This window comes from Sciurus vulgaris, assembly GCF_902686455.1.
Source record: "Sciurus vulgaris genome assembly, chromosome: 15".
NCBI lineage: Eukaryota > Metazoa > Chordata > Mammalia > Rodentia > Sciuridae > Sciurus > Sciurus vulgaris.
The window spans coordinates 8,135,370-8,207,458 of record NC_136476.1 but is presented as its reverse complement, the minus strand read 5'-3'; positions in this window follow the sequence as shown (position 1 = coordinate 8,207,458).

Sequence of the window (72,089 nt, the reverse complement as noted above, 5' to 3'; positions counted from 1 at the left end):
CCATTGTAAACTGCCATCTAGTATTGCTCAGTTATAGTAAGAGAGAAATCACTTCTTAGAATTACAGAACAGGTGTTCTAAGAAGTGCTTAATCTAGTTACCCATCTGATGCTTCAATGTCACCAGCCCCAAGACTGTTCTGAATTTACTGTGTCCACAACAGAACACTGTCCGTAGCCTGAAACACTCCATTTAAAGAGCATTCTCTTCATACTAGAGTTCCAATATTGAATTCAAAAACTTCTAAGAGGATATTAAAACAATCTCATGTTTCTTCCACAAAAAGATCTTTCAGAAACCCTCAGTACCCTTTTATAACAAAAATAACCACGTATAAGGCTTTTTCATCTTTAATTTTATGAAAGACTTTATAAACTTATTTGAAATACCCTGTGAGGTAAGGTAAGGAGAGCTCAGTTTTTACAGGAAAATGAGATTGAGCAAAGACAAATGAATAAAAACAAGGATTCTTCTGACCCCTTTATTAGAACTCTCTCTTCCAAGCCTCCTTTCATTTTCAAGTGAATGGTTCTCATTTGTTTGTCAACTATTCATTACATAAGCCAGTGACAAAGTCCACTCAGCATCTCAGGCACTGTCCCATTTTATGATGATGTCCATGGCACTCAGGACTAAAACAAGGGATCACAACTATTTCTGATTAGTATAGATAAATTACACTCTCCTAGGAAGACAAAGCTCATAACCTGGTGATTGCCCAAATTTGCAATCATTGATTGCAGAAACAACATGAGATGAAAAAAAAAAAAAAGAATAATCAGAACAACCTAGGGGGTTAAGTGAGATGACGATCAAAATTGTTACATATTAAAAAATATGTTATTTCAAACTTTTCCTCTTGAGCATTTTACTTTCCATCTTACCTGGAGTTCATGCCTGTATTTCCATTTCTCAACATTTCAAAACCTTTCAGAAGTTAGAATGGTGGGAGACTATGTACATCCCATCTCTATTGCCATTGCCCTGGTTGAGTCCTGCTGCTTTTTGAATGTGGTTTGAGTGTGTTCCCCAAGGATTTGTGTGTTGGGAGCTTCATCTTCTGTGTGGTAAAATTAGGAAGTGGTGGAACCTTTAAGAGGTGGAGCTTAGAGGGGATCCAAGATGGCGGACTAGAGGGTGACTGCATCTCCCGTCACTCCAGAACTCAGGATTCAAGAAGGGAGGTATTGAGAAACTCGGACCAACATAGAGCCGTGGGGTGAGTCTTTCCCACCGGGTGAACCTCGGGGCGGATGGCAGGCCCGGACAGTGGGCAGCTTCTCGGAGCAGGGCAGGGTAGCAAGAGTCTTCCCCAAGTAGCCCTGCTCCCTCCGACGGCAGGCACGATCCACAGCCAGCTTCTCTGGGCAGGCCTGCCCAGTGAGAGCTTTTCCACACAGAGCCAACCCCAGGCCCCAGACCCAGCAGTGGGCCCAGGCCCACAGGCGGCTTCTGGGACCAGGGCTGGACAGCAAGAGGCTTTACTGGCAGCCCTACTCCCTTCGATGGCAGGCGGGGTCTACAGCCAGGTTCTCAGAGCAGGCCCACCCAGTGAGAGCTTTTCCACACAGAGCCAACCTCAAGACCCAGACCCAGAGGCGGGCCCGGCCCACAAGAACCTTCTGGGACCAGGGCAGGGCAGCGAGAGGCTTTCCCCAGCAGCCCCACTCCCTCCGAAGGGGGCAGGCCCTGTCTACAGCCAGCTTCTAGGAGCAGGCCCACCCAGTGAGAGGATTTCCATGTAGAACCAACCCCCAGCCCTAGACACAGTAGTGGGCTAGGGGCAGCTTTCTTCGGAAGCACTGCATTATCAAGTTTCTCCAAGACTTCAGGCTACTGAAGGCTGGGAGGTGCTATTCTGGAAATCTACAGGGACACTATAAGCCAATAGAGGAAATCTGCAATATCTCAGAGTCCCATTGATATCTGACCAATACGAGAAAATAAGGGAAGAAAATGTCCCAAACAAACCTAGATACTATATCAATAAAACCCAATGACAGCACAGCAGAAGAAATGTCAGAAAGGGAGTTCAGAATGTACATAATTAAAACAATCAGGGAAGCAAGTGAGGAGATGAAAGAGCAAATGCAGGCATTGAAGGAAGAGATAAAAGAGCAAATGCAGGCATTAAATGATCGCACCAATCAACAGTTAAAAGAGCAAATAGGGAAGCAAAACATCATTCCAATAAAGAGTTAGAGATACTGAAAAAAAAACAAACAGAAATCCTTGACATGAAGGAAACAATAAACCAAGTTAAAAACTCCATAGAAAGCATAACCAATAGGATAGAACACCTGGAAAACAGAACCTCAGACATTGAAGACAAAATATTTAATCTTCAAAACAAAGTTGACCAAACAGAAAAGATGGTAAGAAATCATGAACAGAATCTACATGAATTATGGGATATCATGAGAAGGCCAAATTTAAGAATTATAGGGATTGAGGAAGGCTTAGAGAAACAAACCAAAGGAATGAACAATCTATTCAATGAAATAATATCAGAAAATTTCCCAAATCTGAAGAATGAAATGGAAAACCAGGTATAAGAGGCTTATAGGACTCCAAATATACAAAATTACAAGAGACCCACACCAAGGCACATTATTATGAAAATACCTAACATACAAAATAAAGACAGAATTTTAAAGGCTGTGAGAGAAAAGAATCAAATTACATTCAGGGGAAACCAATAAGAATATCAGCAGATTTTTCAATCCAGACCCTAAAAGCTAGAAGGGCCTGGAACAACATTTACCAAGCCCTGAAAGAAAACGATGCCAACCAAGAATCTTATACCCAGCAAAACTTACTTTCAGTTTTGATGAAGAAATAAAATACTTCCATGATAAGCAAAAGCTAAAAGAATTTACAAAAAGAAAGCCAGCATTACAGAACATTCTCAGCAAAATATTTCATGAGGAAGAGATGAAAAACAATGATGCAAATCAGCAAGGGGAAGAACTAGCCTGAAGGAATAGCCAAATAAAGGAGAAACAAAATCATATCAAAAAACAAAAATGAGTCAGATGACTGGGAATTCAAATCATATCACAAAAATAACCCTGACTGTTAATGGCCTGAACTCATCAATCAAAAGACATAGACTGGCAGATTGGATTAAAAAGAAAGATCCAACAATATGCTGCCTGCAAGAGACTCATCTTATAGAAAGAGATACCCATAGACTAAAGGTGAAAGGATGGGAAAAAACATACCATGCACACAGACACCCCAAAAAAGCTGGAGTATCCATCCTCATTTCAGATAATGTGGACTTCAAGCCAAAACCAGTCAAAAGGGACAAAGAAGGATGTTACATACTGCTTAAGGGAAGCATAAATCAGCACGACATAACAATCATAAATATCTATGCCCCAAACATTGGCTCATCCATGTACATCAAACAAATCCTTCTCGATTCCAGAAATCAAATAGACCACAACACAATAATACTAGGCGATTTTAACACACCTCTCTCACCACTGGATAGATCTTCCAAACAAAAATTGAATAAAGAAACCCATAGATCTCAATAACACAATCAACAATTTAGAATTAACCGACATATATAGAATATACCATCCAACAAAGAACGAATACTCTTTCTTCTCAGCAGCACGTGGATCCTTCTCTAAAACAGACCATATTTTATGCCACAAAGCTACTGTTAGCAAATACAAGAAGATAGAGATACTACCTTGTACTCTATCAGGTCATAATGGATTGAAATTAGAAATCAATGACAATAAAAAACAGAAACTTCTCCAATACCTGGAGATTAAATAATACACTATTATATGATGAATGGATAACAGAAGACATCAGGAAGGAAATTAAAAAATTCTTAGAAGTAAACGAAAACAAAGACACATCATATCAAAATCTCTGGGACACTATGAAAGTAGTACGTAGAGGAAGATTTATTTCATGAAGCGCATTCAACAATAGAAGTAGAAATCAAATCAACAAATAAACGACTTAACACTACAGCTCAAAGCCCTAGAGAAAGAAGAGAAGACCAACACCAAAAGTAGTAGAAGACAGGAAGTAGTTAAAAATCAGAGCTGAAATCAACAAAATTGAAAGAAACAATACAAAAAATTGACAAAATAGTTGGTTCTTTGAAAAAATAAACAAAATTGATAAACCTTTAGCCACACTAACAAAGAGAAAGAGGGAGAAAACTCAAATTACTAAAATTCGGAATGAACAAGGAAATATCACAACAGACACGAGTGAAATACAAAACATAATTAGAAGCTATTTTGAAAATCTATTACTCCAACAAAACAAAAAACCTCGAAGACATCAACAAGTTTCTAGAGACATATGAATTACCTAAACTGAACGAGGAGGACATACACAACTTAATTCAATTTTAAGCAATGAAACAGAAGAGGTCATCAAAAGCCTACCAACAAAGAAAAGTCCGGGACCAGATGGGTTCTCAGCCGAGTTCTACAAAACCTTTAAAGAAGAACTCATTCCAATACTTCTCAAAGTATTCCATAAAATAGAAGAGGAGGGAACCCTCCCAAACTCATTCTATGAAGCCAATATCACCCTGATACCTAAACGACACAGAGACACATCGAGGAAAGAAAATTTCAGACCACTATCCTTAATGAACATCGACACAAAAATTCTCAACAAAATTTTAGCAAATCGCATACAAAAACATATTAAAAAGATAGTGCACCACGATCAAGTGAGTTTTATCCCAGGGATTCAAGGTTGGTTCAACATCCAGAAATCAATAAATGTCATTCACCATATCAACAGACTTAAAATTAAGAATCACATGATTTTTTCAATAGATGCAGAAAAATTATTTGATAAAATACAACATACCTTCATGCCCAAAACACTAGAAAAGATAGGGATAGTGGGAACATTCCTTAACATTGTAGAGGCCATTTATGCTAAGCCCATGGCTAATATCATTCTAAATACTGAAAAACTGAAAGCATTCCCCCTAAAAACTGGAACAAGGGCAGGGATGCCCTCTTTCACCACTTCTATCAACATTGTCCTTGAAACTCTAGAGCAATTAGACAAACCAAAGAAATTAAAGGGATACGAATTGGAAAAGAAGAACTCAAACTATCCCTGTTCGCTGATGACATGATTATATATTTAGAGGAACCTGGAAATTCCACCAGAAAACTTTTAGAACTCATAAGTGAATTCAGTAAAGTAGCAGGTTACAAGATCAATGCTCATAAATCCAAGGCATTTTTATACATAAGTGATAAATCTTCAGAAAGAGAAGTTAAGAAAACTACCCCATTCACAATAGCCTCGAAAAAAATAAAATACTTGGGAATTAATCTCACAAAAGAGGTGAAAGACCTCTACAATGAGAACTACACAACACTAAAGAAAGAAATTAAAGAAAATCTTAGAAGATGGAAAGATCTCCCACGTTCTTGGATAGAGAGAATTAATATTGTCAAAATGACCATACTACCAAAAGTGCTATACAGATTCAATGCAATTCCAAATAAAATCCCAATGATGTACCTTACAGAAATAGAGTAAGCAATTATGAAATTCATCTGGAAGAATAAGAAACCCAGAATAGCTAAAGCAATCCTTAGCAGGAAGAGCGAAGTAGGGGGTATTGCAATACCAGATCTTCAACTCTACTACAAAGCAATAGTAACAAAAACGGCATGGTATTGGTACCAAAATAGACAGGTAGATCAATGGTACAGAATAGAGGACATGGACACAAACCCAAATAAATACAATTTTCTCATCCTGGCCAAAAATATGCAATGGAGAAAAGATAGCCTTTTCAATAAATGGTGCTGGTAAAACTGGAAAACCATATGCAACAGAATGAAATTAAACCCCTATCTCTCACCCTGCACAAAACTCAACTCAAAATGGATGAAGGACCTCTGAATCAGACCAGAGAACCTTATAGAAGAAAAAGAAGGTCCAAATCTTCAACATGTCGGCTTAGGATCAGACTTCCTTAACATGAGTCCCATAGCACAAGAAATAAAAGCAAGAATCAACAACTGGGATAGATTCAAACTAAAAAGCTTTCTCTCAGCAAAGGAAAGTATCAGTAATGTGAAGAGAGAGCCTACAGAGTGGGAGAATATCTTTGCCACTCATACTTCAGATAGAGCAGTAATTTACAGAATATATAAAGAACTCAAAAAACTCTACACCAAGAATACGAATAATCCAATCAACAATGGGCTAAGGAAATGAACAGACACTTCACAGAAGATGTACAAGCAATCAACAGATATATGAAAAAATGTTCAACATCTCTAGTAATAAGAGAAATGCAAATCAAAACTACACTAAGATTCCATCTCACCCCAATTAGAATGGCGATTATCAAGAACGCAAGCAACAATAGGTGTTGGCGAGGATGTGGGGAAAAGGGTACACTCATACATTGCTGGTGGGGTTGCAAATTAGTTCAGGCATTCTGGAAAGCAGTGTGGAGAGTCCTCAGAAATCTTGGAATGGAACCACCATTTGACCCAGCTATCCCACTCCTTGGCCTATACCCAAAGGACTTAAAATCAGCATACTACAGAGATACAGCCACATCAATGTTCATAGCTGATCAATTCACAATAGCCAGATTGTGGAACCAACCTAGATGCCCTTCAATTTTTGAATGGATAAAGAAAGTGTGATATACATATATACACACACAAAAAAATGGAATATTACTCAGCCATAAAGAAGAATAAAATTATGGCATTTGCAGGCAAATGGATGAAATTGGAGAATATCATGCTAAGTGAGATAAGCCAATCTCAAAAACCACAGGACGAATGATCTCACTGATAGGCGGATGATGACACATAATGGGGGGTGGAAGGGGTTAGTGTTAGTGTTAGGGTTAGAGTTAGGTAGGGGGGCAAGAATGGAGGAAGGAAGGACTGTATAGAGGGAAAAGAGGGGTGGGAGGGGTTGGGGGGAAGGGAAAAATGACAGAATGAATCAAACAACATTACCCTATGTAAATTCATGATTACACAAATGGTATGCCTTTACTCCATGTACAAACAGAGAAACAACATGTATCCCATTTGTTTACAATAAAAAAAATACAAAAAAAAAAAGAATTGTTACTGCATTTAAGGGTAGATTTTTTTCTTGTACTTCTGTCAGTAATTCTTTAATTTTCCTTGTTAATCAAATGTAACAAATGTGTTATTTTGACTATTGAACAAAAGAACACAAAAGTCTACACATTTTTAACCTTTCAATTCTGAAAATTTTGTACTAGAAATAAAATATCTGCTTTAATTAAAAAAAAAAAAAAGAGAGGTGGAGCTTAGTACAAGGTAAGTCAGTCATTGGAGATGCTGCCCTCAGAAGAGATTCCTACCAGTTCTCTGGATTAAATGAGTTGTTCTCCCCATAACAAGTTGTTTATGAAAGAGCAAATCTGACCCCTGAATCACTCTCTGGCTTCCTATCTCACTACATGATCTCTCTTGTACATTTTCCCACCATGATGCCACCTTCCTTGAGGCCCTCAGCAAAGCCACACAAACCTGATTTTGCATCTTGAGCTTCCAAGACTATGAGCTAAATTAGGCTCCTTTTTAAATATATTACCTTGCAGACATATTGCTATAACAGCAGAAAATTGACAAAGTCCTTCATGTTTTTCCTGGATGTTTGATAACTTCCTTGTTGTTCCCTATCATTTCAGTCACCCGCCTCCTGCAAATACACAATCCACATTGTTTCCAGTGGTATCCTCCTTAAGTTAAAAACTGATCAAGTCTATTTTCTGTTTTTTAATAGTTCCCCATTATGTAGAATATCATATGCAGCTCTTCAGGTTTGTAATTTGTACAATTTTCCCTAAAAGACTTTTACTAATGTAGTCTCAATTCTACAAGACTAGGAACTGTATTTGCTATTCTCTAACTACAGCTTATATTTTCCCTGCTCCTGTGTGCTTTAGAACACTGGTTTCCTTCTCTTTCTGGAATTTTAATTTCATTTTAGCTCCCTACTCAAAACTTCCCCTTTTTCAAAGACTCATTAAAATCTAAGCTCTAAAAATCCTTCTGTGTCCCCTAATTTTTTTTTTTTTTTTTTTTTTTTTTTTGCCTATTTTCCACTTTACGATGTATTTATCAGAGTCAGTGACAAGTATTTATGTACTTGACTTTCCTGATACACTATAATTCCTTAAGAGGGCATTTAAGAGATTTTTATGGATTTAATTGAGTTCCAACAGATGTTAGCATATTTATGTCTTTGATTCATAGTGTATTGCTTCAGCATGTTTATTGAATGACTACTATAAACCAATTGTGATTTGGATATAAGGTGTCCACTGAAAGCTCAGGTGTTAATATAGGAGGTGAAATGATTAACTTATGAGAGCTGTAACCTCATCAGTGGATTAATCCAATTGATGGATTAATAATTTGGAAGGACTTCAATACTGGGGAGTAAGTAGGATGTCACTGGGGTCTAATCTTTGAGGTTTACATTTTGTCCCTGTGCTTCACTTGCTCTGTTTCCCAGTTGCCATGAGCTGAGCAGCTTTCCTCTTCTGTGCTCTTTTGCCATGATGTTCTGCCTCACCTCAGACCCAGAGCAATGAAGCCAGGTGACCATGGACTGAACCTCTAACACCATGAGCCAAATTAAACTCTTCCTCCTCTAAATTGTTCTTGTCAGGTAGATTTGTTTTTTTCAGTTAGTTTGAAAAGCCCAATAGTGCACCAACTAAGAGAATTCCAAGCCTAGTATGGGGGATCGGCACATACACATCTAAATAGATTTCAGAAGAAGAGAATGCCATAAACAAGATAAGGCAAAGAGCTGGTGTATCTGCAATAGCTTAGTTTTATATTGTATTTCTTCAATGTCCCTTTCATTTCTTCCCCTTCAATTCTTCTTGATCATTTAAGCTTTGGTCTCTTGCAGACTCTACCTAGATTGTCATATAGTACTCTGGTCTTAGTTTTCATTTCCTTTTTGGCCATAATAACAACTATTGATTCCTTCAGGTTGTTTTTTGTTTTTTTTTTTTTAACTTCTTTTTTTTGCCTGCTCCAGAGTTGAAGACAGTCTACTAGTTTCTTCCCTCTTAAAGATCAGCACGAAGGCATTAAAATTTTAAAGTTTTTCTGTTAATAAGTCAGGTCAGAGAGAAAAAGTTTTCTTCTTAACACAAGAAGAAAACTCAGAAATATTCAAGTGGGGCAGACTCTTATAAAGATCATAAAATCCTAGTCTTTACCCATAGTTTCTGGATTTGGGGGGAGAAAAATTGGTTGCACTATTTTAATTCTATTGTCATGAATATTTCATTATTTTTGTGGATATAATAATTTATATGTAAGTCATATATACGTGTGTATATATATATTTGAATTTATTTGAGGAGATATTTGGTGCAAAATTTCAAGCATCCATGATACATTTTATTACTTATATATGTATAAGTGTGTATGTATAATAAAATATATCATTGAGTCATTTTTAAGTGTACATTTCTGTGGCTTTAAGTACCTTCACTTTGTGGTATAGCTGTCACTACCATCCATTTGCAGAACTTTTAAATTTTCCCCAAGTAAATATTTTCACCCATTAGACACTAACACCACATTTTTCCCTCCCTATGCCCCACTCTGCAGGCCCCTGAAGATCGCCATTCTACTTTCTGTTTCTATGAACTTGACTAATTTGAATACTCGGGGTATCTTATCTCAGTGGAATTACACATGGTTTCTGTGACTGGCTTATTTCATTAGTGCAGTGTCCTCAGGGATCACTCAGGTTGCAGCTTGTGTAAAATTTTTCTTCATGCCATGTTTTATTTATTAATTTATCTATTGATGAACACTTCAGTTGCTTCCATCTCTTGGCTATTGTGGATAATGCTGCTACGAACATGAATATACAAATATCAGTTGGAGTCCTTGCTTTCAATTCCTTTTGAGTATATACCTAAAAGTGAGATTCTTGGATTATGTAGTAATTGCATTTTTTTTGAGGATTCATTATGTCTTTTTCCACAGTGGCTGCATCATTGTATATTCCCAATATTCCCATCAACAATGTACAAGGGTTCCAATTTCTCCACATTTTCACCAATATTTGTTATTTTCTGTTTGTTTTTAAATAGGCATCCTATATGGGTGTGGAATGGTGTCCTAGTGTGATCTCATGGGTGTTTCCAATGGTGACACTCGCCAAATCTCACTTCTTTAGATGTCTACTTCTTCATGGACAAGCATGTCAACACTTGTCTTTACAAAGATTTCTTTTTCCCTGTTGCCATTCTAAAGAGAAACAAAGGGCAGAATAATAGATATATTCGTGGAAAGAAATCTATTTAGATTTGTGAGAGTCTGTATTGATGATTCCTATCATGGTGGGTTCCTTCACTCTCAGCAGAGTCCTCACAGGAAATTTTCTCACATCTATTTCCATCTATCACATTTTCATTAGCTCAGTCCCACCTAAGCAGCAGTAAGAATCCATATCTTTTCATTCGCTAATTAAATCCTCTATGTATTAGTTATTGCATGCCGATACTCTATTTAAAGCTTCCAGCAATTCTAATTAGTCTCTGTGCTATTTATGGTAATTAAATATATTAATAAAATATTTATACAAAGTCCTACTGATTAAGTGTCCAGGCTAGTTCTCTGAATATCTCTTCCAGGAGGGGCATATTTGGTAGAGTACAAAGCAGCATCAGTCTTCAAAATGAACTGTTCACCTCATACATGATTCAAGTCAAAATTTCAAAGTGGAACCCAATACTTTCAGAAAATCTATTTACATAGTATAAAATAGGTACTTTCATTCTGCTTGGAAGTGGAAACTTTCCATGTCTTTCTTATATTGTAAATAGCATATCATAAAGCTAAAGACGCTTAATAAATGCTTTATAATATAACATATGAGAAAAGAAACTGTGATTGACAAACCCAATTCCCTGGATCTTACAAAACTATTTATTTGACCTTTACATCATTATAGTAATAATTTTTGTTTATTTATTTCCTTTCCTTCTTCCTTCTTGAACAAGAGAAAACAAGATTGACAGTGAGAATTACCACATACAACCTTTTGTTGTTAGATTTCAGAGTTATAACTAAATAAAAGGTGGAATAATTTCACATTAAATGTCTCCCCAACTAAATCCAGGGATTTCCACTGAGCTTCTTTCTCAGAAAGTCATCACCATATCTCATTGTAGAAGTATTCCATATGTAATTAATTTAAATATAACATAAAAGAGACTCAAGATGAAAAAGACAATAATCTTCCACTCAAACATGTTCAACCACAAACCAAAGGCATATTTTGGATTTTGTTCTCAGTTTGATGATCACAGGATTTATCTTATTTGTGGGTTTTTTTGGGCTATTTTCAATGCCTGGGGAGACATGATGTATACTATAGAATAATGCAATAAAATAATTGAACATATTTTCCTTGTCTCTGGGAATATTTAATCTGGTACACATAGTCACATTAAAAGAGCTGGGAATGCAGTAACCCCAGCTGTAAATTATTATGGTGACAGTGCTGGCGTGCCCCGGCTGCTCTCACACTGAGAAGCAGGCTGGGTGTTCCGACAGGATGGATTGCCCCAACATCAGCTGAGAAGTCTGTGCAACTCACGTAGAGAAAGTCTGTTGGATTTAAAAGAATGCTTGTGGAACAAAACAAATGAACATCTAATCCTTTGCCAGCAGAAGTTTTTAAGGAAAGTGCCAACTTAGTGACAGACTGAGATTTGCTATTTTGAGTCTAGAATTAGGAAACATATCCAGCTGTGGTCATTCTACTGGATCTTGGCAGAAAGAATTTGGTTGCTTACATTTTTTTCTGACCTCAGACATGAGAAAAGTGGTTCAAAAATTTGTCATTTTAACTCAGAAAACTCAGTTAAGTGAAATGAAATAGCTTTAGAATCAGGATGAGGCAAATGAAATATGATTTGAGAGTCGGAGTTCGGAATTAGCAGTCTCAAATGAAATGATTTTTAAGACAGTGTTGGAAACTTGAAAATTTAAGTAGGAATCAGAAATATGGCCTCTTCCACTTAAGAGTAAGGCAGAAAATTCCCAATCTACTGCATTTTCTATTCAAGTTAAAAATAGATTCTCAAACTAAATAGAGGTAGTCTCTACTATATTTGCCTATGGCAAACAAGTTGGTTTGATTTTGTTCTCCATGAAAATGGCTATAAAAGTTTTTGTCAAGAGTGCAAAGGGCTTATAGGAATGTGATTGACTCATGAGTATTGATCTTGAATCCTGCCACTTTGCTGAATTCATTGATCAAGTCTAGAAGTCTTCTGGTCGAGTTTTGGGGTCTTCTAAATATGGGATCATATTGTTAGTAAACAGATAATTTGAGGTCTTCTTTTCCTATTTGTATCCCTTTAGTTTCCTTTGCTTGCCTGATTACTCTGGCTACAGTTTCGAAGACTACATTGAATAAGAATGGTGAAAAGGAGCATCTTTGTCTTCTTCCTGTTTTGGGGGGAAATACTTTCAGTTTTTCTCCATTTAGAATGCTGTTGGTCTCAGGTTTGTCATATATAATCTTTACAATGTCCAGGTAGGTTCCTTCTATTTCATGTTTTTATGATTATGTCAAAATGTATCATAATGTTATATATAGCTAAAAAGAATCAGTAAAAATAAAATAAAATATGTTTTGAATAAATAATAATAAAAAAAGAATGCAAAGGGCAATGTTAATTTGAGAGAAAAAGAAATACCAAAGTCTGAATTCTGCATTCATTTGACATAGAGTCAAAAGACCTGAATCCTAATTCTTTCACTCCCCAAGGACCTGTTGGAATATCACCTCACTATCACCTTTGTTTTCCTCATCAGATATAAATAATTAAATTATCGTTATCACAGAATGTTATCTATCATGCTTATCTAAAGACAATGGAAAAAGTTTTGAAAATTCTTTTCAAGAATCATCAAAATTTTAAAGCTGAAGTCCTTTCTCAGTGATAATTAGATAAACTATAAGAAAAATAAACCCTGATATGCAAACTATGTAAAACCTCTTTTCTGCAGTTGAGTTGAAAGTGTGTTGTGGAGGGCTCAGTGTCTGGTGAATGTAGCTGGTTTTCTTCCCACCTGTAATATATTCCTATGGTTGGTTTACATGTAAAGGTAGTGCTAGCCACTATACCAAATAAAAAGTGAAGTCCTTTAACACAACAGATATTTATCTCTTGCACATGTAGAACAGGTATCCCTGACTGGTGGACTGTTCTCCTCCAACTGCTTAATTCAAGGACTTGATATTTTTCTGTATTTTTGTTTCATCATCTTCAACATATGGCTTTCAATATTTTTATGTATGAAGCCATTGGAAAGGAAAATAATATAGAGGATATGACACGGGAGGGTTTTAAGAATCAATCTTGGAAGAGATATATATACCCTATGCTCAGTTACATTTACTGAACACAGGCTCACAACCACACCTCTTTGCAAGCAAGACAGGGGTAAACAATTGCTTTTTTGTCCCTGAGGAGTAGATGAAGTGGTACTGTTGAACAGCTAGCCAGTATTTGCTAAAATGTAAGATTATAACAACTCACAAGTATCTGGACTGCAATATTAGTAAGTTGATTATTTTGATTAAAGTATTATTTAATGAGACTAGAAAGACAGGCTTTTCACAAGTCCCTAGAGGACATTCAGAAATGTGTTCAGCAGTAGTGGATGTGGATGTGCTTGTGAGGGGTATGGGCAGCAGGAAGTCCCAATTTATACATGACATTTTTCCCTTTGATCTTCTCATAGTGGCTCACTGAGCTGTCTTGGCTCTTGTATGGGTGAGAGAACATCTCCAATGATCTCCTAATCTTGTTTTGGCCTTGGACAAACTGGAAAATTGCTGTTCCAGGAAAAGAAAAGCCTAGCTGCTGCTGATCACCCCATCTTGGTGAACTTTCCTAGATCCAGGGTGGGAAATGTGACCCATAGAGTCATTTATATGTGAACAGCTATATCCAGGTCTAACTTTTAGGCAAGAGAGATTTCATAGTCAAAGGCTCTAGAAAATCAACCTTGTTGATGAATAAATTGATGAATAATAGTTTATGTGGTTCCTGAGGTATGTGGATCTAGGGATTCATGACATGAAAGGATCATGATTGAGGGAAATTGATCCACTGGGTTGGTGGTAGGCATAAGAATGAAAGGCATTCAATCATTGAATTATAAGCACCTCCAAGTACCCAAGTACCACATCATTGCATTTCACAAAGATTTTTTTTTATAAATAAATATTACAATGTCAGCTATGGATTTGTTAGTCACAGACTCCCACACAATTTAATTCCTTATAACTTTTACATTTTGTTTACTTAGCAAACAAACACTTCCATAGTCATGGTCAGAGAATAATTCTGTGCACTGGGAACCTTTCAAATTAAATTCATTTCTCACTTTCATGTGAATGACCTTCACTTGGCAGCAGTTCTCAAACTTTAGTGAAAATTAAAGTCAAAGAGAAGTATGTTAAAATTTCAGATTTCTGGTTCCCTAGCCCCCAAAACAAATTCTGAATCACTAAGTATGGAATGAGACCTGGGAATCTGAATTTTAAAACTAAGCTCATACCCCACAATTCTGACAGTCCTTAATCTGTGGGAAATATTGGCTTAGTGATTTAATATAACTTGCTCACGTTTATACAAAAGTATGTACTTGATAAGCAATTGCATTATTATCATGAGCATGTGAATAATTTTTCCTTTTATTAATTTCATTACATTAGCAATGAAGTTATACAATGTATAAGTTTGTAGTTATGTATAAGTTAGTAGTTATACAATGAATTTGAATCAAATGGATAAAATAACTTGTGGGCTTTGTAAAAGATGACAACCTCAACTATTTGACACCTACTGTGTCTGGGTTTGGCACCAGGCACTTTATATTTATTATGTCTAAATCATACAACAACCCTGAGAAGTTGGCATCGTTGACTCAGTTTTATAGTTGAGGAAACTATAACAAAAAGAGGAGAAGTAGCTTGCTAAGTTTAGCTAGATAGTAAGTGATAGAGTCCAAATCTGGAACCTCCTATGTTTGACTCCAATACCCTTCCCTTTCATCTACTATAGACCAAAACAGAGCTTCTGGCTGGGAGTATAGTAGCTTGTAAGGAAGGGAAGTTAGAAGATGTATAAGGGAGCTGAGCATATGTCAAAGATAGTGGAGAATTTGGGAATGACTGAGTGGAAGAGAGCAACTGTGAATGGTTGGATATGAGGTATCTCCAAAAAAATTCATGAGTAAGGCAATTCAGAAATGTTCAGAGGCAAAATGGTTAGATTACCAGAGCTGTAACCTCATCAGTGGATTAATCCATTTGATAGATTAATAATTTGAAAGGACTATTGGGTGGTAACAGTAGGCAGGCTGGATGAAGTAGAGCGTGGGGGTGGAGTGTCATATCTTTGGGAATTATATTTATCCTTCTCTCTCTATGTGTGTCTCTTTCTCCTTCCTGGAATGACCCACGCAGCTTTCTTCTTGTATGTCCTTCTGCCCCCTTCTGCTTCAACTCAGGCCCAAAGCAATGGAGTTGGCCGACCACGAACCCAGTTTCCAAAACCATAAACCAGAATAAACTTTTCCTCCTTTAAGTGGTTCTTGTCAGGTATTTTGGTTACAGTGACAAAAAGCTGACTAACACAGCAACTGACAGATGAAAAGGCAAGTAATCTATCCGGAAGTTCTGTGGGGTGACCACTGTTGGTCAAAGGGAGGAACTTTCTGAAATAACTCTCAGGTTTGGATTTTACTTTAGGTTATGATGAAAGGTAGAAAGAACAAGAAACTTATAAGGATCATACTCCTGTATCCATTTTATAGATGAGGAATCTAAGGACAGTGCATTTAAGATATTAACTGAGTCACATAACTAGTTAATGAGAATTATTTACTAACAGCACCATTCTTATTCCTTAGAGGTTTATAAAACATTTTGACAGTAAATTTTGAAGGGATAGTGATAGAATCTGTAATATATATATATGTGTGTATATATATATGTATACATATAAGGTACTTATGCATTAATATTTATAGTAAACATACAACCAAGTTAGTGATCTTTCCTTTTTATAATCTTATAAAGCAGTATGATGTTAACAAACTAGACCGCAGGCATCCTGTTTGTGCATGTCTCTAAGTGGGGCAGTCCTTTAGGGGTTGTAACTACCACACAGTGTGGATGTAGAAAGAAAACTCTGAATGAGAAAATCATCTTATTGAAATTTTGTCTTATTTATGTAAATTTATAATAAGGGCACAAAACTCGTGCTTATTCTAGTGCATGAGGGGCTAGAAAAGAAGTTTTTGTTATCATGAAATAATTACTTTTTTAAGGCAGGAAGATAACAGTAATTTGATGTGTGAATGATTACCCTATATTCAAAACTTGAATATAAGGGAATTTCCAAAATCAAATATAGAATATTTATGACTCTCATGCTATTTTGATTTGTTAGTATTCATATTATCCAATTAAAATTAAAATCAAAGTTGATTGTAAGAGGATCTCTGTAGGCAGTATTAAATGTGATTCTTTCCTGCCTATTCCTGTTTTCTGATTGTTCCTACAATGAACATAGATTAGTAAACAAATTAAAGAAGATAATTATTGATAAACAGGTACAGTCAATTTTCAAATTCTGAATATGACTGATTCATTTCCAAATATGTCAATGGTAGATTAGACCAAGTTTTAAGATAAAGATGACAATTTAAATTTATTTTGATGTGAGGTCAGCTCACAAAGACCTCTATAACTTTCATTTAGTTGAGCTTCAGCACTGATAAGAGAAACTGAAATTTGCTATCTTCTTTTCTCCTTTTATATGATGTCTGAGACAGGAGAAGGAAGGATTTCCTTATGTCTTCTCAAAGTTTTGCAAAAAATAGCTTTATTGAATTTTAATTAACATATAATGAGTTGCACAAGTTTAATATGCACAATTTAACAAATTTTGATCTATCTTATGAGGTTCTAATCAAAAAATTGAATTAAACCAAAGTTCCTATACTGTTCCCTATAATAAGAGCATTGTAAAACATGCGAGAGTGCATGTAAAATAGATATGTGGAGGCTAGTCTCAAAAAGTTCCATTATTGGTGATCTTGTTTCCTAGGAAAAAATATTCTAAGTTCTGAATCATCAACTTATAGAACTACTTTTAACACATCTTATTTGTGAGACGGAGACTAAATATCTACCATTTACCTATGTGGACCATAATCCATATATCCTTTGTCTTCCCATTTATCCTGAATATTGTTTATATTCTCTTATATCTTCCTACATCAAACTCCCAATAAAACCAAGTTACCGAATGTCATATGAAAGCCACTTGTTACAAGTGTGACTGTTGGAGATGATGTGACTTGCTAGGCAGGGTCGAAGTGCCTCATTTCACATCCAACGAGTTCCGATAGGAGCTAATGTCTGAGAGGCAGATAAAAACTTAAAGATGAGCTTTCTCATCTCTGCTCAATTCTTTGTTCCTTTGAGTTTTGCTGCCTTTCTACTTTACCTCCCTGCTGCTAACTTCTGCCTGGAGGCCTTCTCTACTTTTCTAACCCCAAATATAAAACTGCACCTTTTAGTGAATTTTTCTAGGTAGAGCTACAGTAGGGCTTTCCTCTCTGATGTCCACTCTGCATTTTCTCTATTGGGAGGAGGAAATACCAAGTTTCAACTAAGAGATACAAGGGAGCAGACAATTACCAGATCATGGTACATATGTATGTCCATCTATGAGCCCATTTTTGTTTTTATAGAGAAAAATTTTCAACCACTTTCTTTTATATTAAGCTTTAAAGATTTTAAAACTTTTTGTCTTTTCTAAGACATGATGTTTCTTAAAATAGAAATACGTGTCTGAAAATTGATTCTATGGATAATTTTTAAACAAGAGAATTTACAACTCAGGTTAGTACTGGTTCTTGAAATATGATGACTCCCCTTTCCATAAAAGATAAACTTCATGTGTGTGCAACACAAACTTATCATTTTATATTGATTGCTAAAATTCCTGTCATTTCAATCCCAGGTTATATTATATTACATAATATGAGCGACTACGGTCATTACTATGTTGATGGACTTCACTTTATTCTGAATCAATACTAAAGGCAATTGTAAGATTAGAATTGATGAATTTGGTAGTTTGGACACTTTATTGTGGATTTATATGTCCTTTTCATTTCTGTAAGATTTTGGTGAAAGCAGATGAAGCTTGAAATTGCCAAACCACATATTACATGTGATCTTTGTAGCAACCTTATGAACTATGCAATCATTCTTCTATATTTACAGATTAGAAAATGAATGCTCAGGGATTTAGATAATTTGCTTAAGAGCTCACAGTGAGATTCTGAGCTTTTCTTACACCTAGATCTGCTTGGCACCCTTATTTCACGGAGTTCTTTCTTAGTGCAAAGGGCCCCAATTTGGCCATGCAAGGACCTAGACTCCATTTTTAGGTACATCATAGCATTATTATCTAGCTAAGCCTCCTTGCTCTTCATTTACATTTTCTCTGTAAATGGAGTTAAACTTCACTGAGAGAACCCCTTAGAATTAAAATTGGTCTCCTCTCATTCATAAAGCATAATGCTTGAGTTTTAAGTTAATATTTCTTTCCCAATTCATGGTCCCTGATATCTTTTTGCTCTTCCCTTCTCAGTTTTACTTGTAGGACTGAAGCATTTGGTAACTTTCACTGTTTTCCTGTTCAACAGGGAATGTTGAGAAATCTGTGTTGTTCATTTAGCTTCGAACTCATTTGCTAGTACATATCAACAAAGTAGAAATGAATGAAAGAATGTCATGGGGAAAGGACTAAAATTAGAGTCAAAGATCTGGTACAGTAGACAGGCATGAGATGCCCATTTAATTTATTTGACTTCAATCATATACATCAGCAAAGGGAAAAAATGAGAAAAAGAGAATATAATAATTTAAATGACAGTGGAGGGGGACAGTATTCCCCAGAGGGAAAATGAATCTCCTCCTCCTTCTGCTGGTCACATTTCCTGTTACCTTTAATGGTGTGAGCACCTCAGCATCGAGAGGGTGATCTGGGATTTTCAAATACAACATGGTGTCTAACTGCCAACCAAATACACCACCTGGTTCTCTGCCAAGAAAGCAGTGGTTGATTGAGTCCTGGGAGAGGTGACTAAACAGCAGCAGCAACATCTAAGACGACACCAGCAACCAAGTGTGTTGAACTTACTGGAATGTGGATTATGTTTTCTATAATAGATGATATAAAAGAGATTTGCAATGGTAATTTTAATTATTTATGATTTTTTTCCATTTGTGCTTACTTAACAACCTAAAATTTTCTAAATTGAAATGTAGTTTCATTTTTCCAATTTTTAGAGGACTTTGGACCAATCACTTCAAATCTCTGAGTTACATTTTTTTAATCTTAAATTGTCACAGCAGCAATGTTACTTTTCTATGTCTCTTGGGGTCATTTGAACATCTAATATGATAAATATATGTATATGTAAGCAGTTTTTAAGGACTTAAATATGTTTACATAAAATAATTTCCAAAATAAGGTAACACAAGGATATTCTTTGAAATTACCTAATCCCATGATGAGTTAAAAATTTATCTTGAATGAATTTTTAGAAACACTTTTAGTCCTTGTTTATAAGTTTAGTCACATGCATGTATATGTATATATGCATATGTGTAATACATGTGTATATATATGCATGGGTATTTGAAGAAAAAAATACATATGAATTTAGAGACAGACTGATTAAAGTTTGAGTTAATTTGATTTTGCCTGATTAAATTGACTTCATCTCCCTTACAAGTTAGCATCAGAATTCTCATTAGGCAGCTGTAGTCCACACTCTTTGCTCCTCTGTGTGTGAGTGCACAGTTAGTCAAGACTGCAAGTTTGCTCTGAGTACATAGTCCTGAAATCTTAGTATGCTACCTTTTTTTTTTTTCCTTCATAAACAATACAAAGAAGTTGACAGGTCTGAAAGGGGCTTATGTGAAAAGATAATTAAGAGCTTTAGAGAGTGTCAAGAGTCAATAGCTCAGCACTGTCAGCACTCCAGAGTGTTACAGGCTATAATTAGATGGCATGGAGGTGTAAGGCATGCTTGGCAGTTGATTCCTGCATGATCTCCAAGGGAAAAACAAAGAGCAGCCTCCATGAGATATCAGGCAAAGTGGAGAACAGATGTGCTGGAGTCAATCCTCAAGGGTTTGCTTTATTTTTCCAGGTTCCATCATTTGGCGAAGAGCTCCTTTGTCTTTTTATTGACATCCACATGGGCCATTTGGTTTGTGCTCATCATTCCCGCAATCTCCTGGGTTTGGGGAGTACACCTCTCTTCAACTCTTCAAGCAGGAGGGCATTTCTTCACTGTCTGTGGGTGCATTTGCCAGTGTTTCTATATTGACTATGGACTCTGGAAAATTCAAAACTGATATAAAGCAGAGCTAGCTGAAAAGAGAATGTTTTAGTAAAGATCTGTGGATCGTGCAAAAGACCCTCTTTCTAAGTGGAGGTGAAAAAACAAAAGGCAAGTACAGGACTGGAGTTATAATACCATAAACATTGAAAAGATTGTGGGAACAACCAACCGTGCTTAATAATAAAATACCTATAAGGAAGTCCAACAGTGTTCTGATTATATATATAATGCATTATTATTATGTTATTATTATTATAAATATATGCATTATTGGAGAAACACACATATAATATGTGTGTGTGTCTGTGTATAATAGGCATATAGATTTTTAAAAGATGTTCACGTTTTGGTGCTTTTCTTTGGTTGATGCTTTTAGCATATTCAGTCTGCTTATTTACTGACCCAGCTTTGGTGTGTTTTTCAGTTCAGCAAAAATTATACCTTGATTTTATTGGCAAAACTCCACTTCCATAGATTAAAAAGGATTGCACATGTTTTTGAACCAAATCACAAATTTTTAGACAAAACTTTTGGTCAAAAAAATAACCTTAAAAGTTTTCTATTATACAGAACCTTTAATTGAAAAACAAAATTTAATTTAAAAAGTTACAATTTAATCGATAATAAAATATGTGAATAAATGACATAAATTGAGTAAATGCAAAGTTAGAGAACTTGTGAGATAAAGTTGGCTTGAAATAAACCTGTATACCCTTAAAACATAACTATTTTTAAAATGATTGAAAATTTATTTCTTACCTCCAAGAAAAATGACTGTGATCAAAGAATAATCCCACACAGACCTGCTAATTTTTAACATTTCCTTCACATCTTTTTAGAATAAGAAGTTATAAAATATTACAGATGAAGCTGAAGTCCTCATCAGTCTCGTTCCCTTCTCATTCCAAAGGCAATTACTTTCATAAATTTTAAATAATTTACATACATTAACCCAGAATGTGATCTGGCTCAGCAAGATGAATTACTTTAGGCCAAGATCTTCTAACCCCCTCTGGAGAAAGACCCTAGAAGCCATCTCTTTCTCCATTACCCTGGACAGCAAGCTAGCTCAGGCCCTCATTATGTCTTAAAAGGCTGTTATATTACACTCTGAATTGTATTCTTAACCTATAGGCCCACAAAGCTTTCCCTCCCCAATCTACTTTCCATGTTGTCCCCACACTCATTCCTCTTTTTCTCAGACCTTATCGTGCCATTACAAATGTTCTGTAATGCTTCACTTTCTCCCACCAGTCGCCATAAACAAAGGTTAGTCTTTAATATGGGAACTGAGGGGCTCCACAAGCCGGTCTCAACCAACATTATAGGCTCATTGTCATTAATCTTTACTTCTATAATTAGCAAACTTACTGGACACTCATTAGGTCTCTACTAGGACCTATTCTTTCATAGTTCTTTGCCTTTGATATAACTAATGCTGGAAATCTTATCATGATGAAATCTTACAAGGCAGCAGTTTATATTTTCTTTATTTAAACCCTCCTAACACTTTCTAGATACTTTATGGTCCATATGCTATTTAACCCACAATAACTGCCATTGTTGTAAGCACTCCTCAAATTCTAAACCTCTTCAAGTCAAGGAAAATGTATCTCACTCCCTGTTGGATCCCACTAGCTTACTAACATAAATACAGTAGGCATTCTTAAGAGTGAAAAATAATAAAGAACTCTTGTGACTTTTTAATCTCTCTACTTCTTGCACTTAGGACAGGACTTGATATATAAGAAGTGCTTATAAGTTTTGTTTGTTTGTTTAGGTACCAGGGATTGAATCCATGGGTGCTTAACCATTGAGTCACATCCCCAGCCTTTTTAATTATTTATTTATTCATTTATTTTATTTTGAGACAGAGTCTCACCAAGTTGCTTAGGGTCTTGCTAAGTTGCTGAGGCTGGCCCTGAACTTGCAATCCTCCTGCCTCAGCCTCCCAAGCCACTGGGATTACAGGTGTGCACCACTCTACCTGGCAATAATTTTTACTATATCAGAGATTGCTAAACTATGATCTGTGCACCAAATCCAGCTCAACATCTGTTTTTGCAAATAAAGATTTATTATAACACAGACACACATTCCTTTACCTATTTTTATAGATGCTTTCTTTAGAACAGTATTTTTATATTTTTGCAATAGAGACCATAGGGCCCACCACAATATTTCCTATGTAGTCCTTCACAGAAAAAGTTTTCTGACTGAATGAATGAAAATTGGCTGTGTAGTAGGATGATGAAAGATCAGAAAGCAACACAAAATGTTTCTAAAATAGAAAATTTAGTTATCATTCAGATTTGTGGATTCAGGAGATTGTCCTGTCTTTATTTCTTCATTTCTATCCACACAAAGATGTACACATATGCATTTATTACTGTCTTTCTTACCTTTGTTTGATAACTTGATGATGAGTGATAAACAGTGATCTCTTCAAAATAGTTTGGACTGATATTTGGGATATCTATCAATCCATACATATCTATGTTTATATGTATACACGTATATACACATACACTCATATATTTATATAACACATACACTTGTTCATTGTAGCTATCATTTTGGAAAATGCTCACAAATACAAATAAAACATGATCACTTCCTAATTATACAATTCAATGTTTTAAAAATCACATGAGAAGATTTATTTGATTGCTTTTAAGAATTCAGTCAAGAAATTTCAAGTTTGCATACCTATATTCATTACTGGCTGAACATTCAAGAGTGACCTGCATATAATTGCAAGGTAACAATATTATAATTCCATTAGAAATAGTGGTATTTATTATATGCTAACTTGTGTTTATCCTGAAATTCCATCACCTGATGAATATGCAATTAACCTACTTATTACTACAGAAAACATCTCCTTAGAAATACAACACATCCACATAATTTTTAATCTGATCTTCAAAGGCTTTCTGTGGGAGAAAATAATTTTTCCCAATAAGATATATTATTGGAAACACAACTGTATGTAGCCAATTCACTACATCATCTGATTTATTTTAATTAGAGGTTAGCTGCTGAATGTGATTACAGTTATAATTATTACAATACCAGTCATCCACATTTCCATTAGCATTCCACTTGATAGTTAGCAATAAGCAGAAATAAAATATTAGGACTTTTAAGAGAAGAGATTACCAATTAGTACAATTCTCCACTGGCACAAGATAATTATTAATTATGATCATCATGGTAATTATTCACCAAGCTAAATTTCACTGGGCTACCTGTGTGCAGACTGTCTCTGCACTGCATTCTAACACCAGCAACCTTCTTATCTGCTCTGGAAATCCTGAAGCAATATTTGTATTAAATACACAGTTGACTGCACACCAAATGGAAAAGCAGCTGCAAAGGTGCAAGACGGATCTCCATTTCATTAAAGGATCCCTTCTCTTAGTAGGATAAAACAAGAGAAGTAAGTGAAAACATATACCTTAGGAAAAGTAGCACTGGTCACATATATGTTTTCTGATCACACACAGTAAAATTGACTCCAAGCCAGTCTTCTCGATGCTAACTCTCAATCTCCTGAAGCTGCCATTAATATCCACACCAGCAATTTATTGTAAAGGGAAGACAACAAACAAATAATATTGGGGATTGTTGACCACTAAAGAAATGACATTATGCAGATGAATTAGAAAAATAACTATAGGCATTGTGATTTTCCACCCACATCTATCTCCCCATTGTTGTTCTAAAATATAAAGTCATTATTTAGCAATATATACATTCTTCTACATAAGTCCCTTTATATAAAACCACCATATTTTGCTCCAGGTTTTCTATCTGAAGTATAAGAAATTTTGGAAGGCTCAAAGGAAATAAATACCAAATGAGACTCCAGAAGAAAGATGATTTTCTCCAGTGGACAGCACTAGATTAAGAAGCACAATAATCAACACTGGTCTTGCAATCTTTGGTTACTGTCTTGAGGAAGGTTGTTGAGCTTCTCAGGTGCACGGGTTCTTAATTTGCACTTGGGACAATATCTCTTCTACCTTACTTGGGAGGCTGTTAGTAGGGACGAATCAGTTGTATATAAAAAATTTTTATAAGCTACAAAGTGGTGTTCAAATGTAAGGCAGTATTTAATAATTCAAATGAAACACATTTAACTTAGGTTATTGAATGTTTCTTAAAAAGTAACTTAAAAAAATAACTCAAGAGTGTTATCTAGCACCAAGTACATGAGTTTACTCAGTTGACAGAAAAGAAAGGCATGGAATTGCCAAAAATGGAATTCAGATAAAATATTACTTTCTTCAATTTGTGGATTAGGAAATATTGATATAAAGTATGACACAAAGCTTTGTTGTCTGATTCTTTTTTTTTTTTTTTTTTTGGTATATTTAAAGGAATGGTAGATAGCTGATGTTTTAGAAAGGCAAGATCAGCCTCGTTTGCCACCAAGATACACATCCTTGTGGCGACTGTCTTTGTAGGGGCTGTACCAATCAACATCTTGCCAGTTCTAAATAGGGGGGATATAAAGTAAATTTCAAATGACTTTTTTTTCATTGCTGTTCATGTTTGCTGCCAATGTTTGCCTCCATGCTTGAAAACATGAGCAAAGATTTGTCATTTGGAAGAGCTTTATTTCTCATGTTTAAATAGCTGCTGCTCTGATGGAAACCAAGAAGAGCTCGAGGCGGCCATTATGAACTAGAGAGAGGGACACATTTGCTGAACGAAACAAAAAATGTTTGGGGTAAAAAGAAAGCAATTTGTAACTTGGTGTTTGTTATTGCTTACCTATGTTCCTTAATTTGATGACAAAGAACAGACAGATACAACTCAAATTGTCTTTGGGCATTGGTCATTTTATGTGTTTGGAAGGCCATGTTTATGGAAATACCAGTGCTATTAAAGATTTATGGATGGAATTGTCATTTTCTTGGAAATGTAAATCTGTTAGAATTAAAAAATACTATTCCAGGCCAAATTTTTAAAATATTTGTCAGGAAGAAAATAATATACGTATGAATTTTTGCCCTATGAACTGATTATTTTTAGCAGCTTTTATGAACATAATAACAGTAATTTTAACAGCTAATTTACCTAAACTCATTTTATTCCAAAACCTGAACCCCCCCCCCCCCCAAATAAAGGGTTCTCTTTGTCTAAAAAGTTTCATGAAAATAAATGTTTCTAGTTAATTCTAAGAGGAGAAATTAGGGTTTCTTAATGCTCAAATATTTAGTAAGCTCTCAAGGAGGTGTGGGGGGAAGCAATCTGCCTGTCACAGGAAAGAAAAAAAAATTAAAGAGCAGGATTTTTAAATTGTACCTCTTGACACCAATAAATAACAAGAGAGAACTAGTACCATTCTTAACATGCCTGCCTACAATACAATAAGCAAATCTGACTCATCTGCCAGGCTGATTGCTTTGTTTAGAATTCCACTGTCAGAGGTAAGGTGGGGGTGAGGGGATTTATGTAAATTAGATCCTTCCATGCTGGAAGAAAATGGAATTATAAAATTAAATAAAAAACAGCAAAAACTTTTCCAAGTTTAGAAAATTAGAAGTGTTTTTGTTCCTACATCAATTCTGAATAAAAGTGACTTAAAATTCTCAGAATCAGGTTAAAACTATTTTCTGGAAATCATGGCTATGAATTTTCACAGATTTCTCAGATTTTTGAGGGTAACTATGATCCATACCTTCTACTTTTCTGATATTACCATGTGTAAGTGTTGAGAAAGGGAGTGAATAGTTTTGGATGAGTTAGTTTCCTGTTTCTGTCATGGGATGAGTATAATCAATCAGATTAACCTAAGAAATAAACTGCCATTTGTCTGAAAGTTTTGTAGGGTGATGGAATTCTTATTTATATTCAATCAGAAATCATAGAAAGATACCCCTGGAAACCTCTGTCTAGTATTTTAACATTGTGGACATATTTGGGTTTGTTTTACAGAGTATCAGGTAATTGGAGTCTAAATTCTTTTACCCTCTGATTTTTCACCTTGATTGCCCCAAATGATCTGTACTGGAGGGCTGAATTTAATTCACTTAAAGCTTTCTAGGATTATAATACTATATAAGTATTATATATTCTATTATTATTATTATTATATAATACTTTTATATATTGGTATTATAATATGTATAATATAATATATGATACTCTTACAGTCATGGGAATGTTGCAGAAATAGACCCAGACCAGGAGGTTATAAATCTGAACACACACTAGTAGTTGGGGATTCAGAGAGTATACTCTTCTTGGAAGAGCCAGTGGGGGAGTTTGGTTTTAGGGGCAGTGTGTAGAGGGTGATTGTGGGGAGCTGGTGGTCCATTTTTGCATCACTGTGATCCTCCCTTCCCAGCTCCGATTTAACCAACTTTATTTTATTATTACTATTAAAAGGAGATTAATTAGAAAGACTTTGATGACCAGCATTCCACAATGGCCATCTGTGGGCTTTAGAACTGAAGGAACCAGTAGTTGCTCAGTCCAAGAAGCTGGAGCCTCAAGACAAGAGGGATCAAGAATGCAGCCCCAGTCTGGGATAACCAACTTTCTTGAGCTAAGTAGTTGCTGGTACCTGAGAGTTTCATAAGAAGGTTTCAGCTCCCACAGTGAGTGAGAGAGACAGGGCCAGAATCCCATTTCCTTCTGCAATAGTGGTCAGCCTACAGGCTAGCTACAGAGGTCTGGGCTCCTGGTTCTCAGGTTTTATTGAATCAAGGGGGACTTCTGTCACTTATGGTTTCAGGAATACTATTGATCTTGTCCCAGAGAAGCTAAGGGATACAGGGCTTAAGCCCTGTCTGAGATGGAGCACATCAGTGTCTGCCCCTAAGGATACCAAGAGGCAGGCAGACTGTCTCCTGAGGTCTCCATGAATTACAGAACAGTACTTACACTTTTCCTGGTACTTAAAATACTAATAACAGAGTAATGTATATAATAAAATATCAAATTAAAAGTAATATATCAAATTATTAGATATTTTCTTCATTGTGGTTAAAATTATCATTTTGTTATTTTTAAATGAACCTGGCTATGCATAGAATCCCCTGTTAAATGGTTACTCTACCATTAGTTAATATTTTTCATCTGGAGCCGTAAACAAGCTACCTTTGAGCAGAGAATTGGAGAGGAGGTGGAAGGTAAGACAACTCTGATTTCCCAAAAGAAGGCTAGGATGAGAGACAACAGTTTTTCAGCTGTCTACAAAAGACTGATGTGTCATTGGTACCATGATTATGTAGGCCACTACCCAACTGAAACTCTTTATAAAATGGCAGTGGATCTGTTATCATACGAATTTAAAAGCACTCCTAATCCACTTAAACTATGCCCCAACAACTATTCTATATATGTTGTTAAAATTATTTTGTTTTCAAACTTTTTAAAATGCTAGTGGGATTGAGTACAGGTTCCACAATTTATAGATTGACTGGTTAGTTTTAAAAATCTAAAAATGCTTAGGGGAAAAAAAAAATTTTAAAGGCTCTAAGCCAATTATGAAAATTATACAAACAGATTTCTTCGCAATCATTTGTACTTGTTTCTTAAGTATGAAATGTTACTTGATGAATATTTTACAAGCATTAAACAACATTATTCAATAATGAATAATTATTCATAATTCAATTTTCAATAGCTTTGAAAAGACTTCAAGAAACAATATTTGTGAGTGAAAATGTTTTGGAAATCTCTGCTCTATACGAGGCCAAATTTAGCCTTATTTAAAACCCTGTGACTCCAAAGAGTCCTCATTTTTACTCTTATTGTCCTCCAATTTATCCACCAAGAAAGTCATGTCAGTTATTAAATCTTAAAACATGTTTTTTCCTAAAGAATCTTCTCAGAAGCAGGTGCATCCCTGAAACCTATTAGGACTTTGGGGTATAGTCTGCATTTAACAATGATACAGAATTGCCTCAAAATCAAATGATTCATCATGTGAGCCACCCTATTGCTAATCTATGAGAAAAAAATTTTTTGCAATCTTTTTATTCTTATAAGACACGTTTTGGAGACAATGAAAAACTACAGATTTATACAATAAACTCGAAAAGTTTTAAGGGGTTAATTAATGTGTATGTGACAACTTAAAGAAACAAAACCTATTCAATCCATTGTTTCCCATTTTATTTCAGTTGCAATAATGCCCCAAATAAGATTCAATTCTCCCTCTTGATAGTTAAATGAGTGTATATTTTTAACATGCTTATTTTCCATCCTTCTTCAAGGAATATGGTATCTTGATATTCCACTCCACCTTTTAATGATACATATATACTCTATGATAATCATTTCATCATTTTTAATAATAGACTGAAGGTCAGCCATAAGTAACTGGCCTTAGAAAGTCATCTTGTAGAGCAGTCTGTGAAATGCATGCTGATGAAGCGCATGGCAAAGGAGTAAATTTAGTTGAGTGATTTCTCATTTTCCTTTTGTAATTTAAAAGTTCTACACCAAGATTATTAAAATATATGCTCCCGAATTTTATAACAATGCTATAATGCAAACTTATAATTAGTTGATAGTTTTATATCAGGCTTTTGATAGGACAATGTAGAATGGTAGATGAAAAAAAGTCACAACTTCATTTTAGGAAGCAGAACCAAACATAAATAAAATATTTTTACTTTAAGCTACAGAGAAAATAACAACTAGGTTGAACCACAGGGACTCAAGTTTTAGTTATCTGTATAATTGTTCCCTATATGAAGTTCTTATAATGATAAAAGAAATATATATCATATTTTATTTTCCATGTACAGCCAGTAATGTCTTATTTGGTAAACGATCTTTCTAACTTTGTAACATGCCAACTGTTTTCTCAACTTTCTTATCCTCCCAGAACGTGTTCTTAAAGACTTGTAAATCCATCTCACCCCAATTAGAATGGCTATTATCAAGAATACAAGCAACAATAGGTGTTGGAGAGGATGTGGGGAAAAAGGTACACTCATACATTGCTGGTAGGGCTGCAAATTAGTGCAGCTACTCTGGAAAGCAGTGTGGAGATTCCTTAGAAAACTTGGAATGGAACCACCATTTGACCCAGCTATCCCACTCCTCGGCCTATACCCAAAAGACTTAAAATCATCACACTACAGAGATACAGCCACATCAATGCTCATAACTGCTCAATTCACAATAGCCAGATTGTGGAACCAACCTAGATACCCCTCAATTGATGAGTGGATAAAGAAACTGTGGTATATATATGGCATGGAATATTACTCAGCCATAAAGAATAATAAAATCGCGGCATTTGCAGGCAAATGGATGCAGTTGGAGAATATCATGCTAAGTGAGATAAGCCAATCTCAAAAACCAAAGGACGAATGATCTCACTGATGAGCAGATGATGACATATATAGGGGGTGGGAAGGGGGCAAAAATGGAGGAAGGAGGGACTGTATAGAGGGATAAGAGGGGTGGGAGGGGTGGGGGGGAGAAAAAAATAACAGAATAAATCAAAAACTATTACCCTAGGTAAATGTATGATTACACAAATGGTATGCCTCTACTTCATGTACAAACAGAGAAACAAGATGTATCCCATTTGTTTACAATAAAAATGAATTTTAAAAAAGACTTGCAAATCTATTGGAGTCACACAAGAAGAAATAAACAGCTAATGTTCAAGTTTATCTGGAGACCGATACATTGACAAAATTGTAAAATCAATGACATGTGTGAGAAAGGACATGTAAATTCCTGGATGTATGTTGCATGTATTTGCACAGAGAATTGGAAGCAAGGCAAGTTCGTCATTTTAAAAGATTCTTAGGAACCTCAGAGAGACCACAGAGGCAGACACTGGTGAGAGAATTGTCCAGACTTTAACTTTAAAAATGTTTAACCAGTTGATATCTGGACTACAGTTTTATTATTTAAACTTGTCCTCAGGCAAATATTAAACTCATATGCTTCAGTTCCCCACAACTATTTAAATCTTATCAAGTCTATTGGTTACAGTGTGAGAGGAAACAACTCTGAGAGACATTCCCTTTTTCCTACAGAGCTGACCAAAAATATCATGCGTCCTCTTTACTAACATATTCCTCATTTCGAATGTCTGGACTGTGTTTCTCAACCTTGCAAGTCAGTATCTGGATATCTTGTTAATATGGAAATTTTTATTTAGATCTGGGTGGGGCCTGATATTCTATCTTTATAGCAAACCCCTGTATGACGCATTATTTCTGGTCTATGGATCACACTTCAACAGCAATTGTCTAGGTAACAGTCCATTATAAATGTTGTCTGCGGTCACTTTGATATTTCCAATGTAAATTATTTTGGAGCTGGTCTAAGGCTCATAGCAGATTGAATTTATGTGATAACATAGTAGTATTAAAATTTAAAACATCACTAGCAGTGGAGGTCCTTTAATGTTAATAGAACTCATCTGTGATATGAGAAGAATCATAAAAATGAATCTGAGGTCCCTAAACTTAAAATAATTGGAATCTATCACTCTAATTCATGTGCTCTTTCTTTCTCTCTCTCTTTCTCTCTCTTTTGCTCTTCCTCTACATATACACATCTTTCCTTAAAATAATTTTAGTTCCTGGCCCACTGTCAGTCTCCTCAACACTATCCTTGTCATCAATCCTGCTAATCTTCCTAATCCACCCAAATGATCCCAGTCCCTTGACTTCTTTAATGACCAATGACCCTTTCCTCCTTTCTGCCTCAGCCTCATCCCTCCACAACCTCAGTTTCAAACATTTCATACTCTATGGACCTATTTTGCATTCAAACACAAACATTGATCCAAAAGTTCTGTAGTCTTGGAGGATCTACCCTGCATCTTCACCTCTTGGTACTCTTAGGTTCCTTCTTATGAGGTTCAGTTCAATGGTCTGTCATATAATATTTCCCATCTTTAGACCCTCTCTCCCTTCATTATACAAGCTTGATCCAGCCTTAATAGTGCTTGATGGAGACTGAATCATGGTCCCCAAAGACATCCAAGTCTTGATTCTAGGATGTCCCTAGTTGTCATGTTATGTGTATAAGTGTATGGCAAAAGAGAATTTGCAGGTACGATTAATTAAAAATTTGGGAGGAGAAGGAGCTCGGCCGCTTGGATTCGGAGTGACTGCACCAGAGCTACAGGCGGTTGCCAGAGGAGAAGCGGTGTGGCGAGCTGTTTGGACTCAGACCACTTCCGAACACCGGGGCCTGCCCGGAGGAGGAGGAGGAGGAGGAGGAGGAGCCCAGCGGGTGGACCCGCAGTGAATGCATTAGAGCTCCAGGCGGCTGCACAGAGGACGAGGCGATTGGTGAGATGTTTGGACTTAAAGCGACGGCTCCTGAACACAGGGGGGCTGCCTGGAGGAGAAGCGCGGTGGGTCGCTTGGTCTCGAGTGGCCGCACCAGCGCTCCGGGCGGCTGCCCAGAGGACGTGTGCAGCGGGTCACGTGGATTAAGAGCCACTCGGAGTGACCGCTCCTGAACACCCGGGGGGTTACCTGGAGGAGGAGGAGAAACAGGGAGGGTCGTTTTGACTCGGAGTGATTGATTGCCCCGGGCTACAGGTGGTTGGTGGGAGGAGGAGGCACCCAGTGAGTTGCTTGGACTCCTAGTGACCGCACCGGGATACTGGGCGGCTGTCTGGAGGAAGAGGCATGTGGCAGGTCTCTGGGATTCAGAGCGATTGTACGGGGCTCCAGGTGGCTGCTCAGAGGAGAGGCCGCATAGCCAGGCGATTAGGTGCAGAGCAGGGTCCCAGGATCTAGGAGGCTTCTTGGTGGAAGAGCCGCACAGAGACAGGCTTAGGGGCGGAGCGAAGGTTCCAGGACTGAGGGCAGATTCTCTGAGGAGGGGCAGCCTAAGGAGATTCATCTGCGAAGGGTGAGGCTCCCAGGCCCAGGAGGTAGGGCCGGGCCCCTGGGAACTTTGCAGAGGAAGGCAGCCCAGCCCAGGAGGTAGCTGTAAATTGAGGGGAACCTCTAGGAGGGAACTGACCAGCGAGACCTCCCCACCGGGTGAGTCTTCCCTGCCTGGTGAGGTTTCCCCACAAGGACGGTAAAACCAGAGACACAGGCCCAAACAGGCCTTGCCTCAGCCCACAGCCTGGTTCCCCTTTGGATGACCATTGGTCAACAAGTGGAGGCACCTCTGCCCACTAGCAGGGAATATACACCACCTGAAGGCCACCACTCCTAGAGAGGCAGATTCCTTCTGGAGCACCACACTATCAACTTCCTCCAAGACTTCAGCCTACTGAAGGCTAAGAGGGGATATATATAGAAATCTTCAAGGACATTTTAAGTCAATAAAGGAAATCTGCAATATCTCAGCGATCCACTGATACCTGAACAATATGAGAAAACAAGGAAAGAAAATGCTGCAAACAAATCTAGATGTTACATCAATAAAACCCAATGACAACATGGCAGAAGAAATGACAGAAAAGGAGTTCAGATTGTACATAATTAAAATGATCAGAGAAGCAAATGATGACATGAAAGAGCAAATGCAGGCATTGAATGATCGCACCAATCGACAGTTAAAAGAGAAAATAGAGGAAGCAAAAGATCATTTCAATAAAGAGTTAGAGATATTGAAAAAAAACCAAACAGAAATCCTTGACATGAAGGAAACAATAAATCAAATTAAGAATTCCATAGAAAGCATATCCAGTAGGATAGAACACCTGGAAGACAGAACCTCAGACATTGAAGACAAAATATTTAACCTTGAAAACAAAGTTGAACAAACAGAGAAGATGGTAAGAAATCATGAACAGAATCTACAGGAACTATGGGATACCATGAAACAGCCAAATCTAAGAATTATTGGGATTGAGGAAGGCTTAGAGAAACAAACCAAAGGAATGAACAATCTATTCAATGAAATAATATCAGAAAATTTCCCAAATCTGAAGAATAAAATGGAAAATCAAGTTCAAGAGGCTTATAGGACTCCAAATACACAAAATTACAACAGACACACACCAAGGCACATTATAATGAAAATGCCTAACATACAAAATAAAAACAGAATTTTAAAGGCTGTGAGAGAAAAGAACCAAATTGCATTCAGGGGGAAACCAATACAGATATCAGCAGATTTTTCAATCCAGACCCTAAAAGCTAGAAGGGCCTGGAACAACATTTTTCAAGCCCTAAAAGAAAATGGATGCCAACCAAGAATCTTATACCCAGCAAAACTTACCTTCAAATTTGACGATGAAATAAAATCCTTCCATGATAAACAAAAGCTAAAAGAATTTACAAAAAGAAAGCCAGCATTACAGAACATTCTCAGCAAAATATTCCATGAGGAAGAGATGAAAAACAAAGAAGCAAATCAGCAAAGGGAGGAATTATCCTAAAGGAATTGTCAAATAAAGGAGGAGCCAAGTTGTGTCAAACAAATAAACAAAATTTTAAAAAATGAACCAAATGACCGGGAAACCAAATCATATCTCAATAATAACCCTGAATGTTAATGGCCTGAATTCATCAATCAAAAGACATAGACTGGCAGATTGGATTAAAAAGAAAGATCCAACAATATGTTGCCTGCAAGAGACTCACCTCATAGAAAAAGATACCCATAGACTAAAGGTGAAAGGATGGGGAAAAACATACCATGCACATGGACTCAGCAAAAAAGCTGGTGTATCCATCCTCATTTCAGATAATGTGGACTTCAAGCCAAAGTTAGTCAGAAGGGATAAAGAAGGTCATTTCATACTGCTTAAGGGAAGCATAAATCAGCAAGATATAACAATCATAAACATCTATGCCTCAAACAGTGGCTCATCCATGTATGTCAAACAAATCCTTCTCAATTTCAGAAACCAAATAGACCATAACACAATAATACTAGGTGATTTTAACACGCCTCTCTCACCACTGGACAGATCTTCCAGACAAAAATTGAACAAAGAAACCATAGATCTCAATAACACAATCAATAATTTAGACTTAACAGACATTTATAGAATATACCATCCATCCAAGAGTGAATACACTTTCTTCTCAGCAGCACATGGATCCTTCTCTAAAATAGACCATATATTATGCCACAAAGCTAATGTTAGCAAATACAAGAAGATAGAGACACTACCATGTATTCTATCAGATCATAATGGATTGAAGTTAGAAATAAATGAAAGAGTAAAACACAGAAACTATTCCAACATCTGGAGATTAAACAATATGCTATTATATGATGAATGGATAACAGAAGATATTAGGAAGGAAATTAAAAAATTCTTAGAGGTAAATGAGAACAAAGAAACATCATATCAAAATCTCTGGGACACTATGAAAGCAGTACTTCGAGGGAAATTTATTTCATGGAGCGCATTTAATAAAAGAAGTAAAACTCAACAAATAAACGACCTAACACTACAGCTCAAAGCCCTAGAAAAAGAAGAACAGACCAGCACCAAAAGTAGTAGAAGACAGGAAATAGTTAAACTGAGAGCTGAAATCAATGAAATCGAAACAAAAGAAACAATACAAAAAATTGACAAAATAAATAGTTGGTTCTTGGAAAAAAAAAAACAAAATTGATAAACCCTTAGCCACACTAACAAAGAGAAGATGAGAGAAAACCCAAATCACTAAAATTCGGAATGAACAAGGAAATATCACAACAGACACAAGTGAAATACAAAACATAATTAGAAGCTATTTTGAAAATCTATACTCCAACAAAACAGAAAACCTCGAAGACATCAACAGGTTTCTAGAGACATATGAATTGCCTAAACTGAACGAGGAGGACATACACAATTTAAATAGACCAATTTCAAGTACTGAAATAGAAGAAGTCATCAAAAGCCTACCAACAAAGAAAAGTCCGGGACCAGATGGGTTCTCAGCCGAGTTCTACAAAACCTTTAAGGAAGAGCTCATTCCAATACTTCTCAAAGTATTCCATAAAATAGAAGAGGAGGGAACCCTCCCAAACTCATTCTATGAAGCCAATATCACACTGATACCTAAACCAGACAGAGACTCATCAAGGAAAGAAAATTTCAGACCAATATCCTTAATGAACATCGACACAAAAATTCTCAACAAAATTTTAGCAAATCGCATACAAAAACATATTAGAAAGATAGTGCACCATGATCAAGTGGGTTTCATCCCAGGGATGCAAGGTTGGTTCAACATCAGGAAATCAATAAATGTCATTCACCATATCAATAGACTTAAAGTCAAGAATCACATGATTATTTCAATAGATGCAGAAAAAGCATTTGATAAAATACAGCACCCCTTCATGCTCAAAACACTAGAAAAAATAGGGATAGTGGGAACATTCTTTAACATTGTAAAGGCCATTTATGCTAAGCCCATGGCTAATATCATTCTAAATGGTGAAAAACTGAAAGCATTCCCCCTAAAAACTGGAACAAGGCAGGGATGCCCTCTTTCACCACTTCTATTCAACATTGTTCTTGAGACTCTAGCCAGAGCAATTAGACAAACCAAAGAAATTAAAGGGATACAAATTGGAAAAGAAGAACTCAAACTATCCCTGTTCGCTGATGACATGATTATATATTTAGAGGAACCTGGAAATTCCACTAGAAAACTCTTAGAACTCATAAGTGAATTCAGTAAAGTAGCAGGTTAAAAGATCAATGCTCATAAATCCAATGCATTTTTATAAATAAATGATGAATCTTCAGAAAGAGAAATTAGGAAAACTACCCCATTCACAATAGCCTCAAAAAAAATAAAATACTTGGGAATCAATCTCACAAAAGAGGTGAAAGACCTCTACAATGAGAACTATACAACACCAAAGAAAGAAATTAAAGAACACCTTAGAAGATGGAAAGATCTTCCATGTTCTTGGATAGGAAGAATTAATATTGTCAAAATGGCTATACTACCTAAAGTGCTATACAAATTCAATGCAATTCCAATTAAAATCCCAATGATGTACCTTACAGAAATAGAGCAAGCAATTATGAAATTCATCTGGAAGAATAAGAAACCCAGAATAGCTAAAGCAATCCTTAGCAGGAAGAGTGAAACAGGGGGTATTGCAATACCAGATCTTCAACTCTACTACAAAGCAATAGTAACAAAAACGGCATGGTATTGGTACCAAAATAGAAAGGTAGATCAATGGTACAGAATAGAGGACACGGACACAAACCCAAATCAATACAATTTTCTCATACTAGAAAAAGGGGCCAAAAATATGCAATGGAGAAAAGATAGCCTCTTCAACAAATGGTGCTGAGAGAATTGGAAATCCATATGCAACAGAATGAAACTAAACCCATATCACTCACCATGCACGAAACTCAACTCAAAATGGATTAAGGACCTCGGAATCAGACCAGAGACCCTGAAGATTATAGAAGAAAAAGTAGGTCCAGATCTTCAACATGTCGGCTTAGGACCAGACTTCCTTAACAGGACTCCCATAGCACAAGAAATAAAAGCAAGAATCAATAACTGGGATAGATTCAAACTAAAAAGCTTTCTCTCAGCAAAGGAAACTATCAGCAATGCGAAGAAAGAGCCTACAGAGTGGGAGAATATCTTTGCCACTCATACTTCAGATAGAGCACTAATCTCCAGAATCTATAAAGAACTCAAAAAACTCTACTCCAAGAATTCAAATAATCCATTCGACAAATGGGCTAAGGAAATGAATAGACACTTCACAGAAGAAGATCTACAAGCAATCAACAAACATATGGAAAAATGTTCAACATCTCTAGTAATAAGAGAAATGCAAATCAAAACCACCCTAAGATTCCATCTCACCCCAATTAGAATGGCGATTATCAAGAATACGAGCAACAACAGGTGTTGGCGAGGATGTGGGGAGAAAGGTACACTCATGCATTGCTGGTGGGGCTGCAAATTAGTGCAGCCACTCTGGAAAGCAGTGTGGAGATTCCTTAGAAAACTTGGAATGGAACCACCATTTGACCCAGCTATCCCACTCCTTGGCCTATATCCAAAGGACTTAAAATCAGCATACTACAGAGATACAGCCACATCAATGTTCATAGCTGCTCAGTTCACAATAGCCAGACTGTGGAACCAACCTAGATGCCCTTCAATTGATGAGTGGATAAAGAAACTGTGGTATATATATACAATGGAATATTACTCAGCCATAAAGAATGATAAAATTATGGCATTTGCAGGCAAATGGATGAAATTGGAGAATATCATGCTAAGTGAGATAAGCCAATCTCAAAAAGCCAAAGGAAGAATGATATCGCTAATAAGTGGATGATGACACATAATGGGCGGAGGGAAGGATTAGTGTTAGGGTTAGAGTTAGGGTTAGGGAGGGGGGCAATTATGGAGGAAGGAAGCACTGTATAGAGGGAAAAGAGGGGTGGGAGGTGTGGGGGGAAGGGAAAAATAACAGAATGAATCAAACAACATTACTCTATGTAAATTTATGATTACACAAATGGTATGCCTTTATGCCATGTACAAACAGAGAAACAACATGTATCCCATTTGTTTACAATAAAATAAAAAAAATAAAATAAAAAAATAAAAATTTGGGACAAGGAGATTATTCTATATGGTTGAAATGTTTCCCAAGTGCAATTACGTAAGTTCTTATAAGACAAAGGCAGAGTAGGTTGATAGAGAAGGCAGAAGGTAATTTGAAAATGCAAGCAGAAAGGGATTCAAAGGTGACTATGAACAGAGAAACGCCTCTCCACAGGCTGTAGAGCCTCTAGCCCAATGAAACTAATTTAGAACTTCTGACTTCTAGAACCATAAGAAAATAAGCTTGTGTTGTTTTAAGTCACTAGGTTAGTAATGATTTATTAGAGCAGTCACGGTAAAGAGATGCACTGTAAAAACTCAATTCTCCTACACTGTGCTTGCATTTGCATTGTTAGACGTGATGTGAGTGAGTCATATTTTAAGAGAGGTTCCTCCAGTGAGTTTTCAGTTCTGCCCTGAAATTCTGTTACACTAACCTTACTTCTCTTATTCTTCTCTTATCTTAGAAGATGTTTCATACCTTTTCTTGCCTTAACCTTCTAACACTTCTAGTCTATTCTAACTTTCAGTTGTTAAGTTGCTATTTTACTGGGGAAGAAGAAAGAAAATACATGAAACAGAATCAACCAGAAACAAATTTGAAGAACTTCAGCAATCTTCCACCACCTTTCTGCATCTTTGTCCATTTGCCACGTTTCTATATCTTACTGTTGGTGAGCTGCTTTTAATCCAAGCTAAGGTCAACAACTCCACTTCTATGCCCAATATCAACTCTTCTGCCTGCTCTAGGACAATTCTCTACCCTCTTCAAGCACAAATATGTTTTCTCTTTTGAGCTACTCATTGCTGCCTGCCAGAAAATACTATGGTTCTCCCCACTCCTATTGCATCTGAGCCCTATTTATCACCTCCACTGTACTATAAAACATATCAAAAGTATTCATTCTTGCTGTCTTTGCTTCTTCTCTGTCCCTTGCTCCTACACTTCCCAGAACCAAAACCCTGATTCTGACTAGATTTATGCCAAACCAGTCTCCTTGCTGTCTCTTCAGACTCTAGGCACAAGTACCCAGCATCTTCTCACACTCTTTTCCTCTGTACTCTTCACATATCCGTGTGGTCCTTTCCCTTACTTCCTTCATAATTATCACTATCTGTAATCCCAGTGGCTCAAGCGGCTGAGGCAGGAGTATCACAAGTTCAAAGTCAACCTCATTTAGTGGCAATTCATTGAGACCCTGTCTCAAAATAAAAAATATTATCATTTTTTATTTTGTGGTTCAGTGGTTATGTGCTCTGGATTCAATCCCTGGTACCAAAAAAAAAAAAAAAAAAAGAAGAAGAAGAAAAGAATTATCACTTTTTTAGTGATTCCATCTCTGACAAGTAAATTTAAATATATACCTTCCCCATCTCCATTTTCTTTATTGTTTTCATAGTACTCATCATCATCAGATAGCCTATAATCTTTTGACTTGTTCATATTGATCCCTTGGCTACACACTGTGACCACCATATCATTTCATGCAACAATATATGATTTCTTTTGCAATAACAAGTAATAAGTGGAGTGAAAGAAAACTTTTCTGGAAAAAATTCTCTATATTTCAATAAAAGAAATTATGAAAACCCTGCAGCCTATAAGTGGTACAATGATTGTATGAGGTGAGGAGTAGAGATGCTTTCTGATGTCATGTACTTCATTTGTGTTCTGGGTTGTTTGATCATTTTATTATCTTAAGACTCCTTATGGGAGCATGATGTCAGAAAGATGGTTTAGTAGAAGTTTCTAGTTCTTGTCCTTTCACAGAAACATCAGTTTTATCAATTATCCATGCACAAAAACTAACTTTATAAGATCAAAAGAATAAGGTAAAAAATTAAAGCACCTGGATGTACATAGATAAAAGACCCATTGAAGAGAATAGGAGGAATAGTATCACATTGCCCCCTTGACCACTCCCTCAAGTCTACACAGTGGATCATCAAGAGACCTACCTTCTTTATGGGAGAAAGAGAGTAACTAAGAAGTTGATTTCACCATGTATGCCAACATCAGGCCTAATCCAGTGAACCCAGGTCAAACTGGTCCCTGTTACCCAGGCTTTCTTCTTGCCCCTGTGGGCCGGATGCTAGATCCACCAGCTCACTGATCCATGCACTATACCATCCCACCTCAGGATTCTGGTAGCAAGCCCACCAAGAACCCTGTCAGCTAGTCTGCCCAGAACCTCTCTATGGGCTGATTGGTGTAAGACTTTCCCTACCAAAGACAGTCTGTGAAAACCAGAGGAGGTGTCTACTTCTTTAAATGTAGAAACATTAATGCAAAATCATAAGGATCACAAACAATCAGGCAAACATGGTAACACCAAAGTAAAAGAGCACCACTAACTGATGTTTAAAAGTTGGATACACTAACTGATGTTGGATATCTACCAATTGTCTGCCAAAGAATTCAAAATAATCATCCTTTTTTTTTTTTTTGCTGTTAACATTTTGACACTTTTGAAAGCTTTTACTATGCATAAATTTTGTTACATACCACATAAAACATCTAAAAATGGGCTCATATATATGGAAAACATATATCCTAAAAATGTGTGTGTGCACACAGGCACACAGCTGACTGTAGCAAGATAGATTCTATCATTTTCCATTATTATGCTGTATTCCAATTCATGAAGGCATCATCAATTTTTTTCATTGATGAATATTTAATTTTTCTAATATTTACTTTTGTAAACAACAATGTATTGAACATCTTCATGTGTACATTTTAGTGTATGTGTTCCACTTACTTCTATTGAGTACATTTCTTAAAGTTGAACACCTTTGTCAAATTGTACCTACATTTAAAATTTTAATATTGGTCATCATAAAGGTTGGTATGATCTATATTAGTAAAACAGGAAGGCAGTGTTATTCTTTTTCCTAGTAGAAACCAAAATAATCATCTTAAAGAAGCTCATGCGCTACAAGAGAACAGTCAATTAAACAAAGTGAGAATAGTGCATGAATAAAATTAAAAGTTCCACAAAGAGATAAGAATCATAAAAAGGAACCAAAATAAAATTCTCAAGCTGAATAACACAATGACTGGATTGAAAACTCCCAGAGAGTTACAAAAAAAAATTCAGTCAAGCTGAAGAAAGAATCATTAAGCTGGAAGACATCATTTAAACTTACCAAGTTTTGAACACACACACACACACACACACACACACACACACACACAAATACTTATTTAGAGGGAAAATTTAAATTAAAAAGGAAAAAAATTTAAAGTGAAAAAGGATAAAGAAAAACATACATGACTTAAGGGACTTTATCAAGCAAACCAACCAACATATAAATTATGGGATTTTCAAAAAAGCAAAGAGAAAGAGCAATAGATTTATTTAAAGGAACAAGACATGATGTTCTCCAGTTCAGTCCATTCATCAGGAAATGCCATAGTTTTATTCCTCCTTAAGGCTGAATAACTCTAATATGTATGTATATCAGATTTTCTTTATCCATTCATCTGTTGATGAGCATTTGGACTGATTCCATAAGCTGGCAATCATTAATTGCACTACTATAAACATTGGTATGCCTGTATTACTAGAGTATGCTGGTTTAAGTGCTTTTGGATAAATAGAGACAGAGTTGGGTTGTATGGTGATTCTATTCTTAGTCTTTTGAGGAATCTCCATATGGCTTCTCAAAATGGTTCTACTAATTTGCAATCACACCAACAATATATGAATGTACTTTTTTCCTACATTCTCCCCAGCATTTATTATTATTTATATTCTTCATGACTGCCATTCTAACTGGAGTGGGATGAAATCTCAAGGTAGTTTTGATTTTCATTTCCCCAACTGATAAGCATGTTGAATATTTTTTCATATATTTGTTGGTCACTTTTTATATTTTCTTTTGAGAAATGTCCATTTAGTTATTTTGCTTTTTTATTGATTGTAATATTTGCCTTTTCTATGTTAAGGTTTTTGAGTTCTTAATATATTCTGAATATTAATTCGTTGTTGGAAGAGTAGCTGGTAAAGATTTTCTTCCATTCTGTAAGCTCTTCTTCATGCTGTTGATTGTTTCCTCTACCATGTGAAGCTTTTTAATTCGATGCTGCCCCACTTATAGATTCTTGGTGTTATTTCCTGAATTTTAGGGAGCTTGTTAAGGAAGTTGTTGCTGCATCACATATGGGAGTGTGGACCCTATATTTTCTTCTAGTGGTTGCAAAGTTTCTACTTCTAGGTCTTTGATCCACCTGTGCTGACTTTTGTGCAGGGTGAGAGATAGGGATCTAGTTTCATTCTTCTATATGTGGATATCCGGTTTGTACAGGACCATTAGTTACAAAAGCTATGGAATAAGCCTGACTCAGAAAGACAAGGGTGAAATGTTTTCTCTCATATATGGAAACTACAGTGAAAAAAGGAAAAATAAATAAATATAGCAGGCAGGATTCCATAAAAATAAAAGGCAGGCCAGTGGAATAGACAAAAGGGCTTGAGGAATGGAGAAGAGGATGGGAAACATGGATAACTGTGGAATGAAATTGACCAAATTATGCTACGTGGGTATATGAATATACCACATTGAATTCTACCTTTATATATGACTATAAAGCACCAATTTAAAATAATAAATAACAAAAACAAACACCAATAGAGTAGAGGAAAGACTACAAGGAATATAGTGGGGAGAAGAGGGGAAGGAAAGTAGAAGTACTGAGGATTGCAATGGAGAAAATATATTCCATGCATGTATTAATATGTCAAAATGAACCCCACTACTACGTACATATAATGCATTAATACAAACATTACCAAAAAGAAACAATGACAAAAATTAAACCCCAAACTGGAAAAGGAACTAAAGATCTAAATCAATCAGTTCTAAAGAATTATATGGCTTTATTAAAATCAAATAAAGATAACTTCATTATGAGAAAAATCTCAAAAGCCAAAGACAGAGAAGTTCAGAATGACTCATCTAGACCACCACCACCATCACCACCACCATCAACAACAATGACAAAACAACAAAACCTCATTACATACAAGGAAACTTTCATAAGCCTATATGTACATTTTATTTTCATTTTTATTTTTTAGCAAAAATCTTGTAGACCCAAAGACAGAGTGGGATGATATATTCAAAGTGCTGGTGGCAAGTAGGAACACTATAGCCAACAGAGCTGTCATTTAGAAATGAAGAAGAGATAAACACTTTGCCCCAAAAAACAGAAACCGAGGGAGTGGAGTTCAAAATCCCGTGACCTGGCTTATGAGAAATGCTAAAAAAAAGTTCTTCAAACTGAAAGGATAAGATATTAACTAACAATATGAACACGTAGGAAAGTGTAAAACTCTTTGTAAAGGTTAATATATAGCAAAATTCAGAATACTCTAATATTGTAATGGTGGTGTATAAATCACTTAAATCTAGTATAAAAGTTTAGAAACAAATTTTCATTTTATTTATTTATTTATTTTTTAGAGACTGCATTTTGACTCATTGTACACAAATGGGGTACAACTTTTTGTTTCTATGGTTGTACATGATGTAGCTCACACCATTTGTGTAATCATACATGTACATAGGGTAATGATGTCTGTCTCGTTCCACCATCTTTCATATCCCTGCCCCCTCCTCCCTCTCATTTCCCTGTACATAATCCAAAATTCCTCCATTCTTCTCTTACACCCCACCTTCCAATACCTATTATGTATCATCAACCACTTATTAGAGAAAACATTCCACCTTTGGTTTTTTGGGATTGGCTTACTTCACCTAGCATAATATTCTCCAATTCCACCCATTTACCTGCAAATACCATAATTTTATTCTTACTTATGGCTGAATAATATTCCATTGTGCATATATACCACAGTTTCTTCATCCATTCATCTATTGAAGGGCATCTGCATTGGTTCCACAATCTAGATATTGGGAATTGAGCTGCTATAAACATTGATGTGGCTGCGTCACTGTAGTATGCTTATTTTAAGTCCTTTGGGTATAAACCAAGAAGTGGAATAACTGGGTCAAAAGGTGGGTCCATTCCAAGTGTTCTGAGGAATCTTAATACTGCTTTCCAGAGTGGCTGCACCAATTTGCAACTCCACCAGCAATGTGCAAGTGTGCCTTTTCCCCCACATCCACACCAACACCTATTATTGCTTGTGTTCTTAATAAAAGCCATTCTAATTGGAGTGAGATGAAATCTTAGGGTGGTTTTAATTTGCATTTCTCTAATTACTAGAGATGATGAACACTTTCATATATTTGTTAATCATGTGTGTATCTTCTTCTGTAAAGTGTCTACCCAGTTCCTTGGCCCATTTATTGATTGGGTTCTTTGTACTTTTGGTGTAAAGTTTTGTAAGTTCTTTATAAATTTTGGAGATTAGTGTTCCATCTGAAGTGAGTGTGGAAAAAATTTTCTCTCACTCTGTAATCTCTCTTTTCACATTATTATCATAAAAACAAAATATTTATAGCTACCATAGTTTGTTAATTGACATACAATATAAAATAAGTAAGTTATGATATCGATATGAAATGAGGGGGGAGAGGTTAAAGTATAGAGGTGTTTTTATGTTGTCGAATTTTTTTCAGTTCAAAATAGACTCAAAACTATAAAATATTTCATGTAAGATTCTTTGTAACTATAAGGTAAATAATTGTAGTTGATACACCAAGATAAAGAGAAGAAATGAAAACCTATCACTACAAAAACTCATCAAATCACAAAGGAAGAAAGCAAAAGAGGAAGAAAGTAACAAACTACAGAAAAAAAATAGCAGTAAGTAGTATTTTTAAAAATGCTTAACATCACTAATCATCAGGGGAATGCAAATTGAAATCACAATAAGATATCACCTCATACATGTTAGGGTGGCTTTTATCCAAAGGGGAAAGATAAATGTTGGCAAGGGCATAGAGAAATGGCAAATCTTGTATGTTTTTGGCAAAAATGTAAATTCTTTCAGTCATACTGTATTAGTCAACTTTTTGTTGCTGTGAGTAAGATACCCAATAAGAACCACTTAGAGGAAGAAAAGTTAATTTTGATTCATGGTTTCAGAGGTTCAGTTCATAGTTGGCTGGCTCCATTGCTCTGTGCTCAAGACAAAGCAGAATATCATGGCAGAAGGATGTAGCAGAGGGAAGTTGTTCCTTTCATGACATCCAGGAAGCAGAAAGGGAGTGTGGGGAGTCAGGGACAAAATACATAATCCCAAAGTCATGTCCCAGTGACTCACTTTCTCCAGTCACATGCTACCTGCCTACAATTACCACCAGTAATTTATTTAAATTGCTAATTCATCAAATGAATTATTCCACTGATTAGGTCATTACTCTCAAAATCACATTTCTCTTCCTTCACTAACACAGGGGCTTTCTGAAGACATCCTATATTCAAACCATAATACATAAGTGTTCTGCAATCACTCTATCCCAGGCAGGTTGACTGAAAATTCAAGCTGCTTGAAGAAAATATGCCAGCCACAGGAAGATTTGACATGCCTTTATTAGATGGGTGGGTGATCTGTGCTGCAGAAAGTCCTGGTAGTTTATATATAAAATTGAAACAAAGCCAGCAGCATGTCAAGCATGATATCACAGGTTACGTAATAGTACACATGCACAGTTGTTCCTGACCTATAGAAAACACCTTATTCATTTCTTCCCAGACATCTGATAAGAGAGCCTGACCAACTCCATTTTCCTTATAGTCCGTCCCTTCAGGTTTCCTCATGGTACAATTTATGTAACAGATGACTTCCTTTGGTGAGGAGGGCATGGCCTTGCACCCAAAGTCTACAACAATATGAGGCACAACGATAAATTACTAACACATAAGCTCTCCCTCCCAAGATAAGCAAGACCCATTTCCATGGGGTAATGGTATCCCACCATTGTTGTAAGGAGTCCCCTTTTAAATGCTTTATTTGCTGAGTTTCAAGAGCTAGGGTTTGTAGCACCTGCTTTACATTATGATTTCTTTGAGGTTCAGCCATGTTTTATGTTTGCAACCAAGTTCAGTTAGAGGTTGCTGCTGGACCAATTCACCAAGGCAGGCCATATGCAGCACTCAGCAGTGCATACCTAGCGCGCAGATTGACTGGCAACAATAGCATATGTGTGTACCCAGTTAACCAGCATATTGGCCTGTATGCACCCAGGGGTGAAGAGACAAGTCAGTTACAGATACAAAGGTAAATCCCATTCTTCCAGTAAAATACGGATCAATTTTGAGTCCATGATCATTACTGCCTACTGTTTCAGGCAGTAATGGCTGACCTGGCTGGTAGTACCATACCTTCAGAGGCACTTCCAAGTATTTCTGACTCAATATGCACTAATAAGGGGAAAATCATAATTGGTCAGAGGGACAACACAAAAGTACCTCTCAATATAACATCAGGAAGGAGACATGGGATATCCCACTTTTAAGGTTGAAGGCCAGTACCTTTTTACCTACGGAGTCACATGTAAGTTGACTTCCAATTCTCACTCCCAAGGAGCTATCAATGTGATCCATCACATGTGGGGTGTCATTATTATCCAAGCCACATCCAAGTGGCTTCACGATCCGGCAGTAAGATGTTGCCTTTCTGACAAAAACCTGACTTCAACAGTTCATTTTGTGTCCAAATTTGCAGTTGGATGGATTCAGCAGCATGGTATAACAAGGACTCTACTGGGGTAGGGTAACCCCTTCTAGTTCATTCATTTAAGATACAAAGAACAGTCCAGAGTCTCCTAGTTTGATCAGTTAGTGTGGGAGTGCCAGCAACATGACAGTCCCTGTTTTAAGAGGCCATTGTACCGTTTTGTCTTTCTCACTGTCTGTGGGTTATATGACACATGTAATGACCAGGTAATGCCTGTGCACTTGGCCCATTATGTGTGTGCACCCTCGTTGATCGGGGTTCCACACTGAGGAGCAGACAAGAGTCCAGTCACAGCATCTACACAAGCAATTGCATACTTGTACTATTCAGAGCTAGATATGAACTTTATATTGTCCATTTGCTACTTGGGAGAGGAACTTGCCCACACAGCATTTGGTCCAGGTCAGCTCCAGGTCATCAGGGATGTTTATATATATATAACACAATCTTTTGACCAGCATGTAAAAGCTCTTTATGCAGCCATAGAGTCACCAAGTCCAGTGGATGAGGTACACCTGACTGCTTCTAACCCGTGCACTTTTGCCAAAGTGTCAACTTCATCTTCGTTGGGAGAGGCCGTAGGTGTGCGTCCCATAACAAGATATATAAAGTCACCAGTTTGTGGTGGCCTATCCCCCAAAGTTCTTGCCATTGAACTTGCCCTGACAGCAGGTAATGTATGACTTGCTAGTCATTTAACTTCCATGTGGAAATCCACAGTGTAAGTCCCTGATACACTGCCCAGCTATCAATATATATCACTACCAGAGACACTTCATTTGCTATTACCATCCAGGCACATAACTCAGTCCACTCACTACTTCATTCCATATGGGGAGGGATCAAACCTGATGATATCTTTCTCTGGCTGCCTAGCCACTGCTGTCCACACAGGTGGTTGTCCCTGATTGGAGCTGTCAGTGTCCTAAGCATTGGGTGTTATAGGTGCATTACCTTCAAGGTATGGGCTTACTTCTGGTTCTGCTTCCACATTTCATAACAATGTGGTCATCTACATACAGGCCCACGTACCTCATGAAGTTCAGCCTGCACAGGGATCATCGACAGCATACTCCGCTGTTGCAGATAGGCTCCCCACTTTGCTAGTGTCTGTGAAGTACTACTCTGAGGCAGCATGACCCAATCACACACACAACTGGCAATGGGATACATAGTAGTCACAGTAATAAGTGTGGTTTGGAGAATAGCCTCATTAGCTATTAAGGTAGCATCCATAGCCACCAACCACTTCTCCACTAGAAAATCCTACACTTCTGCCCCTTTCCTCAGATGGGAACAAAATCCAGTAGGCTGTCTTAGACATTCAGATTTCTGCCATAGTCCCCATCCAAACCCTCCTGGGGTGACATGTACCCCTACTTCATAAGGTTGTGTAGGATAAATAACAGCATCTGGGTGCCATCAACCAGGGCCCATGGGGTCTTTTGCCCTCTCTGAATTCCTCCATGATGTTGACAGTTTTGCAACCTCTACCCTAAGGAGGGGTGAGCAATTATAGAGGCCAACTTCTCCATTTCTAGAGCACTATGCGTAATGTCATCCACTCCTAAATCCTACAGGCAAACAACCAAGTGGTCAGGGCTCTTCTGGCTTCTGTCTAGATTACTTTCCCAAGTTCATCAACTCTGCTTGAGTATACAAGTAGAACATGGTAAAATAGGTGACTTGGGCCAACTCTTCCAGCTGCCTGCAGGGAGACATCAACTGTTATTGTTTCATTTTCTGCATTACTATTGATCAGGTTTGCAGGTGTTGATTCCCCTCCTCCTCCTTAGACTCCATCAGCACTATGGGGGAGTCTGAAGGATGATTGCAAGGTACGGAGCTCCTCCTCCAGTGATCATATTTTGCCTTCTTTTTTTTATTTTTATTTTTTATTTTTTTATTGTAAACAAATGGGATACTTGTTGTTTCTGTATTTGTACATGGAGTCCAGGCATACCATTTGTGTAATCATAAATTTACATAGGGTAATGTCATATTTTGCCTTCTAAGGTCTCTTTCTTATCTTGCAATTCCCTCATCTTGGCAGTCTCTCATAAAGCTGCATTAGTTTCTGTTTCAGGGTTGTAAGGAATGCCCATCCCATGACCCCAGCTGCCACACATGCACTTCACTTTTCCAGGCTCTCTCCCACTTGGTACAAGACCATTCCAACCCATCAGTCTCTGCCCTCTGCCAATTCCTGGGGAGGGGCCCAGATAGCCAGGAGGCTCAGGATGTGATACCACATATTTGTGGCTGGCTACCCCTCCATATCCTCCTCCGCAAGTGCAGAAGATTCCATACCAGGCTGCAGCAGGTCCTGCCAACTATGCCAACTGTTCTGCAACCGCTCTATCCCAGGCAGGTTGACTGGAGATTCTAGAAACCTGAAGAAAATATGTGGAGCCATAGGGAAATCTGACATGCCTTGATTCAATGGGTAGGCAATCCATGCAGCAGAAAGTCCTGGTCAGTTTATAAATGAAATTAAAATAAAGCTGGCAGCTTGCCAACATGATATGACAGGTATAAGAGTCCACATGCTCTGTTGTTCCTAACCTACAGAAAACATCTTAGTTATTCCTTCCCAGACATCTGGGTCAGGGAGCCCAACCAACCCTATATTTTTTTTAATAATACTGAAAACAACATGGACCCCTGCATGTTCAAAACACTAGGAAAACTAGGGATGGTAGGAATATTCCTCAACATTGTGAAATCCATATATGCTAAGTTCAACATGATTCCAAATGGAGAAAAATTGAAATCATTCCCTCTAAAAACTGGAACAAGACAAGGATGGCCTCTTTCACCACCTTTATTCAACATTACCCTTGAAACTCTAGCCAGAACAATTAGACAGAAGAAAACAATTTAAGGTATAAAAATAAGTAAAGAAGAACTCAAAGTATCACTATATGCTAGTGGCACGATTCTATATTTAGAAAATCCAAAAAATTCAACCAAAAACTTCTACAACTAATTAATGAATTGAGCAAAGGAGCAGGGTATAAAAATCAATACCCATAAATCAAACACATTCCTATACATCAGTAATGAGTCCACTGAAAGAAAAATAAAGAAAACTAACTCATTTGCAATCACCTCAAAAAAATAATAAAATACTTGGGAATCAATCTAACAAAAGAGGTGAAAGACCTCTACAATGGAAACTACAGAAACTAAAGAAAGAAGTTGAAGATCTTAGAAGATGGAGAGACCTAAATTAATATTATCAAAATGGTCATACAATCAAAAGTGTTATACAAATTTAATGCATTTATATTGTAATCTCAATGACATTCTTCACAGAACTAGAAAAAAGCAATCATGAAATTCATTTAGAAAAATAAGAGACCCAGAATAGCCAAAGCAATTCTTAGCAATAGAATTGAAGAAGAAGGCATCATAATACCAAACCTCAAACTATACTACAAAGCTATAGTAATAAAAACAGCATGGTATTGTCACCAAAACAGACACATAGACCAATGGTACAGAATAGGAGAACAGAGACAAATCCACATAAATACAGGTATCTCATGCTAGACAAAGGTGCCATAACATTCACTGGAGAAAAGATAGCCTGCTCAACACATGGTGCTAGGAAAAATGGAAAGCCACATGTAACAAAATGAAATTAAACCTTTACCTCTCACTCTGCATGAACCTCGACTCACAGTGGATTGAAGACTTAGGCACTAGAACAGAGAATCTGCAAGAAGAAAAAGTAGGCCCAAATTTTCACCATATCAGCTTAGGATCTGACTTCCTTAACAAGACCCCTAAAGCACAAGAAGTCAAATCAAGAATCAAATGGGATGGACTCAAACTAAAAAGTTTCTTCTCAGCAGAAGAAACAATCAAAAATGTGAAGAGAAAGCCTACAGATTGGAAGAAAATATTTACCACATGCACCTCAGATACAGCATTAATCTCTAGGATATATAAAGAATTCAAAAGACTTAACATTAAAAAAAAAACAAATAACCCAATCAATAAATGGGCTAAGGAACTGAACAGACACTTCACAGAAGAAGATATACAATCAGTAACTAATATATGAAAAAATGTTCAATGTATCTAGCAATTAGAGAAATGCAAATTAAAACTACTCTAAGATTTCATCTCACTCCAGTCAGAATGGCAACTATCAAGAATACAAGCAACAATAAATGTTGGTGAGGATGTGGGGAAAAGGTACACTCATACATTGCTGGTGGGATTGCAAATTGGTGCAACCAGTATGGAAAACAGTATGGAGATTCCTCAGAAAACTTGGAATGGAATCACCATTTGACCCAGTTATCCACTCCTCGGTTTATACCCAAAGAACTTAAAATCAGCATACTACAGTGACACAGCCACGTCAATGTTTATAGCAGCTCAATTCACCATAGTTAAAATATGGAACCAAACTAGAAACCTGCATGCCCTTCAACAGATGAATGGATAAAGAAAATGTGTTAAATATAAGATGGAATATTACTCTATTGCTCTGCTTTAAAGAAGAATGTAATTATGACATTTCCTAGTAAATGGTTGAAGTTAGAGAATATCATGCTAAGCGAAATAAGCCAAACTCAAAAAACCAAAGTTTTTTTTTTTTTTTTTTTTTTTTTACCAGAGAATGTTTTCTCTGATCTGCAGACGCTAATTCACAATAGGGGCAGGGTGGGGGCTAGGGGAAGAATAGAGTTAATTTATATTAGGTAGAGGGGAGTGAAGGGAAGGGAAGGGGTATGAGAGTAGGACGGACAGTTGAATGAAACAGACATTATTACCTCATATACATATATGACTGCATGAGCAATGTGATTCTACAATGTGTACAATCAGAAAAATGAGAAATTATACTCCATTTATGTATAATCTATCAAAATGTATAAATGCATTCTGTCAAGTACAACAAATTAGAACAAATTAAAAAAAACAATATGGAGGTTTCTCAAAAAAAAAATGAAACTACCTTATTATTTGGCAATTCCAACTTTTTGTTATCTATCCAAAGAAATTGAAATTTGTATGACAAAGAAATATCTGTACTTCTATATTCATTGCAGCACTACTTACAATAGCAAAGATAAGAAATCAATCCAAATGCCTATCAATTAATGAATAAAGAAAATGTATACAATGTGATTTTATATATACACAAGGAAGAATTTGGAGGACATCGTACTAAGGAAATTAAGCCAGATTCAGACAAATGCTGCATGTTCTCATTTACATGTAGAATCTAAAGAAAACAAACTTTTAGAGGCAGAGAACAGAATGGTGGTTTCCAAAGCCCAGGTGATGAGAGAAGTGGAGTGATACTAGTTAAAGAGTTAAAAGTTTTAGTTATGCAGGATCAATAAGTTCTGAAGATCTAATATACACCATGGTGACTATGATTAATAATATTACATTTCATAAAATATTGCATTTTATGAAGAAAATTTATTAAGGGGGTTGATCTTAAATATTAATACACACATACATGGTAACTACATTGTGTATATATATTAACTTCATATGATAATAATTTCACAATACATACATATATAAAAATCATGCCACACACCTTGAATATATATATGTATATGTAAGTATACATAAATATATACGTAAATATGTGTATATATACATATATATTGTCAACTATACACCAATAAAGCTGAAAAAGTCTTTACACCCTAGCAATTGTATGGAAATCATGATTTCAGGAAAACAAAGAGGGTACTCTAAGGGGCAAGACTTGATATGCTTTTGACTTTCAGAGACATCTGCGATAGACCCTTCTGAGTTTAAATAAAACTCTGAATTGCCCACTACCTCATCATCCTGGGCCAGTGAGTAGCTTCTGAGGCAATATTATGAAAAGCTGAACTATCAGCAATCCCAACATAACCAGAGAATTCAGTGTATAGAAAAAAAAAATGAATTTGTTCATCTTACTCGATAGATATTAGAAAGTTGGATTTTAAAAATTATTTTCTTTAAAAAATAGTATGTACATTAGAGAAAAGCAAGATAAATCTCCTATAGTTATATTATGTAGTTTCAAAAGCCCTCATGTTCTTATGCGCTCAATGTCCTCACCATTAGACGGTGGGTTTGAAGACAGAAAACCTGAGGTTGTGACAGTGAGCAAACTGTGTCATGATGATGATCTTGATTTGCCCAGTAAACAGAAATAATAGTGGTGACCTCACATCATGGGAAATAAATCAGGCAATGTGCTTGAGGTAGAGCATAGCCCTTGGCTATTTTCTAGTGGTTTGTAAAAAAAATTTTAACTAACATTAGTGCTCTTATTTTGTAAAAATAAAAAACTAGAAAAATTGGTGAAAACGCAATTTTGAGGAGATCTGAATCTTTTTCCTGTTTCAAGTACAGGCTTACACTTAAGTCTAGAACAATACATTTGACATTTTCCTTGCATTCCATTGGCTTATTGACTAGCTAGTGATTATTGTAAGGTCAAATTTCATAACAAATCTGCATTAGTTTATCTAATTTACACATGCCACATGCATGGTTCTGTATTCGTATCTTTATAATGAGATCAACAATTCCTTTTTTATATACTTGTAGAAATATCAAGAGGACGAATTCTATTTCAGAAACCAAAAGCTATAAAGAAGTGTTAATTTTCTAAACAAATGGAAAATTTTCATTTATATTTTAGAAAATGCTGCAAGGAGTCAAAAAAAGTTGAACTGTGTAATTTAATAGCTGTGTTCAAAAGAAATATTTTAAAAATTGTATTTTTAATATAGTGACTATTCTTCCAAGCAAAACAACACTTATGTACTCTTCAAAGATTTGGTAATTTGTATTCTAAATGCATTACCATTAAAAAACAACAACAACAAAAAAAAAAAAAAAAAAAAAAAAACTTGAATCCAGGATTTATTTTATCTGAATCCCAGGGGCTGTGACCTTGGTAATTTTGACACCAAGGCTGATGATTCCAGAGGAAAGGGAAATGAGACTTGTTTCACAGGACTCATAGGACTGGGTGGAAAAAAGAAGCAAGCCTTTTCTTCACTTCTCTCTTCTGTTCCATGCTCTGCTTTTCTGACCCATGCTCAAGGATATCAGTGCTTAAGCATAATAAGATACAGACATCAAGACTGACATCTCAACATTGTTATCTCCACCAGCAAGCAAAACCAGGTGACGTCAACGGTGTGGCTGCATCCAGGGTGTATTCAACCATATCTCCCGATGTCATCACAAAGTGTCAGAACTCTGCAGTAGTTATTTGTTAAAGTAGGCATATTACTGTTATCTCATAAATCAACTGCTTATGAAGACATCAATGGCATGATATGTATGTGTTCTTAAGTAACACTGAAATCGCTCTTTGAAAGTTCCAGAAACATCCTGTGACTGCTGAGACATCCAAATAAATACATATGGAGTATTAATATTATTGATATTGATGGTGATTTTTTTTCCTAACACATACTTATCAATTAATGGAGGAAATTCCATGTGTGGGAAATGTTAGGGTCCTACGCTTTGTAGTAATAAGGATCATTACTGTTAGTATAGTATCTTGGTATACATAGAGATGTGTATGATAAGAGCATTTGAAATAGCTGAGAAATTGTGCAAGGCAGTGATACAGTGACTTATAGGCAGGGGATAATTTGGAAATTTGGGGTCTAACTTTGAAGAAATATATATGTTTTGTTAGTGCAGAGTAGTTTGGTACCTTGGTTTTTTTTCAGACAACTTTTAAGAGGACAGGTAATAAAATTTGGGGTAGTATATCAACTAATTTTGGCTGAAATTTAGGCCACCCCAAAATGTAAATGCTTAAGACAGTAGTAACAAGTTACTTGACTCATGATCTGTGTGTCAATTTGGGTTGGTTGGGCTCCACTGGGTAGTTCTTCTGTTCTTGGGGCCACAGCTGTCTTATATGTGTATGTTTGAGTGTTAGGTTAGCTGAGGTTGGCTACCCGAGACACTCTTGGGCTGCAACAACTCACTCCTCTGTACAGTTTCTCATCCTACAGCAGGATAGCTCAGGCTTGTTCACAGGACAGCTGGATGAATTTCCAAGGGAACAAGCAGAAATGTGCAGAGAGTCTTATTACCCAGGCTCAGAACGGGAACAACATCAATTATTCTGCCACATGTTATACACCAGAGGAAATTACAATGTAAGTTCAGATTCAGGGAGTATGGAACTAGGTACCACCTCACTGGGAAACACTGCAAGGTCACATTGTAAAATCTATGATTTGGGGGGTGGAATGTTGCAGCCATTTTGATAGTCTATCTAAAGACTCAAGTGACTGAGGTTTAGTTTGGTCTGTTATAACTGGGCTCTTTCCAGGTCTACAGAGAAGACACCATTCTTTTGAGCCAACTTTGCTCTAATGATCTTCAGGAATGAAGGAGTACCAATGATCTAATATTAATCTCTGACAAAACCCCTTAATGAGTATAGAGCCCATGTCCTTTGAGATAGTATGAAACAAAGTGCCAATGGGTTGGATATTTTGGAATTATCAAAAGTCAGGAAATTGGAAGGATAAAAACTAAGTAGCTAAATTGTAACTGAGGCTAGCTAGTGTTCTTGGGTAATGAGGATGAGTTTAGAAAGTTGCAATATATTCAGAAATGGGAGTCAGGCTGGATATTGCCATGCATGATTCTCTTTTGAATCTCCACAAAACGCTTCATGCTTATTTCTTATATTTAATTTTGCCTGTAAGCTAACTAAAATAAATTGCAGTGAAGTGTAATGTTTTGAAATAATCCCATAGTTTTCAAGTGCTCTTCAGTAATAGAAAGCAACAGGGCTCTGTGTGCTTTTCTCCACTGACTTAACACTTATTGTTTTTACTGCCTGGAACAGTCCTCTTTAATTGATACTTGGCTTGATATCCTTTTAAATTATTAAAGATTGGAGGCGCTCATTAAGCAAGAGATTAAAAGACATGGTAGACACAGCTAATTATTAAAGGCCCAAGAAGGGACATGAAATGCATTTTATCTGAGGCTTTAGTGGATTGTTAAAGTAAATGAATGGTTTAGTGATAAACCAGTCGGAGTTAATCAATTGAGTAAAACTATAGGGAAGCTATTTGAGTCTAAATTTGAAGGGTTTATAAGTAATCATAGTGAGAGACTTACAGCTGCTCCCTATTTCTTTAATTTTAGACTGTTGAGCTGTTAATTGGTCAGGAAATTGGGTCCAAGCTCTAGAGCTGATGGTAAACAGAGGAAGACTGCTTATGGGTCTTTGAGAAGAAAGTCTACTTTGCTAAACATTAGCAGGTCAGAAGTCGGAGTGAATTCTTTTGTGGCACATTGTAATTTAAAGGTTGCCATGAATCTGTGGAGGCAAAGCTCTGGGGAAGCCTATTTTCAACTTCCTCACTTCCTGAACTTTTCAACCTCTCAACTGCTCCTTTAACTTCCAATAACAAGTAGTGTATTATTTTTGCCTGCTTACTAAGAGGGAATGTTGCTTGTTGACACAGCCACTGTTGGCCAGTGAGATTAGTAACACGATACAGAGATTTTCACCACTTTAAAGTCACTGGTTCAACATGGCTCAGATAGGTAATGACTTGAAGTTATTCTGACCTGACAGCTGTTTAGAGGCCCATTTGAAGTGAACTATTTCTTGGTTTGCCTCCAGTCAGGGGACATGTTGCTGCTGTGGATTGCAAAATGTCATCTCTGTTGGAATCCCACATCGCAGTGAGTCTCAGTGTTGAGTCATCATCACGAAGGCTAAAATAACATGTTCCCCAGAATTAGGAACATTTGGCTGGGTTTGTGTCAAGGTTTTGAGCCCTGTGGAAAAATAATATTGAGTTAGTTTCTCCCCAGAGTCAAAGGCACTTTCTTTTCAAGTTTAATACCATTAACTAGTTCAAGACACCGGGGCACCATTTAATGCATTACTAACAATCTACTAAAGCTTCAGAGAAGATACATTTAATGTCTCTTTCTTGGGCTTCCACAATTAGCTGCCTCTACCAGGCCTTCTAATCACTTATTTAATGAACACCTTCGATTGGAAATAAGTGTCTGCCAGTCACCCAAGGAGTGATTTAAGCACTAGAAAGATAGGGTTCAGGGGTTTTAATCACCATGGACTCAGTGATTTCCAGCTTCATACAACTCATGCTGAAAAGGCTCATAGTTCAAAGACAACAACCACAGCAGACTGCACAGGGAAGTGTAAAAGTAGAATGGGCTGGCAATTAGGGAAGCAGACTATGACACACTGGTTAATAATAAAACTTTGTTTAAAAACTGCATGCATTTAAAGTGGCTGTGACAGGAGGACATACCCTAACTGCAGGGTTTCAAGTCGTTGAGTGTAGCTCTTCTTCTGATTGTGTGCCTGAAGATACATCAAGGACTCTAATAATGCTTTTTACAACATAACTTTTCTTTCTACTGTTCTGGGGTTGTCATTATATCCAATGTGTGACTACTGTAAGACACGTAATAACTTATTTCTGATTTTATGTTAAACTTTGCTCTGATGTTAGTGCAAAATGTGCACAGACTTTCATCTGTGGAGTTAATTTCTTCTGTCTAATCTTCCTAAATTATAGTAGTCAAGACTAGAAGTGCATATCCTCTTTTCTGGGTTCATGTATTACCTTTCCACCCTCACACTGCTGAGGAGCGTGCTGAAAACATGGTTTGTGACTGATGAATGAAAAATGTAAGTCACTTTGGGGTTCCCTTGAGCATGGGTGTTATGGTTTGAATCTTGAATGTCCCCCCAAAGCTCATTTTAGGCAATGCAGCAATGTTCAGAGCTGAAATAATTGGGTCATTAGGGCTCTGACCTTATTGGTGGATTAATGCATTTGATGCATTAATAATTTGAATGGGCCTTCTGGGAGCAGAATTTAGTTGGAGGAAGTAGGTCACTGGGAGCATGCCCTGGAAGGATTTATCTTCTTCCCAGCACTTCCCCTACCTCTATACTTCCCAGCTCCCATAAACTTATTAGCTTTTCTCTGCCACACCCTTCCACCATGATGCCTCTGCCTTGGAGTCAGCAGACCATGGACTGAATCCTCTAAAATCAGGAGCCCAAATAAATCTATCCTCCTCTAAGTTGTCTTTGTCAGATATTTTGGTCACAATGGAATTATATTACTATTATACCTTTTATGGTTATTTGTCACAGAGTCTAAAGTTCAAGGTAGGAAGAAAACTAACTCTTCTCAATCTCCTCTCATCCTATTAAGGGACATAAGGCATTGGTGTAGAAAGCATGTTCCCTGAGTGTCCCCAATGTGCAATGCTTGGGCAGGCCTCAGTCTTTGTTTAAGTTATGAGAATTTGCAGGCTATTTTAGAAATTCTGTTAGCTAAAAGTTGTGCAAAATGAGTCCTTTAAACAGCAATTCATAGTGAAGCCAAAAGAGCAAGGAAAGAGTGCTAATTCTATAGTCATATTGTCATCCCTAGGGAACCAGGTGGAAAATGTGAAGTAGATAATTTCCTTGTTTATTTTGACACTTCTTCACTTAATACCTATGTTGCAGCAGGGATTCTGTGTTAGGCTGAAATGTGAACAGAATGTTTTCAATTTTTCTTTTCCTGAGCTTCTGTTCATACTTCAAAACTTTTCTCATATTTTATTTTTCTTTGCTATAGCTTTCCCTAGCTCTACTCAACAATTGTCTACTTCCTTGCCTGTGTTCTGATTAAACTTGCTCTTACCTTTACTATTGCATACGTATCATTGAGTTGTAAATATATTTATTTGTCTATTTCTCTTAAATGTACATGAACGATTGGAAGTAAAACAGAAAATGAGGTTTGCATTTTTCCACCCTCCTCTTGCCCAGTGCAAAGGATAAATAGGACCACATAATACCTAATAAGCATTGTTAAATAGACAGAACTTGAAAGAAAGCTAAGATATTCTTTAAAAAAGTTTTAGAAAGTGCATGATTCAGTATTGTTAGCAAAATTAAAATTTATTTTCTGTTGAAAATAACCTAGCAGTTAATGAAATTTGTGTGTGTATGCATGTACATGGGCATATGTATGATACTGGGGATTGAATTCAGGACCTTGAGCATGCTAGGTAATTACTCTACCACTGAGCCAAATCCCCAGCCCTAGTTAATGTGTGGATAGAAGATCAAAATGCCTCCAAATGTAATAGCATTCTAATAAACTTCACTTGAAAATGACAGAATTCATATTGTCAGTTTCAAGATGGTTGAGGAATAACAAAAATTGTAATAGACTTATAATGAATTAAGAAGATGGTTTAGAAGCTACTCATATGATAAATCTATCTTAAAGTAGTTTCAGCGGATGAATAACTAAACCCATTAAAAATAAGCCTGGAGAATGGAAGAGAAATAGATACTTAGGAAGAAAACCAAGAAATGGGGGTGTTTTGGCTATCATCGAGTTCACTCCCAAATACATAACTTTGTATTTTACTAGAGAACCAATGTATGAAGTTTGTTTGCTTGATTCCCTCAAGTCTGCACCATGTAACAAGTCATTCATTAAGTGTTTTTGGTATACCAACGACTTCTGTTACTCAGTGTGGTCTCCTGGATCATCGGCATGTGTGTTACCTGGGAGTTTGTTGGAACTGTAGACTCAAGAGCAGCTTCCCAGACATTTGCATCAGTAGTTCCATTTTAGCAAAAACCCCAACTGATTCACATGCACATTAAAACTGAGTGGCCCTTGTCTTAATGTATGTCATTGAAATGTACATGATGACTATAGAACATTAAGTCCATTTGAACAAATAATTAATTGTCATTTTCTTCCAAGATAAAAGAAGGACCTACATATTTAAGAAAACATCTTTCTGGGATGCCTTTTACTAGGGTAGCAGTTTTATTTTAAATCTGAAAATCAGTTTACATCTTTTGAAATTGATTGTTCAATTGACAGAGGAAGAAAAAAAGTGTGGGGGGGAGATATCAAAGAGTTCAATTAAAATTAGAGTTTCTTTTTTTCAAGAAGTGACTTCTTTTCAATTCAAAGAATTGAAAATTAGTGAATGTTTGTAGACATTTGCTAGCAGTTTTAGTTTAATTATTTTAGTCTGCCTAGCAGTATTTACAGTCAAAAAACACAGTCTATGTATTTTCATATCGATAGAAAATCCTGGTTAAAAGATATCTATATATACAGAATTATAAGGGAAACTGAAAGAATTAAATTTTGCTTCTAGATCTGGGTGTCTGCAAATGGTTCAGTTACATCAAGTTTTTCTTCTATTATCATAGCTATTAGTTTCATTCAGATTTTATTTGAATCCTAGGTGGGAGTGTCCATGTAATTTCCTAGACAAAAATCACGATAGGCATAAAAGAAACAAAATGAAACAAAACAAAACAAAAGAGTAGATTCAGTGAAGAAAACTGATATTATCTACTTCTTACTTTCTTTTATTTTGCATTTAGAAAAAAAATGGAATTCTTATTTGTTGGAGAAATTGCTCATGTGATTTGTTACATTGTGATATGAGGAGCTACATTAGGAAGTATGATTCTATGGCCATAAAATTGCAGAGCAATTATAAAGATATTTGGCTTTATAATTTTCAGAGGATCAAACCAGTGATAGTAAACTTGCTTTATTCTGGTTGTTGTAAATCTACTTCCATTCCCTGCTGGCAGCTTAAACAGCTTTCTCGGAGAAGCCCTTTTCCCTTAGCCTCACCCTTAAGTCAATCAAACACATGAAACTTCTGAGGTTCATCTCCCACTAGTGTCCACATCCAACCCCATCTAATTGCAATAATGGCGTTTTACTTCTGAGGGATAGTTTTATCTACTGGGCAGCAGAGACCCTTTCATGCAGCAAAATATAAATATCCTGGTATCTCCTTTTCCTTCTCCTTTCCTCCCAGGGCTCAGAGCATAAGATCAGATCAACTCAAATATCTTGAAAATGGTGCTTTCTACTGGCGGTTATTATTTTTTTCATTTTTTTTAAGTGACCTTAATTTTTTCCCCTCCTCCTTCCACTAATACCTGAGGCACAGAGAAATACAAACCCATCCAAACACATCCCGACATTTGCTTGTCCTGCCTTATGTTTGTATTTTTGACTGTTTGGAAATCAATTAAGAGATGTTGATTTCAAAATGCTTTTTCTAAGTTTCTCAAATATTTAAACAATTTTTACACTTTTTTTATATTTCCCCTTTTCTCTATGTTTGTAATAAGATTAATTATGTGAGGTGCACTGCTGCTTATCCCCATGAAAGAAAATCTAAAACGAGGGATTTCAGCTTCAAGAAGGCTATTTTGTCCTGTTTCCGATGTTCTAAAGGGATTAATTTACCATATCGTATAGCCCTGGAAGACTGTGATAATTGAAAACATCCATATTCATTGCATGTTCAAAGGGATCTGTCTGACTTTGTAATGTAAAAAGTGCATTTTTAACCTGAACGGGGACCTGCATCTGCTATTGCTTAATCCTATTAGTCCGACAGTTCCAAAGCTTTAGTGTATAATCATTAGCTCGTGTTAATCCTGAGACATGCCTCCAGCTTCAGCCTGTCAGAAGGAATCCCTGCAGGGAAAATGTGGAGGTGCTGATAGCACAACAGCAACTAATCTTATCTTAAATGCTAGCAGCAGCTTCTATCTGTGATAGCCAGGGAATTAAAAACAAATTTTTTATGGGTATTGGATAGCAGGGTGTTCCTTCCTCTTTCTCTCTCTCCCTCTGTCTTCCTTGCCCTAGTTTCCCTAGATTCTTTGTTAAGGTGATGCTAGTGATGACAGAACAGGGTGAATGGAAAGAGGGTGGGGGAAGAAATGTTTAAGATACTGTTTCAGCAGTGGAAGCTCCTTGCTAAATCACTTAGGACACTTGCCAGATTGTCTATCATTTTCATGCCTTGACGTCAGAAAGTCCAGCCAATCCTGTGCTTCTTTCTGTCGTGGATTATAAAGTAAGATGACAAAATGTGTCTTACAGTTATCATCCCCTCCCAATGGCCTGACCTTCTGAGGATCTAAGCTCTGGGTCCCCAGGCACTGAAAGAAGCTTGCCTGAGTAGAGAAGTAAATTACCATAGACTGCTAGCAGATGAGGATTTTATAGGTGGGAAGAAAATGGCCAGGGGGAGTTGGGAGTAGGGGAAAGTTTGGGTTTAGGGGAACCTGTAAGATGTATATAAAAATGCTGTCACTGGGTAGAGTTTAAAGCTGTATATTTCAGATCAGATCAGAGTAAAGTGAGAGTAAAAAGGACCTTTGGAAGGGAAGATTTTTACAAAAAATGGAGGAGAATATTTAGGCATTGATGTAACATATTAATTTGACAATTACTATGAGTCAATCACTGGGACTCCAATGGTGAATATTGTCCCCACTGTCATAGAACTAGAGTAGTGGTCTAGACACTTAATCAACCAGTGCACAAAGAAAAATACAGGCACAAAAATGATTACACACTATGATAAGTGATAAAGTGCCTTGCTCCACACCCTGATGTCTCTGAATGGGTGGTGTAAATTCAGTTTGGTCATTGATAAAATGCCTCCAAAAAGGCTTATTGAGCATATTGTTGTCCTTCTTTTCATACCATTTATTAAAATTTACCTACCTACTCCCTCCCTCAAGAGCCTTTCTCTCCCCATCTAAATTTATCCTCTATTAATTTAACTTTGGAAATACTTTTAAATTCAGGCATTTTTGGCAACTACATGAATTCTGGCTCTATGATGGAGCCACAGTGCAACTGACAATTGAACACCATGATTTTCCTTATGCTGCTGTTTGGCATTGTGTGGTGGTTCAAGTGCTATTGGTAGTATGTGAGATAAACAAGCATGTTTTATTTTGATATTTACATATGCCCTGCTATAGGCACTTTGATTTATTATTTGAATTTTCCTTTTGAAGTTCATTTAACTAAAAGCAAATAGTATTAAAAGCATTAATTAAGTTATAAATAGTATGAGAGTTGTGAGTATATGGCCAGCAACATTGAGTATGCCATTTGGATAACTTGATGTGTAACAATTACACTATAAAACTACCTTTTTTGTAATATAGTGAAGACTGGCAACTCTCCATCTACAACTGTGAAGGAAAGAATGCTATGCATCCTGCAGAAATATATAACTGCCTTGGTGAGGAGTAGGTTCATCAGGTAACACGCTTTTCATTTGATTGGACTTACAAGATGCAATAGACTGAATGTTGGTGTCCCTTTAAAATTCACATTTTAGCATCCTGACCACTAACATGATGTTGTGATGGTCCCCTCCCCCCATATTGATATTGAATCTAGGGCACTCTACATTTCCAGTCCCCAACCTTTTTTTTTTTTTTTTCCGATAGGTTCTCAATGAGTTGCTTAGGTTGGCCTCAAACTTGTGATCCTTCTGTCTCAGCCTCCTGATTGCTTTCTAGTCTTTTTCCCACTATGTGAGGACATAATGAGAAGAAACTAATGTAATGCTCTTTTCAAAACTGTCTAGTTTATTCTTCATTATGGATTTTCTTCAAGTGGGCAAAATCTGGATCAATTAAAGATTCTTCTAATACCAATTCTTCAGTGGAGTTGGAAGGCCACTCAAGAGGCTACCAAATCCAGGCATGGAGGTGCATAAGTCAGCGATGCAAGTTTATTCTCCCTTTTTAAAGTCTAGGAAATAGTCCATGATGAAAGATTGAATGCATGAATAAACAAATAGATGTGGAAGGCATCGGGGTCACTGTGTAGTCATCTTTCCCGATTGGATAAGTATTTCATTACTAACCCTATTCTCAGTAGAAATAAACAATGACTTCTCAACAGCTCTTCTGTGACTCCTGTCTGGAAAGTACAAGTAAAAAAAAGGAACTTATTCCCCTTTCTAAGAAAAGGTAGAAAAGTTCTACTCTAAGATGTCCTAGGAAATCATTCTAAGTTAAAATATTGGAAAGTGTTATATATATGGTATTTTAAAGACTTATGGCAGAGAGGATATTGCCCACCAAATTCTGCATTAATTGCTCATATTCTGCCTTAATTTCCCAGTCTGGTTGCAGGGAGGAATGGGTCATATAACTTGTTTGGGCTGGGAAAATGTGAATATGGGTGTTTGTCAGTTACAGAGTGGAGGAGTGAAAAGACCATGAACAATTGCTAATCCTTCTCTATTCCCCTAAAATAGCAGATGAGAAGGCCATATGCTCCAGATGTTCAGTTACAAGGAAGTGGGACCTGTGTGTCAGGGAGACTGGAGCCGGGCTTCTCACTCACCAATATAGGTAATACAATGTGCCTGAGAAATATTAAGTGATTGAGAATTTATTGACTGATACAATTAACTAATACTATGACCATCTATAGTATCGATCTTGACTAGTCTTGATTCTTCTCTGCATGAAATGATTCTATATTTGCATATACTTTTTACTTTTTAAAAGTCATATAAAAACAACAAGTGCTGGTAGCTATCACATCACTTCCTCTAGAGCCAAGGCTCAGTTTGGTGGGGGAAAGACGGCAGGGAGCTGAGGAAGAGGTCCATCTGCATCGTGTGCAAGGGAGAGGGATGCTGCTAATGCTCTTCCTGGGCTTGAAGGAAATAATTGGACTCATTAACTTCCTTTTCAGTCATCTTTTCTTTAGTCTAAATAACCCTTAGGTTAATTAGACATGGTTTCTGGCCTCAGGAAATTTTTCTCTGTGTGGTTTGTAATGGAGAGAATGGGCATAAACTCAGTAATTAAATTTTCAGTTTTATAAATGCTGAAGAATGGCAAAATACCTATAAGTGTCTTTAAAAATCAATCGCCCTTGTAAAACTAATATCTTGTATCAAAAATTCTGCAAATATTAGGTCATAATTGAGATGCTTCTGTTAGGGAGACAAAGAATGGTTGGTTCCCATGAATGCCTGGCCATGTGTGCTGTTCATTAACAGATGGGATTATGCAGTGTGGCCATTTCTGCCTTCACATATACCAGGATTTGTTTTAAATATACTGTTGCCTGGGCCTAGTCCCAGAGCAACTGAATAAGAATCTCTGAATCATTCAAATATCCAGTTAGGGTTGGAGATACTAGGAAACTCCTTGTCTAGTTTCAAGTACAGTTTTGAAACTAGAACAAAGAACGTATACATAGAGTGAAAATATGATATTTTCTTTGTTATTACTATAGATTCAAGAATATGTGTAAATCCTGTTTCTAATTATGTTTATTAAAGTAACATGAAATAGGTTAATATTTTAGTAAATTATCTGCATATCACTGCTCAAGAGAAAAGCAAAAATCCAAATACAGTGATTACTAACAGACACTTCCTTTTAGAATCCCCATGTTTGTTAAAAAAAAAAAAAAAAAAAAGGCAATGCAGCATTTTAATAAATTACTATTCTACCAGCTTGGTGGCTCATGCCTGTAATCCCAGTGACTTGGGAGGCTGAGGCTGGAAGATAGTGAGTTCACAGCCAGCCTCAGCAATTTAGCAAGACCCTGTCTCAAAATAAAAAATAAAAAGAGCTGGAGATGTGGCTCAGTGATTAAGGGCCCCTGGGTTTAATCCCTAGTACCAAGAAAAAAATAAATAAATTACCTTTCTTTGGCTGTGTTCCGGGCATAGTGTTAGTAGCAATATTATTAGAATTACTATTATCTTTGTGAGCTGATTTCTTTCCACCATCTCTAGGTCTTCACTTCTTTATGGATTGTGCACCTAAATCAAGACCCCCACAGAAGGCAGAGGCAGGAAAGGGGTGTAGCATAGAAGGCTACTTCGTGCTTTGCATGTAAATGGACCTAGATTTGATTCTTGGCTCTGCTATCTGCTAGTTGTGTGAAGTTGAGTAAGTTATGTGCACTGGAGCATCTTAAATCTTTATTGAGTTTCTGCTATCACCAGACATTTTGGTTAGAGAAGATCAGTATAAAAAAAAAATTCAAACATCTTATAGCCTAGAAGGGAAGAATAGCAAGCAAAGGCACAATGGTTTTTACTTTGAGTGTGATCTTGTAATTAGGCCAGCCCAGTGCCTGGCAGAGGAGCTGTTCAGTAAACGATAATGAATATTGTCATTATCTGTTGTCTTAGGCATGCCAGAACTATTACAAGCTGAAGGACATGAATCCAAGCCCTGAGTCTAAGCTAGTCTGGCAGCAGCAGAACTCGGTTTCTCACCTCTGTCTGTACTGAAAGAGAGCAGGGAGTTCCTCTGAGTACAAAGAGGCCTTGAAAAGTCTGCCCTTGACCTCAGCAGTCCCTGTTGTTGGATTCATTCTAAAGCTAATCTATGGGTTTGAGTTTTCTCCAGGACTGACAGGGCATGATTCCAGATCACGATTTCAAAGCTCATCCTGACCAGTAAGGAACTGCCAGGGTTATCCTCAGAAACACCTTGGCCTCCTGAGAATCTGCCCAACCAAAATTCCTGGGAACTGGGCCAGACTCCTTCGGGCCTTTTCTGGTCTTGCTGGGGAAACAGCTTTGAGCCAGAACCTTCCAAAATGAGAGGTGAGCGGAGGCTTACCTAAACATTAACCATCTCTCCAAATCATGGTTTTCTTTTGTAGATCCAATATATCCAAATGAATGGGATATTAAAAAATCTTATCAATGTAGTAAGAAAATCTTAGCATTTGATCATTTATTTTAAAGGCAAACATAACTGTTCCTACTGTACATTAATTAATGACATTCTATCATATTATTAGAAGACTCTGCCAAACCAGATCTTGAATTTACCTGTGTTCTAAAATGTGCAGGTGTTCATAGTTTAAATAAAAGCAAAATAAAAAGAGAAAAGAAAACTTTCCGATTAAAGAAAATAATTGAGGCATAGCTTAGAAGTGGAAAAAGCATTTTTTAAATTTTTCTTTTTCTGTTTTCAGTCCTGATCTCAAACATGGCCATTTACTTGCTAATTTAAATGCAGTCAACTATATCACTATCAGTTCAACAGTGATACCTAGAGATATGTTGATTTGAAGGCTCTTCTTTTGCTGTAGCTGATTAAGAATGCATTAAGGGTCAACATGTCCCAGGTTCTGAGCAAATTAAGAAAGAAGTGATACCTGTGTAGAATTGCTGGCCACAGCATAGCTCCTGTTTACTTGGTTCTTATAGGAGATGCTTTCTGAAAAATGTACCAACCTGAGCCATTAACAGTTGTGACATAGGACAGATCTCTGTGGACCAATCTTTAGTCAGGTTCCAAAATCTCCTAGGCCCATCTGTATGCTTTCTTATAAAATTCACTTTTAACAAAGAATGCTGCTAAGTTCGGGTTATGGTTTGGATATGAGGTATCCCCCCAAAGCACCTGTATTAATGCAGGAATTTTCAGAGGAGAAATGATTGGATTGCGAGAACTATAACCTAATCAGTACATCCTAGTTTGAACAGACTAACTTGGGTGGTTACTGTAGGTAGGCAGGGCATGGCAGGAGGAAGTGGGTTATTGAAGGCATGCCCTGGAGGGGAGAGACCCTTTTCCCTCTGTCTTTCTGCTTCCTGACCCTGCCATAAACAGAGCAACTTTCTTCCTCTAGGTCCTTCCCCCATAATGTGCTGCCTCAGGTTTGGCCCAGAGCAATGGTTTCAGTCATCTATGGACTAAGACCTTAGAAACCATTATCCCCAAATAAAATTTCCCTCCTCTCAGTGGTTCTTGTCAGGTATCTTGGTTACAGTAATGCAAAAACTGACTAAACCCCTTACCTTCAATATCTGATCTGTCTTAATACCTGATTGGGTTCCTCATCCTCTATCAACTTATAGGTGATGTTTGATCAGGTTGACCTGTCTTCAGAAAGAATCCTGTGAGGTTAGTTTAACTAGAATCTGTCCTTACCCTTGACATTTCGTTAGTAATTTTCCATCCAGAGACTCCCACCCTGATCCTTGTCTTTAAATATCTACTTGTTCATGCTATATTTGGGAGTTGGGCACAATCTCTCGCTGCTCTGTAAATTCCACTGCAGTGGTCCTAGATGAAGTTGACCTGATCATGCTTTAACATATATCAATGAATAATTTTTTTTCTTTAATGCATACACATGGTGAGATCGTTTCAATAGCCTGGGGAACCTGTAAAAGTGTTTGAATCAAAATAGTGGCATTTGGTTGAGGATGTTTCCCATCTCTCCCTGCTCGTTTTTCTTCTTCCCAGAGAGCCCTCTTCTTCCTATCTCCCCTCCTCTGCTATTCTTTACTCCCTTCACTTGTCTCAGTTCATGACAAGAATGAGTGCCTCCACCGGACCAATTCATCAAGCTGTGACACCAGCAGAGACTCATTCTCTCCGACAGACGTCAATTTAAAAGGCAAGAGACGATTTCAAAGCAGGGGTGAGGAACGTGAATGGAATTAGTCATCATTACCCTGAAGCGACATGGGCTTGCTGTAGCTGTTCTCTCGCCAGGCTTCTCATGACTATGCCCTGAGGATCACCCCCATCACTCTAAATAGTCATGACACAGCCGATGTATAGGTTAAAATGATGAGCGGGAGAGTCAGGCCTATCCCAAAGTAAATAGACTGAATTAGAGGCATTACAACAGTTAATATGTCAGGTCCCTGTTGGGAGGCCATAGATCCTGTGTGGTCTATTTCCCCTGAATATTGAAATTGATTGTGCCTTGGGCTATGGAAGTGCTGGTGGGGGAGGGGAGCTGCCAATTCATCCTTCTAGTCACATGGATCAAAGAAAGCAGACAGTGTTATGTGGAATTATTTGCTCCAAAGGTGCAGGGAATAGAATTTAATAGAGAAATGGGGTATAATAAAAGAAGCCATGAGTCTTAGCCAGTGTCTCCCCAGGCCACACCATCTGAGGAGTATAAATAAGGTTATGTTCCTACCCAAATCATATTTCTCTGGCTCAGCCCTATCTGAAACTGCCAGGAACTGTATTCTCCTTTTCTTTTTCTCTACCTGGCCAACTGTCTCTAGGTGACTTCAGGGGATGGTTTCCATATTTTTGAACACAGTTCTGTCAGTCACCATTTCTGAAGTTCTCCTCCTTCCCTTCTGCTCCCTGTAGTATGTCTACCAGGGGAGGCTGCCAACACTTGAACTAGTCCCTGGTGCCAAATACAAAGGGCATCATTGCCACTGGGATACTGCTGGCCTTGGCTCTGTAGTTTGTAAGGCTACAGAAAATCTTGAGTTAGTGCTTAAGTATCTGGCACCAATACTCTTAACCCAACCGTTTCCTTCTTTACATCAAAGCAAATTCAGCGCCGCAGGGACTGCTCTGTGTGTTACTCTACTCCCTCATTCTGTTATTGCAAGCTATAGTCAAGAATTCAAGAATCCTCGGTAACCAGTTCAGAGAATCATCTGAAACTCTTCTTGGACTGGTTCATGTTCTTCCAGAACAGACACAGAAGGCACTGTATGCAGGATGTATATTGGGTGTGTGCTCAAGTTTAACACCGATACAAGAGCAGGTTAGAAAGGATGGGGTAGAGAGAGAAGTGAATGGACACCTGTTGGGGAAATGAGGCAGCAGGATGGGCAGAGTGAGAAGGTAAAGTCAGTTGTAGTAGCAACCCGTCTTCTCCAATCGCATGGGGATCTGGGGCAGGGCTGGCCCATCAGAGCTCTTTACAGCTGAGACAAGTGTCCAGGATTTGTACTCTTACCTCATGCACTTATTGAATATGCATTGTCCCAAGGAGGGGACATAAACTTGAATGAGGCAGTTCTTTTCATCTGAGGGTAAGTGAATGAATCCAAAAGAATTCATCTGGGAGTGGTCTTCATTCAATACTTTTTTCTTTTTTCTTTTCTGCACTAGGGATTGAACTCAGGAGCACTCTATCACTGAGCTACCTCCCCAGCCCTTTTTATTTTATTTTTTTAAGATAAGGTATCACTAAGTTGCCCAGACTGACCTCAAATCTGTGATCCTCCTGCCTCAGCCTCCCAAATCACCAATATTAGAGGTGTGTACCAACATGCACAGTTCTGTAGCCAACTCTGAGCAAATGGGGGAATGAATACCTTAATCTTCAAGAGGAATCTGGTGCACTTTTTTAAATCTCTGTCTCTCCTTTTTCCTATAGACTTTGTCAACCTTGAGCCAACATCTTTTTCCTAGACCAAATTAATTTTTAAGAAGATCCTGAAGCCTTTGGCAAGGGTTTTTCCTTAGTCTTCTTCAAGCCCTTGGACAAATGATTGATAATTCTTGTACTTGAACTACTGCTATGCAAAAATCAGAATATGTTTCATTTAAATTCTGAGAAAGTAAGGCCAGAAGCTTGTATAACACAAAGCATGTGAGAACTGAATCCAAAGATCTGAGTTTCCTTTACATTTTTCACCTCTTAGACAGCTCTGAATAATTATTATGCCCTGGTAGGCCTTGTATCTTAAGTACAGAGTTGGACTAATTGGTATCCAAGGTCATTTTTCAGTTTTAGATTTGTCCCACAGAGACGCAAGTGGATTTCAAATAGGCAAATCTCATGATGTTTGACTTGGAGAATATTGAAAACATGGAGGCAAAATAAAGCAATTATGAAAAAAAAAAAAGAAAAACTAACTATAGTTAATACCTCAAGTTCAAATAATGGCCAGTGGCAAGTCCAGTTATACAGAGTAGAGACCCATGATCTTTTTCTATATAGGGACAAATAGCAAATAATTTGACTTTGGAGTCACACATGGTTTCTGTGGCAGCTACTTGATTCTGCTGTTGTAGTGTGAAAGCAACCAAACATTTAAATTAGTAAGCACAGCTGTGTTCCAATAAAGCTTTATTTACAAAAATGGGTGATCACTTGTGGCTTGTCAATCCCTGATTTGGAGTTAAAAAAAAGAAAGGAATCTCAATGATTATCTAGTGCCTTGCTACTCAAAATGCCATCCATGGTTGCTCAACATTGTCATCTTCTGAACGGGTAATAGAAATGAAGAATCTCATACAGCACATCAGACAAGCTGAATTAGAATATACACTTCGAAAATACCCACAAGTGATTTACATGTACAATAAAACTCAAATATTACTTATCTAATCTAATATTCTCATTTTTCACAAATGAACAGAGTGATTATATGACTCATCTGAGGTTACATAGGTAGTTTTAGATCAAACTGAAATTAGAGGTCTTCTGATTCTCTGTTCATTCTATGGAATTTCAGGCAAAATTACCTGCTTTCCTGGAACTAGTAGTTTTTTTCAGAGGAAAGAAGATGAAATACTAAAAGCAAAATATTCAGCAAAAATTAATAAGTGCATTAGAAAAGGATAGAGAACAGAGAATACAGGGAAATGCACATTACAATTTTATGACTTGGCCGAACAAGACTTTGAGAGGGCAACATCTGAGCAAAGACTTGAAGGAGGCAAAGGAACCAGTATGTAGATGCCTAAGGAAAGAGTCTTCCAGACACAGGGAAGAGTAGGTGGGAAATCTCTGCATTGATATCATGATTAGTGCATTCAAAGGACAATACAACAGCCATGTGGCTCAGAGCAGTATGAAAATAGGGAGAGTTGGTTGAAAATAAGATCATAAGGTCAGAAAGAGGTAATAGCCAGTAGGAAGGCAGAGGACACCTTTTGTGAGAACTTATAAACCACTGCAAAAATTTTCCTTTTTTGTAAAGTAAAAGTTTTTGAGCAGAAAACATGTTCACTCTGGGTTCTGTGTTAAGAATAGAGCAGTTGGAGGGGGTCAAAGTGAGAGTAGGGAGACCAGTTGGGAAAACCATTGCAGTAATGAAAGGAAGACCTGATGGTAGCTCACAACAGAAGTTGTAAGGAGTGGTAGGTTTTTGTATAGATTCTGAAGGTAAAGCACACATGTGTTCCTGATGGATGGATGTGGGTTGTAAGTGAAGGAAGAGTGAAGGATGAAGTTGACATTAACTGATGTAGAGAAAAACACAGGAGCAGGTGAGGGGGGAATAACCCAGAATTTAATTTTGACATGATAATTTGAGATGGTAATTGACATCCAGTGGGAGAAGTTGAGTAGGAGCTGGACATGTGTCGTGAGCTCACTAGAATGGTCTTGGTTGGAGTTCTAAGTGTGCAGATGCACAGTGAAAAGACAGTATTTAAGGTTATGAGGTAAGGTAGATAAAAAATAGAAGTTCCATGAAAAAAATAGAAGTTCCATGAGTACCTCAGAACTTAGGGAGGTGAAGAGGGACCATCAGAGCACCCTGTGCTACCTTCCCTTCTATGGTAAGACTACATGACCACACGCCAGAGCATCTCCTGGGTGGTGAGTGGCTTGGGAGAGATCAGTTAGTGCTTTTCCTAATGCGGATGGTCTTCTACTTTAGCTTTCTGGTACTTTCATCTAAACTTGCCTCTTCCTTTCATTCCTATCAGATGCTGAGCCCAAGGCTTACAAACAAGTTCCAAGAAGTAAAGAAGGGCTCATTTTAAGTATTTGAAGATGGCTCTT